Source organism: Numenius arquata, chromosome 11 (genome assembly GCF_964106895.1).
Source record: "Numenius arquata chromosome 11, bNumArq3.hap1.1, whole genome shotgun sequence".
Taxonomy (NCBI): Eukaryota; Metazoa; Chordata; class Aves; order Charadriiformes; family Scolopacidae; genus Numenius; species Numenius arquata.
In genome coordinates, this window is record NC_133586.1 from 25,310,367 (window position 1) to 25,361,374 (window position 51,008).

At 48.4% G+C, this 51,008-nt stretch overlaps 3 protein-coding genes and 1 pseudogene across 3 annotated transcripts; all 4 read left to right on the plus strand.

Annotated features, from left to right (window-relative positions):
- Positions 1–3,767: 3,767 nt before the first annotated feature.
- On the plus strand, positions 3,768–11,705 carry LOC141470130 (protocadherin alpha-5 pseudogene; annotated as a pseudogene).
- A 3,474-nt stretch (positions 11,706–15,179) lies between these two features.
- Positions 15,180–17,948, plus strand: LOC141470132 (protocadherin alpha-3-like). Its single transcript, XM_074156054.1, has 2 exons — positions 15,180–17,630; positions 17,934–17,948. Exons 1-2 carry the CDS (start codon positions 15,180–15,182, stop codon positions 17,946–17,948), a joined length of 2,466 nt encoding a protein of 821 aa, XP_074012155.1.
- A 3,644-nt stretch (positions 17,949–21,592) lies between these two features.
- Positions 21,593–24,427, plus strand: LOC141470133 (protocadherin alpha-3-like). Its single transcript, XM_074156055.1, has 2 exons — positions 21,593–24,058; positions 24,419–24,427. Exons 1-2 carry the CDS (start codon positions 21,593–21,595, stop codon positions 24,425–24,427), a joined length of 2,475 nt encoding a protein of 824 aa, XP_074012156.1.
- Positions 24,428–30,974: 6,547 nt separating this feature from the next.
- LOC141470134 (protocadherin alpha-C1-like) lies at positions 30,975–34,645 on the plus strand. Its single transcript, XM_074156056.1, is given in 4 exon segments — positions 30,975–31,214; positions 31,217–31,282; positions 31,284–33,704; positions 34,628–34,645. Coding segments are annotated over 4 exon segments (2,745 nt in total).
- Positions 34,646–51,008: the final 16,363 nt, after the last annotated feature.

Consider the following 51,008-nt stretch of genomic DNA (forward strand, 5'->3'; position numbering starts at 1 on the left):
TACTGTGGCAGTGATCCTGTGAATGGCTGAAGCAGGGCTGGGCATGTGTCATGGGGAGTGTGACCTTGAGTGAGGAAAAGTCTTGCCTGAGGGAAATGGAGATGCTGGTTAGAACATGTTCTGTGTCGCTGGGGAAGAACAGTAGAATGTCCGCTTAGCTGGAGATGCCATTTCCCCAGGTGTGGGATGGAGGATGCCAGTAGAAGACCTCAAGAAGAGGCTCCGCAGAGAGTGGTACTTGCCTGGGTTACTCTCAGGTCCTGCAGAATTTCTGCATATCCTCCCTCTCTGTTGTTCTCTTCTTGCATTTTGATACAGTGGGATGGCTCCTTTGGTTTTTCTTCCCTTTTACCAAAAACTCATGGTTTTCTGTTTTTTCTTCTCTCACATTGGCAATGTGTGGATGAGATGTAGACTCTGGAATTGTGGCAGCTGTCAAGTAGCAGGTGTTCGGGCTGTTTGTCATCCGTGTGGAGGATGGCTTTTCCACTGCCTTGAGGAGAGGTTATTGTTTAGAGAATGTCCTTAGTTTTGAGGTCTGCCTCCTACTTTCCTTGTGACAGAGGTCTCTAAGGGAGCACTGTGCGCTGCCCTGGTTTGAGGAAAAACAGAACCAACTTGGTAGTTTAGTCATTTTACTTCTTAGCTAGGCCTCTTCTAACTCTCTGAAATTAACAGTGTATTGTGGAGAGAACTGTTCGTTCTCAGAGTGATCAGACCTGTGTTTATAGTCAATGCCAAGGAATGGTGTGCAGAGAGGCTCTTGCTTATACTTATTGCTATAGGAGCCAAGGTCATCTAATTTCTTTATTTGCCACGCTGGAGGGTCGGAAACAGAAGAGCGTAGAGGGGTCCCACCTGGAGGGAGGAGTGGACAGGAGAGGTGACCCAAAACTGATCAAGAGGGGTTTTGCATCCCATCTGCCACGCTCAGTCTAAAAGCTGAGGAATCAAAGGTTCAGCCCTCTTTCTTCAATGACCGCCGTCTGAGGAGGACTCTTTCTGTTTGTCTGCCTTTGATCCCAATCTGTGAGTTCCTTACTCCAGATCCTGAATGCAGTTCCCGTTCATCGCTGGATCCAATACGGGACTTCCCCAGTGCCTGTTGGTGATGTCATCCTGGGAGCTTGATACGGTTTAGTATATATTTTATTTATTTTCATGATTTCCTTTTCATTGTATTATTAATATTTCATTAAAGTAGTTTTGTTCCTTCTAAACTCCTAAATCTCTTTATTGTTTCCTTCTCCTCTCCTTGGAGGGAGAGGTCGGGGGAGAGCATCTGTTGCCTGTCATGAGATGATTTGGCCTAAACAACGACACCAGCATTTTCAAGGTTTTTGCAGAGCATAAGTAATATCCGTTTTTTTCCTGTGCAACTTCCCCAGGAATCTCTGATAATGTTAATTGAAAATGTTCCTTAAAATCAATTCTCCTTTCCTGAAAATTTTTGATTTTGATGAACGAAGCGGTTTGTTCGTTCATTCATCATTTGTATTGTACAGGTAAGTTGCTCAACAGGATGAGTACTTTTGTTCCTGTTTAGTCATGCTGTCTTCATTTTGGATTGACCGAGTGCTGTCTGCATTGTTGTTAATGCCTGTAGGTCTGAAGCAGCAAAGCACCACTGCCTGCTTTCATTTTCCTTCTGCTTCCAGGCACAGCTTGAGCAGACGGCAGCAAGGGCAGAGGGAGGAGGGACCCGAATGCGTTGCACGGAGTGGATGTGTTGGGTGTTGAGGGGATATTGTGAGTGAAAATGTTGTGATGTTACCTTGGTGCCTTTTGTTTGGCTGTGTGGGAGGTGGGTCATGCTGATGAAGGAGAGGTATTCCGTGGGACCACAATGCATTTCTTTGGGTGGATGTGTCAGGCGTCAATGGGGATGTACTCAGTAAAAATGCCATGTGTTATCCTCATGTTCTTTGTTCGGCTGTTAGGGTTGAGCATGCTATTCCGAGGCGACTGATACCCCTGTTTACCGAGGATCTGGGTGTGTTCTGACAGTGCATTCCTGAAAAGGAATTCCGTTTCCTGAAAGGGAAAGGAAGAGCTTTTTTTCCAGCGTGCAGGTGGAAAACTGAAGCTGGAAGAATCAAGGTATACAAAGAGTGGTCGGGAGCTGTGGTTGCCCTATGCTTTTTCAGCCTTTGTGGAGGATTGTTGTGTTGGGTTGTGATGGGTTTAAGTTTCTGAATGAGAGACTCGTCTGTGTTGCTTGTCTTTTTTACCAGATGTCCAAGTACCTGGGTCTTGGGCTTGTGTTTCAGAGTGGTGGATTCTTTTGTGATGTCGCAGAGCTGTTCTTTGCCGTATGATTGCCTCGTTGTGTTATTTGCTGGGTCCTTGAGATGGCTAGTATGCCGAGAAGTGTGTTCTTCTTCCAGAGGATAAGGGGAGGTGCAGATTCATAAACTGGGGAAAAGCGGGAAGGTTGTTCCCTATTCGAAGGATGGAAGGCGATAGCGAAGAGGAATGAGAGCTCTTGCCAAAAGGCATGTCCGTGGTTAATGGCGAGCTTGGTGTAGACATTTAAAAAACTTTTGATAATGGAGAAACGAACAGAAGATACAAGGATGGAAGTAGAAGAGTAAGGGAAGCAAGGATAAGGCAGGTTAGAAAACTAAATTAAAAAAAAACAGAAGATGAGAGAGGAATCTATGGAAGTAAGAAACAGGCAAAGAAGAAATAGAAAGGAAGAAAGAAGGAAGGTACAGGAAAGAAGGAATAGATGACAGAGCAGATTACCAGGATGCATTGACATTACATTGACACGACGAGTGGAGTGGAGCACCTCAGCATCCTTAGTGCTCGGGAACGGCGTGTAAGTCTTGGTGAAAAGCGGTGAGGAGAAGGAATGAGGACTCTTGCCTGAAGAGATGTCCATGGTATAGTGCGAGCGTGGTGCAGACCTTTGTTAAACATTTTGATTAAAGCGAAGAAGAAAGGAAGAGAGAATGGCTCGAGTTTTTTTTGTATAAACAGAAAAGGACGCAGGGTGAGACGGGGCAGGGAAAGAAGGAAAGAGTGAAGGAAAGAGAAGACAGAAGAAAGAAGAAGCAGGAGAAGAAAGGGTAGGAAAAAAAGGGAGAAAGAGACAGAGAGAAGAAGAGAGTGGCAGAAGGGGAGGAATAAGAAAAGGAAGAACTGTAGGGAAGTAAAAAGAAAGAAAGCAAGAAAAAAAAAAAAGATAAAGGAATGAAAGAAGAGACGATAGAGCAGATCACCAGCACGACGTCAATATCCCTGGACCCTGGAAGGAGTTGGTCCCTAACAGCCCCCGCCTTGATTAGAGTACCGCGCTCGGGCGCTGATGTTCCGTAATTAGCGCTGATGGTTCCGTCTTTGATGGTGTCCACCGCGGCGCCGTTGGCGACTGGGGAACTGCCAGCAGAGATAAAGAAGAGAGAATGATGGAAACGGAAGAGAAAGGGGAGGTAAGGATAGGGTAGCAGCAGAGGAAGAACGAAACGGAGATGCAAGAGAAGAAAGAGAAGACACAGAAGGAAAAATTGGGAAAGAGAAGAAAGAAGAATGATAAGAGTAAAGATTAGAAAGTAGCAAATGAGGGGGGAAGAGACGGACTTGGAAAGGAAGAGGGAAACGAAGAATGAGAGATAATTGAAGGAAGAAATTCGTTCCTCCTTCTTTCAGAAAGAAAAAGGACGAAAAAGGAAGACGGAGAGAAAGGTATCTATGTAAGCAAACAGCAAGCAAACAAGGGAAAAAGAAAAAAAAAGAAGGAGAAAAAGAAGAAAAAGAGGAGAATGGAAGGAAGAGGCGAGAGAGGAGGTGAGGAGCCCTGGTCGGAGGCGCGGTGTGTGGTGGAGCGTGTGAGGCGTCGGAGGAGCACACGGTGTCGCTGCAGGCTCAGAAACGACGGCGGAGCGGCGAGGTGCGGCGGAGAGCCCGGCTGTGAGCGCGGGGGGGCGGCGCGGGGCGGGCAGGAGAGCCGGTGCGTCCGTGCGGCGGCGGGGAGCCGTGCGGGGCCCGTGCGGGTTCCGGCGGCGGCGGCAGCTGCGGCGGGGAGGATGGTCGTGAGTTGGGGTCTGGTGTTGCGGGTGGCGTTGGTGCAGGCGGCGTGGTCGGCGGGCGTTGGTCAGGTGCGGTACTCGGTGCCGGAGGAAGCCAAGGCCGGGACGGTGGTGGGCCGTCTGGCGCAGGACCTGGGCCTGGAGGCGGGCGATGCGGAGTGGCGGCGGCTGCGTCTGGTGTCGCAGGGCCGTGGGTCGAGCGTGGAGGTGAGCGGGGCGAGCGGGGCGCTGGTGGTGAGCTCGCAGCTGGACCGGGAGGAGCTGTGCGGGAAGAGCGCGCCGTGCGCCCTGCGGCTGGAGGTGCTGGTGGAGCGGCCGCTGCGCGTCTTCCACGTGGAGCTGGAGGTGACCGACATCAACGACAACGCCCCGATCTTCCCCGCCGCCCGAAAAAACCTTAGCATCGCGGAATCGTCTCTGCCGGGTTCTCGTTTCCCGCTGGAGGGCGCGTCGGATGCAGATGTCGGAGCCAACGCACAGCTCTCCTACACGCTCAGCCCCAGCGAGCATTTCCGTCTGGATTTACAAAAATCGAATGAACGAAACATTGAACCGGATCTTATTCTAACTAATCCGCTGGACCGCGAGACGGTGCCTGTGCACCGGTTGGTGTTGACGGCGAGTGACGGTGGCCGTCCGTCGCTGACGGGCACAATGGAGCTGGTGATCTCGGTGCTGGACGCCAACGACAACGCGCCCCAGTTCAACCAGTCGGTGTATAAAGTGCAGCTGCCGGAGAACGCTGCAGAGGGAATATTGATGGTGCGTGTGAACGCCACGGATGCGGACGAGGGAATTAACAGTGAGGTGACCTACAGGGCTACTAACTTTTTTCCGCAGAGTGGAAAAGATGTGATCACCGTCAATCCGAAGACGGGCGAGATCCGTCTCACCGGGGCCCTGGACTTTGAAGAAGTCAGTATATTTGATTTTCGTATTGAAGCGAGAGACAAGGGGACGCCCCCGCTGTCTGGTCACTGCAAGGTGGTGTTGGAGGTGCTGGACGTGAACGACAACGCGCCGGAGGTGTGGGTGACGTCGCTGTCGGTGCCGGTGTCGGAGGACGCGCCGCCGGGGACGGTGGTGGCGCTGCTGAGCGTGTCGGACCGCGACTCGGGGGCGAACGGTCGCGTGCGGTGCGCGGTGTGGCCGTCGTCGCCGTTCGGTCTGGTGTCGAGGTTCGCGGGGTCGTACTCGCTGGTGCTGCGGGAGGCGCTGGACCGTGAGCGGGTGTGGGAGTACGAGGTGGAGGTGCGTGCGGAGGACGGCGGTTCGCCGCCGCTGCGCGCCACGCGCGGGGTGCGCGTGCCGGTGTCGGACGTGAACGACAACGCGCCGTCGTTCCTGCAGGCCGTGTACACGGTGCTGGCGCGGGAGAACAACGCGGCGGGCGCGGAGCTGGCGCGCGTGTGGGCGCGGGACCCGGACGAGGCGGGCAACGGCCGTGTGAGCTACTCGTTGTGGGAGGGCGGTGTCGGGGGCGCGTCGCCGTCGGTGGGGCGGCGCGCGGCGTCGAGCTACGTGTCGGTGGACGCGGAGAGCGGTCGGGTGTGGGCGGTGCAGCCGCTGGACTACGAGGAGGTGCAGGTGCTGCAGTTCGAGGTGCGTGCGGTGGACGCGGGGGATCCGCCGCTGTGCGGCAACGCCACGGTGCAGGTGTTCGTGGTGGACGAGAACGACAACGCGCCGGCGCTGCTGCCGTCGTCGGTGGGCGGTGGGTGGGGCGGATCGTCGGTGGAGGCGTCGTCGGTGGAGGCGGTGCCGGGGTCGCTGTGGGCGTGGGCGTCGTGGGGTGCGCCGGCGGGTCAGGTGGTGGCGAAGATCCGTGCGGTGGACGCGGACTCGGGCTACAACGCGTGGCTGCGTTACGAGGTGTGGGAGCCGCGGGGGAAGGGCCCGTTCCGCGTGGGTCTGTACAGCGGCGAGGTGACAACGGCGCGGGCGCTGGAGGAGGCGGACGGTCCGCGTCAGAGGCTGGTGATCGTGGTGCGGGACCACGGGGAGCCGTCGCGCTCGGCCACGGCCACGCTGAGCGTGTCGCTGGTGGAGGGCGGCGAGTCGTCGTCGTCGTCGTCGGGCTCGTCGTCGTCGTCGTCGTCGGGTGTGCGGCCGTCGTGGGGCGCGGAGGTCGGCGCGGCGTCGGCGTCAGGAGCGTCGGCGACGAACGTGTGGCTGGTGGTGGCGATCTGCGCGGTGTCGAGCCTGTTCCTGCTGGCGTTGGTGCTGTACGGGGCGTCGCGGTGGGCGCCGCGGGCGGCCGTGCTGTCGGGCGCCGGTCCGGCGACGCTGGTGTGCGCCAGCGAAGTGGGGAGCTGGTCGTACTCGCAGCGTCAGAGCCGGAGCCTGTGCGTGGCGGAGGGCGCGGGCAAGAGCGACCTGATGGTTTTCAGCCCCAACTTCCCGCCGCCGCCCGGCCCCGCGGCCAAGGAGACGCAGCCGGAGCCTCCCGCTCTGCTGGACACGGTCAGTGGCCCTCCCTTTATCGCCTCTCGCCCCCTCCTCGCCCTTGTGTCCCTTGTGTCCCTTGTGTCCCTTGTGTCCCTTGTGTCCCCGGGCAGTCGGGCTGAGTGGGCGGGTCCGGCGGTGGGTGGGTGCTTGTCGGGTGCTTAAGGACGTGAATGGGAGAGAGAGTTAATGGGACCATCTGCCTTCGCGTCCTTGCCACAGCCCTTGGGCTGTTGCTTTGGGGAGAAACTAACGGTATTGCCTCACCTCAGCAGAGGTTTGCGGTTGTGGGTGTGAGTTGTTCTCCCGTAGAATAGAATCACTGCTGATTGCGATAAGAGGTGGCACGCCGTCGGCTTGCTGGTGTGCAGCATTTCCAGCCGAGCTTCGTGATGGAGCGAGGGGTTTTGCGGTGAGAATTCCCTTGGCAATATTAAGTGCCTTATTGCCGTTGCTGACCGCTGACCGTTCTGGTGTCAGCTGTGGTTTCCTGTGGAAAACTGTGTCCTGGCTTTCTTTGATTCTCCTTTAGAAGTTCCTGACTCAGGGTGGCCATTGGTGTTCGGGATCTTCTGTCACCGCGGTGTAATTTCTCCATTTTTATTCATTCACCAGAGTCATTAAGAAAGTAGGAAAGCGTTTTGGACTTTTCCTGTGTTCTTTTTCTACCGATGTTGTTACTCTATGCAATAGTACAACGTGATCAGGGAGGGGATTGTGACCCAAGGAAGGTGTGAGAAATGGGAATTATTTTCTTTTCTTTTCCTGCTCCCCCAAACCATGGTATAGATTACTGTTCCTGGCTGGAGAAGTGACATGATACGATGTACGCTGTCCTATTTTAGGACAGTCCTTCAGTGTTTGTATCAACATTGACAGCCATATGGGAGCCCCGGAAATATTCTTTTCAAGAAAACCCAAGTTGTCTTCTACATTAGAAATTGTTATGCTGTGCTCATCAGCATTCGGATTGTTCTCTTGCTGTAGGAAATCACTGTCCGTTGCCATCAGAGCTATCCTAAGAATGTCTCTACAAAAGATGTGTGCCATTTCAGGTGTGTATCAGAGCTCCCAGGTGTGCAACATTTCATCTGAGGTAGTCATTTAGAGCTGTTCCAATATCACCTTTAGAAAGAGTAGAGAGTCTGCTGGAAGCAGTTTATATGATCTCATCCATGTGTTTTTTTTTTTTATGGTGCTCTTATTGCTGGGAAGGGTCTGCAAAAGCTGGAGTGAGCCCTGAGGTGGGAAAGGGGGAAAGGAAACTGTGTCATGGTGCGGAGATAAATGTGGCAGTTGGGCCTGGCCACCTCGTGGTGTGAAGGGTGACCTTGAGCAGTGGGAAGATTTGTGTGAAGGAACTGGAAATCCTTGGGAAGACCATGGTTGGTGTCATAAGAACAGAACAACCCCCCCATAATCCAGGAGGAAGTATTTAATGATCTGCTTATGCACCCAGACATGCCTAAGTCTATGGGGCCGGATGGGATTCACCCAAGGGTACTCAGGGAGCTGGCAGGAGAGGTCACCAAGCCCCTCTCCATTATGTATCAACAATCCTGGTCAGCAGGAGGGGTACCAGATGACTGGAGTGTGGCCAGTGTGACACCTATCTAGAGGAAGGTCCAGAAGGAGGATCCGGGGAACTACAGGCCTGTCAGCCTGACCTCAGTACTGGGAAAGATCATGGAGAGGATCATCTTGAGTGAGGTCTCACGGCAAGTGCAGGGCAGCCAAGGGATCAGGGCCAGCCAGCATGGGTTTATGAAAGGGAGGTCCTGCTGAACCAACTTGATCTCTTTCTGTGACCATGTGACCCACCTTCTCGATGCAGGGGAGGCTGTGGACGTTGTCTACCTGGACTTTGGTAAGGGCTTTGACACCGTCCCCCACAGCGTTCTCCTGGAGAAGCTGGCGAATCATGGCATAGACAAGTGTACTCTTCACTGGGTAAAAACCTGTCTGGATGGCCGTGCCCAGAGAGTTGTGATTAATGGGGTGAAATCTTGTTGGCGGCCGGTCACCAGTGGTGTCCCTCAGGGCTCAGTTTTGGGGCCAGTCTTGTTTGCTATCTTTATTGATGATCTGGGAGTGCACCCTCAGTAAGTTTGCAGATGACCCCAAACTAGGTGGGAGTGTTGATCTGCTTGAGGTTTGAAAAGCTCTACAGAGGGACGGGGCAGGTTGGATGGATCAATGGGCCAAGGCCAGTGGGCTGAGGTTTAATAAGGCCAAGTGCCAGGTCCTGCATTTGGATCACAACAACCCAGGCAACTCTACAGGCTCGAGGAAGAGTGGCTGGAAAGCTGCCCAGCAGAAAAGGACCTGGGGGTATGGGTGGACAGCCGGCTTAACATGAGCCAGCAGTGTGCCCAGGTGGCCAAGGCGGCCAACAGCATCCTGGCTTCTGTCAGGAATAGCGTGGTCATCAGGAGTAGGGAAGTGATGGTGCCTCTGTACTGGGCACAGGTGAGGCCTCAGCTCGAGTGCTGTGTTCAGTTCTGGGTCTACAAGAAGGACATTTAAGTGCTGGAACGTGCCCAGAGGAGAGCCACCAAGCTGGTGAGGGGTCTAGAGAACAAGTCATATGAGGAGAGGCTGAGGGAACTGGGCATGTTTAGTTTGGAGAAGAGGAGGCTGAGGGGAGACATCATTACCCTCTATAAGTACCTGAAAGGAGGGTGTAGAGAGGTGGGTGTTGGCCTCTTCTCCCAAGGGAATAATGCCCAGAGGAAATGGTCTGCAGTTGCGTCAGGGGAGGTTTAGATTAGATATTCGGAAGAATTACTTTACTGAGAGGGTGGTCAGGCACTGGAATGGGCTGCCCAGGCAGGTGGTGGAGTCACCAACCCTGGAGGTACTTAAGAAATTAAGTAGAAGACGTGGCACTTCAGGGCATGCTCTAGTGCCTGAGAGTGTTGGGTTGGGTGTTTTGTTTTGTGTTGGGTTTTTTTTTGCTTGTTTGTTTGTTTGATTTTGTTTGGTTTTGTTTTGTTTCTTGTTTTTGTTTGGGTTTTTTTTGTGTGTGTGATGATCTCAAAGGTCCCTTCCAACCATGAAGATTCTGATTCTATGGTCTGTTTGTCTTGAGAACACATGTGCCAGAATGGGGAATGGAAGATGCCTAGAGGAGAGCATGAGGCAGGCAGGGCACAGCGTCTTCCTGCCCAGGGTCCTTTTGCAGCTCCCAGGATATCTGAAGTTGGAGCCCTTCCGGATCTTGAGACAGTGTGTGGTATTGAAATGCTCACAATGTCCTATGAACTTGTGTTCTTGGCTGGACTGGTGGCTTGCTGTACACTGACCTGTTTGTATGTTCTTTCATTATTTGCATTAGTTGCAACACCCTTACAAATTCCCTGGGAATTCTCTTTTCAACAACAAAAACCCCCTCTCAACCAAAGTTGTGCTACACAGTAGGTATTATTTGCTGGACTGGTGTTCTCCTCAACATGTGGGTTTGATGTGTCTCCATGTGAAATCAATGCTGCCATTAGAGTTGTCCCCACATGATCTCTACAAAGATTGTTTTTCTGAGGTCTGTAACATTCGCCTCTGAAATTGCAAAACGTGAAGAGTCAGCAGGAGAGAATTTGCGAGACACCATGGATATGATACCACCGGTATGTTTATTATGGTGCTCTCATGGATGGGAAGGGTAAGCAAAACTTGAATTGAGCATTGAGATGGGAAAGGAAACTGTGGCATGTCGTGGAGGTGAATGTGGCAGCGACACTGCGTAGGGCCTGGGGATTGCATGATGTGAAGGGTGACCTTGACCAGTGGAAAGACTTGTGTGAGGGATCTGGAAATCCTTGGGAAGACCACAGGCCATGTCATAAGAAGAGAAGAATGGGATATGATGTGCTTGTGTTGAGAACGCATGTCCCAGAGTGGGGAATGAAGGATGCCTAGAAGGAAGCGTGAGGCAGGGTGGACACATAGTGTTCCTGGCCAGGATCCTTTCCCAGGCTCCCAAGTGTCTGGAATTGGAGGCCTTCTGTATCATGAGACAGTGTGTGGTATTGAAATGCCACAATGTGGGCATTTGTGGTTATGAATATCTCCCAGCAGAGAGAGTCCCTTGTGCTGCTGATGGCCTGACGTAGGCAATGTGTTGGTAAGAGGGGGTGACCTGCAGACTGTGGAATACTGTGTGATGGAACTTTTCCCTTTTGTTTTGGGAAAGGTGTAGGTGGTTTGTAGCACTTCAGTCTGCTTTCCCTGTCTAATGGTGGGCATCCATAGTAGCTTCCACAGCGACTGATGTTGCAGTGATGGTTCCTTGCTCCTCCCCAGGCAGCATTTGTGAAGGCATATGAGGAGGTGGGTGTAATCTTTGTGCCCTTGACTTCCCCTACTTGTGCACTTGCACAGTCGGCCTCAGTTCAGATGCTGTGTCCCCTTGTCATGCTTCACTCATTTGGTTGCATGCATTTGCACACCAAACCCCGCAGAGCAGCCCAGCAGCTCTGTTTTTCTACGGTATGAATTCTCTTATGTAGTGGGTATTTTAAATGCACTTACGCTTTGGCCTTTGGTGTGGTTCCCTGGAAGAGTGAACTTTGTGCAGGGTAGGATTCGAGCTGTCACAGCTCTAATCACAGCTGAAAAGTCAAAAGGAGTTGTCAGACACTCTGTGGCTTTTCAGCCTCCCTTCTCATGCCAGTCGTGAGGGAAAGTGCTGATGTACAAAGGTCTGGGTGGTGCTCCGAGCGGGGTTTAGAGCTGGGGCATGTTGCTGGGGTTGAGCAATGTCTGAGAATTTTGACAGTGAACCTGTGAGTGGTACTAAGTAGCACCTGGGCACGTGTCATGGGTTCGGGGACTTTGAGCGAGGAAGAGTCTTCCCTGAGGGAAATGGAGATGCTGAGTATAACAACGTGTGTGTCATTGGGGAAGGCCTGGAGAATGTATGTTTAGGTGTGGAGATGCCATTTCCCAGTGCTTGGGATAGAGGATGCCAGTAGAAAACCTTAGAAGAAGCCTGGCGCACAGGGCTTCTCTCCCGGGATCCTCTCAGGACCTCCGGGATTTCTGCATATCCTTGTACCCTGTTGTTCCCTGTGGTATTACTGCTTGTGCAGATAACTGCCATATGTGCCTTTAATCACCTGCTTTAGATGTGGAATGTTGTTGGATACAGAGAAGCTTTTTGAAATATGGATCATGCTGCCATCCTTCTCTGAACCTTCCTTGGTTATCTCTCAGGTCTTCGTCTCTTGAGGGAGGGGAGGAAGTGGTCTCTGTATTCAGGATGTTGGTAAACCTGGTGTTTCAGTACAGCAGAATGGGATCCTTTGGTTTTCTTCTCTGCTTTCAACAAAAGCGGCCTCAGTTGGCCTCAGTAGCGATGATGTGTCCTGTTGTTATACTTAATGCATTCAGGTGGGTACGCAGTGGAGTTTCCTTTGGAGACTGCTGAGATGTCAGAAAAAATTCAGTTTGAAGCTGAGGCATCTGGGAAGAGTCTGTCAGACACTGCGTGGCTTTGCAGCCCTCCGCATCTATCATGGCCACCCAGGATAAATATAAAGCTGAGCTACTGAATGACTTCTTTGCCTCAGTCTTCATTGGGAATGGCCCTAACCACACTGCCCAAGTCACGGAGGGCAAAAACAGGGGCTCTGAGAATGAAGAACTGCTCACAGTAGGAGAAGATCAGGTTCGAGACCACCTAAGGAACCTGAAGGTGCATAAGTCCATGGGACCAGACGAAATCCATCCACGGGTCCTGAGGGAGCTGGCAGACGAAGTTGCTAAGCCGCTTTCCATCATATTTGGGAAATTGTGGCAATCTGGTGAAGTTCCCACTGACTGGAAAATGGGGAACATAACCCCGATATTCAAAAAAGGGAAAAAAGAAGACCCAGGGAACTATAGGCCAGTCAGTCTCACGTCTGTGCCTGGCAAGATCATGGAGCAGATCCTCCTGGAATCTCTGCTAAGGCACATGGAAAATAAGGAGGTGATTGGAGACATCCAGCATGGCTTCACCAAGGGCAAATCGTGCCTGACAAATTTGGTGGCCTTTTACGATACTGCCACAGGCTTGGTGGACATGGGCAGAGCAAGAGATGTCATCTACCTGGACTTATGCAAAGCGTTTGACACTGTCCCTCACAACATCCTAGTCTCAAAATTGGAAACTCATGGATTTGATGGATGGACCACTCGGCGGGTAAGGAACTGGCTGAATGGCCGCACTCAAAGGGTTGTGGTCAGTGGTTCAATGTCCAATTGGTGGCCAGTGATGAGTGGAGTTCCTCAGGGGTCAGTACTGGGACCAGTGCTATTTAACATCTTTGTTGGAGACTTGGACAGTGGGATAGAGTGCACCCTCAGCAAGTTTGCTGACGACACCAAGCTCAGTGATGCGGTGAACACGGTGGAGGGAAGGGATGCCATCCAGAGGGACCTGGACAGGATTGAGAGGTGGGCTCGTGCAAATCACATGAAGTTCAACCAAGCCAAGTGCAGGGTCCTGCACCTGGGAGGTGGCAATCCCAGGCACAAATACAGGTTGGGCGGAGAATGGCTGGAGAGCAGCCCTGAGGAGAAGGACTTGGGAGTGCTCATGGATGAAAAGCTCAACATGAGCCGGCAGTGCACACTGGCAGCCCAGAAAGCCAACTGCATCCTGGGCTGCATCAAGAGAAGTGTGGCCAGCAGGTCGTGGGAGGTGATTCTACCCCTCTGTGCTCGTGAGACCCTGCCTGGAGTACAGTGTCCAGCTTTGGAGTCCTTAACACAGGAAGGACATGGACCTGTTGGAACAGGTCCAGCGGAGGGCCACAAAGATGATCAGAGGGATGGAGCACCTCCCCTATGAAGACAGGCTGAGAGAGCTGGGGTTGTTCAGCCTGGAGAAGAGAAGGCTCCGGGGAGACCTTATAGCAGGCTTCCAATATCTGAAGGGAGCCTACAGGGGAGCTGGCAGGGGACTCTTTGTCAGGAAGTGTAGTGACAGGACAAGGGGTAACGGTTTTAAATTGGAAGAGGGGAGATTTAGATTAGATACCAGAAAGAAATTCTTTACTGTGAGGGTGGTGAGGCACTGGAAGAGATTGCCCAGGGAAGTTGTGGATGCCCCATCCCTGGAAGTGTTTAAGGCCAGGCTGGATGGGGCTTTGAGCAACCTGCTCTAGTGGGAGGTGTCCCTGCCTATGGCAGGGGGGTTGGAACTCGATGATCGTTAAGGTCCCTTCCAACAGGAACAATTTTATGATTCTATGATTCTTTGTGCCATTTTTGAGGGAAGGTGAGGATGTGGGTCATGTTGAGACTGGGGTTTAGAGCAGGGGCATGTTACGGGCTGGAGCAGTATCCAGGTACTGGGGCAGTAATGCTGTGAGTGGCTGAAGCAGGGCCAGGCCTGTGTCATGGGGAGTGTCAAGAATTTCTGCATATCCTCGTGTCCTGTTGTTCTCTTCTTGTGTTTCAATACAGTGGGGTGCGATCCTTTGGGTTTTCTTCCCTTTTTCCAAAAACTCATACCCTTTTGCTTTTCCGTTTTTCACACTGGCAATGTGTTGGTAACAGTGGATGAGATGTAGACTCTGGAATTGTGGCAGCTGTCAGGTTGCAGATGTTTGTGCTGATTGTCATCCCTGTGGGAGATGGCTTTTCCAATGTCATGAGCTGAGGTTGGAATTTAGAGAATGCCTTTAGTTTTCAGGTCTCCCTCCTACTTTCCTTGTGTCAGATGTGTGTAAGTGAGAACTGTGCGTTGTCCAGTGTTTTCACATTTGCAGAGCATGGGTAACATTTTTTTCTGTCCAGCTTCCCAAGGAATCTCTCATAATGTTATTTGAAAATGTCCCTTAAAAACATTTCTGCTGACCTGAAAATGCTTTTTATTTTGAAGAACCAACCAGGGATTCTACAGGTAAGTTGCTGTCATAGTTTACCTCCAGCCGGTAACTAGGACCATGCAGCCACTCGCTCCCTATTCCCTCTCACCAGAGAAATGTGAAGAATTGGAAAAATAAGGAAAACTCGTGGGTTGAGATAAGGGGAGTTTTATAAGTAAAGCGAAAGCCAACCATGCAAGCAAAGCAAAACAAGGAATTAATTCACTAGTTCCCATGGGCAGGCAGGTGTTCAGCCACCTCCAGGAAAGCAGGGCTCTATCACGCATAGTGGTTATTTGGGAAGACAAAACAAGAACGAAAATGAGAAGATAGAGAAACACGGAAGGAAAAATACGGAAAGAGAGGAGAAAAGAGTAGAAAGTAGCGAAAGAAGGGGAAGAAGACAGACTTAAAGGAAGAAAAAGAAAACCGAAGAATGAGAGATAGCTGAAAGAAGAAAGAGAAGAAAGAAAGAGAAAGGAAGAACAATGAAGACGGAGAGAAAGGTATCTATGTAAGCAAACAGCAAGAAAAACAACCAAAAAAAAAAAAAAAAGAGGGAAAGAAGAAAAAGAGAGGAGAATGGAAGGAAGAGGCGAGGAAGGAGAGGGCTAGTTCGAGTCCGGAGGCACAGCCGATCATGGGGAACGTGTGAGGCGTCGGAGGAGCACACGGTGTCGCTGCAGGCTCAGAAACGGCGGCGGAGCGGCGAGGCGGCGGAGAGCCCGGCTGTGAGCGCGGGGGGGCGGCGCGGGGCGGGCAGGAGAGCCGGTGCGTCCGTGCGGCGGCGGGGAGCCGTGCGGGGCCCGTGCGGGTTCCGGCGGCGGCGGCAGCTGCGGCGGGGAGGATGGTCGTGAGTTGGGGTCTGGTGTTGCGGGTGGCGTTGGTGCAGGCGGCGTGGTCGGCGGGCGTTGGTCAGGTGCGGTACTCGGTGCCGGAGGAAGCCAAGGCCGGGACGGTGGTGGGCCGTCTGGCGCAGGACCTGGGCCTGGAGGCGGGCGATGCGGAGTGGCGGCGGCTGCGTCTGGTGTCGCAGGGCCGTGGGTCGAGCGTGGAGGTGAGCGGGGCGAGCGGGGCGCTGGTGGTGAGCTCGCGGCTGGACCGGGAGGAGCTGTGCGGGAAGAGCGCGCCGTGCGCCCTGCGGCTGGAGGTGCTGGTGGAGCGGCCGCTGCGCGTCTTCCACGTGGAGCTGGAGGTGACCGATATCAACGACAACGCCCCGATCTTCCCCGCCGCCCGAAAAAACCTCAGCATCGCGGAATCGTCTCTGCCGGGTTCCCGGTTCCCGCTGGAGGGCGCGTCGGATGCAGATGTCGGAGCCAACGCGCAGCTCTCCTACACGCTCAGCCCCAGCGAGCACTTTACGCTCGATGTTAAATCCTCTGATGAAATCAGAAAATCCCTGTTTTTGATTCTCGCGAAACCGCTGGACCGCGAGACGGTGCCTGTGCACCGGTTGGTGTTGACGGCGAGTGACGGTGGCCGTCCGTCGCTGACGGGCACGATGGAGCTGGTGATCTCGGTGCTGGACGCCAACGACAACGCGCCCCAGTTCAACCAGTCAGTGTATAAAGTGCAGCTGCTGGAAAGCGCTGCGGAGGGGACTTTGGTGGTGCGTGTGAACGCCACGGATGCGGACCAGGGTCTCAACAGAGAGTTTTCTTACAGCATCGTCAGTTCGGTTCCTGTTGGTAACAGAGATCTGTTCACCATTGACTCGAAGACGGGCGAGATCAGACTGACGGGTGTCCTGGATTTTGAAGACGTCCGCTTACACGAGTTACAAATCGAAGCGACAGATAAGGGGACACCTCCGCTGTCGGGTCACTGCAGCGTTGAACTGGAGGTGTTGGACGTGAACGACAACGCGCCGGAGGTGTGGGTGACGTCGCTGTCGGTGCCGGTGTCGGAGGACGCGCCGCCGGGGACGGTGGTGGCGCTGCTGAGCGTGTCGGACCGCGACTCGGGGGCGAACGGTCGCGTGCGGTGCGCGGTGTGGCCGTCGTCGCCGTTCGGTCTGGTGTCGAGGTTCGCGGGGTCGTACTCGCTGGTGCTGCGGGAGGCGCTGGACCGTGAGCGGGTGTGGGAGTACGAGGTGGAGGTGCGTGCGGAGGACGGCGGTTCGCCGCCGCTGCGCGCCACGCGCGGGGTGCGCGTGCCGGTGTCGGACGTGAACGACAACGCGCCGTCGTTCCTGCAGGCCGTGTACACGGTGCTGGCGCGGGAGAACAACGCGGCGGGCGCGGAGCTGGCGCGCGTGTGGGCGCGGGACCCGGACGAGGCGGGCAACGGCCGTGTGAGCTACTCGTTGTGGGAGGGCGGTGTCGGGGGCGCGTCGCCGTCGGTGGGGCGGCGCGCGGCGTCGAGCTACGTGTCGGTGGACGCGGAGAGCGGTCGGGTGTGGGCGGTGCAGCCGCTGGACTACGAGGAGGTGCAGGTGCTGCAGTTCGAGGTGCGTGCGGTGGACGCGGGGGATCCGCCGCTGTGCGGCAACGCCACGGTGCAGGTGTTCGTGGTGGACGAGAACGACAACGCGCCGGCGCTGCTGCCGTCGTCGGTGGGCGGTGGGTGGGGCGGATCGTCGGTGGAGGCGGTGCCGGGGTCGCTGTGGGCGTGGGCGTCGTGGGGTGCGCCGGCGGGTCAGGTGGTGGCGAAGATCCGTGCGGTGGACGCGGACTCGGGCTACAACGCGTGGCTGCGTTACGAGGTGTGGGAGCCGCGGGGGAAGGGCCCGTTCCGCGTGGGTCTGTACAGCGGCGAGGTGACGACGGCGCGGGCGCTGGAGGAGGCGGACGGTCCGCGTCAGAGGCTGGTGATCGTGGTGCGGGACCACGGGGAGCCGTCGCGCTCGGCCACGGCCACGCTGAGCGTGTCGCTGGTGGAGGGCGGCGAGTCGTCGTCGTCGTCGTCGGGCTCGTCGTCGTCGTCGTCGTCGGGTGTGCGGCCGTCGTGGGGCGCGGAGGTCGGCGCGGCGTCGGCGTCAGGAGCGTCGGCGACGAACGTGTGGCTGGTGGTGGCGATCTGCGCGGTGTCGAGCCTGTTCCTGCTGGCGTTGGTGCTGTACGGGGCGTCGCGGTGGGCGCCGCGGGCGGCCGTGCTGTCGGGCGCCGGTCCGGCGACGCTGGTGTGCGCCAGCGAAGTGGGGAGCTGGTCGTACTCGCAGCGTCAGAGCCGGAGCCTGTGCGTGGCGGAGGGCGCGGGCAAGAGCGACCTGATGGTTTTCAGCCCCAACTTCCCGCCGCCGCCCGGCCCCGCGGCCAAGGAGACGCAGCCGGAGCCTCCCGCTCTGCTGGACACGGTCAGTGGCCCTCCCTTTATCGCCTCTCGGCCGTTCCTGTTTGTGACCCAGTTCCCTGGGCAGGCGCTGTTGGGAGTCGGGCTGAGCCCTCGGGAGCTGAGGGTGGTGCTTGGCAGATGCTTTCTCAGGCTGCTGACTGCAGCGTTCCTTGTATTTTCTTCCTCTGCAAGCTGTTTCTCCTCTGCGTTTTTTATGGGACTTTTTCCTGGTAATCGGAATTGCTTGGAGCCATTTACCATTTTCCGTAGCGTCAGGACCTCAATGCTAGTAACTTCACGTGATGGTTTACTCCTTTATTTCTAGCTGAATGTGCGGTAGGGTAGTCTCCTGTTTTCTTTAGCACCTCGTATCTTTTGTTGGGGCGATGGGAAAATCGAGAGTATACGTTGGGATTTATAAGGATGTGTGGAAATTTTCCGTCCAAACTCGCCCTAGAAGTTGGACATATTGAAGTTGGATAGGTTTTCTCGCAGTGTTGTGCAATCTAGTTTTTTCATGTCTTTACACGTTCTTTCTTCATGGTACTTCTTTGAGTATCTCTGTCGTATTCCGTTTCAGTCTTTTATTTTTTAATACGAGGAAATGTTTCTCAAAGAGAAGCTGCTCTGAATCTTTGCTCATCCTGCTTTCCTTCTCTGAAAGTCTTCCTGATCTTCTCTCTTCTTCTTTCCATGTTAAGAAGTGCAAGACTTTCTCAAAATATTCAAAGTGTTGGTGAACCTTATATTTCCGTAAAGTTGAATGAAATGCATTGTGTTCTTCTGTGGTCTCATAAGTCTTAGCTTTTGAGTTTGCACTAGAACAGAGCTGATATATCCACGTCACTGTCTTCTCTATGCCAAAGATATAATTTCAGAACCTGAAATTGTTTGTTTCAGAGTCAGTCACAGTCTCTGTTGAAGCCTCACTTTTTTCCTCATCTACTCAGCTTTGTGGTGTCCTGCATGGATAATCTTTTGCCATTTTCCCACCTACATCTTCAGGGTCATTAACTCTTCTGCATTTCTTCTCAGCAGAGAGAACTGCTCTGTAGGGTAACGTCTCCTGTAACCTTTGTTACATCACTGTCCATGACTTTTTGAGATCCCTTGATAAACTATTAAATGGCACAATTGCTGGCAAAGATCTCTGCCCGACTGCAGTGTTGAGTGTATCTTGCTCGACTGACCCAGGTTTAGTTTTCCTGCCATCTGTGTAGTTAAGCACAGCTCCAAGTGCCTCTTTCAACCTTTTTTTCATATTTATGGAGTGTCTTCACTTGTGTGCATTTTCCTGTCTGCAGGTAGGGCAGTTTTAATGAACTTTTTGCTTTTGGCTGGTAGGAAGTGCTGATTTCAGTCCTTTTTTAACCAGAAGTCTGTCCTCCTTTTTGATTCTCCTCTGAAACAGGGGTCATGCAATCTGACTGCAGATGGTACTCCAGGCTCTTCTCTGTTCACCTGCATGGCATATATTATTTTGTGAAGTACCACAGAATTACTATGGGCATGGAAAAGATAGTACAAGCACTTCACGTTGCCCCTTTCTCTTTCTAATAAAAACTACTTAATGGCATAAGAGCATGAACCAAGGTAGGTATGAAAAATGTGCAGCGGTAGTGCTATATTAGACAAGATGTATTGCTAGAGGACTTTTTTCTGGTGGGCAAATGTATTTGTAAGAGCACCTTAGCTGTGGTTCCTGACTCTGCCAGTTCCATGTACCCTACAGTGATAGGCTTTGTATTTCCTTTCCTTTTTTTTTTTTTTTTTTCCTTCCTGAGGATACTGTGTAAAATAAACTTTTGTTTTGCATCTCGTTGTGTGCGTGCCTTATGATGATCATGTGGGTATAAACTGGGATGACACTGGAAACTCCTGATTCCCCCCATAGAAAGCATGGCTTATCTTGCCTTTCTCCGGAGATGTGTCAGTAACTGTGAACAAGAGCCATGCTGGCAAATAGTGTTGACTGCTTGATTTCAGAACTTGTGTCCCATGCCATCACTGTAGTTCATTGTCTTGTAGTCTCTCAAGGTGATGTTTACCTCGGGAGAATGCTGTGAGACTTCAGATTTAATTTCTGTTTCCATCTTCTTAGAAGGGGATGCAGAAACGCTGGCAATGCAGCAAGGATTTAAGAGGCAGGACAAAACCGGTTTGCTTTTCCAGTCCTGCTTCCCTGAAATTGTGAGCAGTGACCGCTGAACTTGGCCCTGACAATGGAGACCTGGAAATAAATCAAGACAACTGTTAGAACAGCAATAAGTGTAATTAAAGATGACCTATTGACAAGACCTACTTGGAATTTTTTAGCATTTGGTATCTTCATTTTTGTTTTGACCTCCTGTTGCGTTGTTGATGCTTCTGTGGTGGAACCAGCAAATCACTACTGTGTGAAAGCATCCATTTTGTGTTGCTGCCTGGCCTGTGTAGTCCTCATCATGCTACCTCATGCAGTGCCTGGGTAGGAGCAAGTGTCTGTAGTTGTGTAGGGAAGGAGCGCTGACATGTTTATGGCAGTGGATGAGGTGGGAGCCTGGGAACATGTTGTAAGATGAACTGTACCTTACCAGAGCAGTCATGCAAATCTTTTGTGCTGTCTTCGGTTATGTGATGGGTGGATGATTGTACTGTATCTTGCAGCAGCTCATCTCCATCAGCAATGGGCATATTGTTTTACTGTACTTTGAGTGCCTACCTGCCTAAAAAGGTAAGAAAGAACTTGTCATTCATTGTGCAGCTCAGATGGGGAATAAAACTTACAGGAAATGCTTTACTGAGACACATCAAGACTGCTAGAGAGCTCAGGTTCCCTGAGCTACTTCACCCTTCCAAGAGGACTTGAAGTTTGTGGTTTATGAGTTAGACAGTCACCGATGGAGTTGAAAGTCTTTGAAATTTGTATGCATTGCTGGTTTCTTAGGTTTGACCTATACTTCAAAAGGCAAAACCATTCTGTTATGGATAAACTCAGATTTTTGTAACATGATGTCCATACTCTATTATTTACTGTATGAATATCAATGGATTTGGTGCATGGGATTGCTCAGCTACATCACCGTCACAAAGCCATGAAAAAAGTAAGCAATTTCTGCTTGTTTTTAGTGTTGCTGCAGTAGACACAAAAAAATTCCACATGAATCTGTGTCTTCTGGAGACCTGAGTACTTCCTATAGGTTGAAGATCAAGGATAGAGTTTTCCTCTATAGAGGAAACAAGTGAAGTCTCTTCGAGAAGGAAGAAATAAATGAGGAAACTGATATGCCCCCTCAGCAACGTGTAAGGAAGACGAAGTCAGGAAAGCAGAAGTGGGGTAGGTTCTTCTCATTGAAGACCTTCTCAGGTGTGATTCCTAGGTTAATGCAGGCGTTTAGGAAACATTTTGGCAAGTATATATATCAAGTGCCTTTAGGGGAGAGAAAGTGAAGAGAGAAAAGAAGGGGAAGAGGAGGGGATGAGGAGGAAACAGGAAAGAGACCAGGACAGAGACGAGGAAAGGAGGACATGAGGAAAAAGACAAGGAAGATAAGAGGAGGAGACGAGAAAGAAACAAGAAAGAGAAGAGAAAGAGAAATTTCTGTTATCACCTATTATCATTCTTGACGAAGGGAAATCGCGGAGCTTGTCGACCGAGCGGGCGGAGCCACGGCCCGTCATTCCCCGACTGGAGCCCCGCTGCGGGCCCGGGAATGCGGAAGGAAAAGGCTGCCCGCAGAAGCAGACGCAGTCGGACACCAGGTGCCGCTGTTGGCCGCGAAGGCGCCGTGAGACTGCAGGAGGACGGCAGCTCCTCCCCGAGCCGCTGTCACGGCTGCCGTCACCGGGAGGAAGAATGCGGAGAGCCGGACCGGGCGGGGCGGCGGAGCACGGAGCGGCTCCCCGCGCCACTCGGGGAGCCTTTGAGGGGAGCGTCCAGCGGCGGCGGGGAGCCGTGCGGGAGCCGTGCGGGTTCCAGCGGCGGCGGCAGCTGCGGCGGGGAGGATGGTCGTGAGTTGGGGTCTGGTGTTGCGGGTGGCGTTGGTGCAGGCGGCGTGGTCGGTGGGCGTTGGTCAGGTGCGGTACTCGGTGCCGGAGGAAGCCAAGGCCGGGACGGTGGTGGGCCGTCTGGCGCAGGACCTGGGCCTGGAGGCGGGCGATGCGGAGTGGCGGCGGCTGCGTCTGGTGTCGCAGGGCCGTGGGTCGAGCGTGGAGGTGAGCGGGGCGAGCGGGGCGCTGGTGGTGAGCTCGCGGCTGGACCGGGAGGAGCTGTGCGGGAAGAGCGCGCCGTGCGCCCTGCGGCTGGAGGTGCTGGTGGAGCGGCCGCTGCGCGTCTTCCACGTGGAGCTGGAGGTGACCGATATCAACGACAATGCCCCGATCTTCCGCGTTAACGAAGAAGCCTTTAGCATCGCGGAATCGTCTCTGCCGGGTTCCCGGTTCCCGCTGGAGGGCGCGTCGGATGCAGATGTCGGAGCCAACGGGCAGATCTCCTACACACTCAGCCCCAGCGACCACGTCACTCTTGATCATCAGGATAATAATGACCAGAGCGCGTCTTTGGCTCTTATTCTCGTGAAACCGCTGGACCGCGAGACGGTGCCTGTGCACCGGTTGGTGTTGACGGCGAGTGACGGTGGCCGTCCGTCGCTGTCGGGCACGATGGAGCTGGTGATCTCGGTGCTGGACTCCAACGACAACGCGCCCCAGTTCAACCAGTCAATTTATAATGTGAAAGTTTTAGAGGGTTCAGAGCCCGGAACTCTGTTAATCACAGTCAGTGCCACGGACTTTGACGAAGGGATCAATAGTGAAATTATATATTTATTTAGTAGGCACATCACTGCAGAAGTTAAAGAAATGTTCTCTATAGACGGAAACAAAGGAGAAATCAGACTTAAAGGAAAATTAGACTACGAAGAAATGGATAATTACGAGATCATGGTAGAAGCAAGAGATAAAGGCTCCCCTCCATTATCAGGTCATTGCAAGGTGGTGTTGGAGGTGCTGGACGTGAACGACAACGCGCCGGAGGTGTGGGTGACGTCGCTGTCGGTGCCGGTGTCGGAGGACGCGCCGCCGGGGACGGTGGTGGCGCTGCTGAGCGTGTCGGACCGCGACTCGGGGGCGAACGGTCGCGTGCGGTGCGCGGTGTGGCCGTCGTCGCCGTTCGGTCTGGTGTCGAGGTTCGCGGGGTCGTACTCGCTGGTGCTGCGGGAGGCGCTGGACCGTGAGCGGGTGTGGGAGTACGAGGTGGAGGTGCGTGCGGAGGACGGCGGTTCGCCGCCGCTGCGCGCCACGCGCGGGGTGCGCGTGCCGGTGTCGGACGTGAACGACAACGCGCCGTCGTTCCTGCAGGCCGTGTACACGGTGCTGGCGCGGGAGAACAACGCGGCGGGCGCGGAGCTGGCGCGCGTGTGGGCGCGGGACCCGGACGAGGCGGGCAACGGCCGTGTGAGCTACTCGTTGTGGGAGGGCGGTGTCGGGGGCGCGTCGCCGTCGGTGGGGCGGCGCGCGGCGTCGAGCTACGTGTCGGTGGACGCGGAGAGCGGTCGGGTGTGGGCGGTGCAGCCGCTGGACTACGAGGAGGTGCAGGTGCTGCAGTTCGAGGTGCGTGCGGTGGACGCGGGGGATCCGCCGCTGTGCGGCAACGCCACGGTGCAGGTGTTCGTGGTGGACGAGAACGACAACGCGCCGGCGCTGCTGCCGTCGTCGGTGGGCGGTGGGTGGGGCGGATCGTCGGTGGAGGCGGTGCCGGGGTCGCTGTGGGCGTGGGCGTCGTGGGGTGCGCCGGCGGGTCAGGTGGTGGCGAAGATCCGTGCGGTGGACGCGGACTCGGGCTACAACGCGTGGCTGCGTTACGAGGTGTGGGAGCCGCGGGGGAAGGGCCCGTTCCGCGTGGGTCTGTACAGCGGCGAGGTGACGACGGCGCGGGCGCTGGAGGAGGCGGACGGTCCGCGTCAGAGGCTGGTGATCGTGGTGCGGGACCACGGGGAGCCGTCGCGCTCGGCCACGGCCACGCTGAGCGTGTCGCTGGTGGAGGGCGGCGAGTCGTCGTCGTCGTCGTCGGGCTCGTCGTCGTCGTCGTCGTCGGGTGTGCGGCCGTCGTGGGGCGCGGAGGTCGGCGCGGCGTCGGCGTCAGGAGCGTCGGCGACGAACGTGTGGCTGGTGGTGGCGATCTGCGCGGTGTCGAGCCTGTTCCTGCTGGCGTTGGTGCTGTACGGGGCGTCGCGGTGGGCGCCGCGGGCGGCCGTGCTGTCGGGTCCCGGTCCGGCGACGCTGGTGTGCGCCAGCGAAGTGGGGAGCTGGTCGTACTCGCAGCGTCAGAGCCGGAGCCTGTGCGTGGCGGAGGGCGCGGGCAAGAGCGACCTGATGGTTTTCAGCCCCAACTTCCCGCCGCCGCCCGCCGCCGCGGTAGAAAACGGTTCTGTTGGGAAGGGTCTGTCTCTCTCCCCTCTTGCTTCAGGCATGGTAAGTATATTCGCAAATATTATATTTTTTTTTCTTTCTCGTCGGTAGTTCCTTGTACCTTCCACTTTTCGTGGATCACCTGTGTACTAAACGCATTTTCTGTGGTAAGAATTTTACAGTGCGAGTCCTAGTCTTGTATTGCTTTTGAATGCAGTCGTCATGATCCGCGTTAGATATGAGTGGTCGCCTTTAGAAATTTCGTTGTTCGACTACTGTAATGCCTTCAGAAAAATTCTGTATTTCCTTTTGCTTGTCGGTCCCCGGGAGTTTGGTGGCCTCCTCCGGATGAACTTAAGTGGGATGTTAATTATCTTTGAAACCAGGTGTTGTTGCGCTTGGTTTGACAAATTTTGTGTTCAGGTACGCTAAGGCTCCGTCGGGTTTTTACTGATTCAGAAGCTCACTGGTCGATGAGTTATGCGAATCTTGGGAAGCTGAAGTTCGTGAAGTGTAGGTTATGGGGTTCAGTGAGAAGAAGATACACTGGTGGAGGTCGTGAGTACTGTTCTGATTCTGGAAGTATGCTGAAAAGGTGGGAGATGTTGGAGTGAGGCTGCTTGAGTAAGGAGGTGCTCCTCGCCTCGCTTCGCCTCTCCTTAAAACCTAATCCCGCTCTCTTCATAGTGTTGTGGCTTCTGTGATATCCCATCCACCTCACAAACGTGCTGCGGTTAGTTGAGCCGAAAATTGATTTGATAGGAGTCAAGAGAAGGAGGAAGAGTTTCTATATGCAATATTGTATAGTTTAGATACAGTAGGTTGAAAACTTTTGGTTCTCCCAGCAGTAGAGCAGAAGAAGCAGGGAAACACAGATTCGGCTGGAAAGAAGTTTTCGATACTCGTTTCGATATTGATTTTCCTGCGTGGAGTGCGATTGCTTAATTACCGCGTTAACACCGTTATCGAAGCAGTTGGTCCTGGCCATGCACTAATGGCACTGAATCGACTATGTTCTCATCGAGACCAGCTCCAAGGCACTCTGAGAAGAGATATTAGGATCATTATTTTGATCATTAGGATCGTGTTTTGTGTTCATTCTCCGATGTAAGAAGCTGAATACAGCTTCTGCAGGAAAAAGCGCAGATCTCTTATATCTGATTTTTATAGCGTAAAACTGAAATCTGTATGACTGTCGGGGTAGTAAGAACAAGCAGTACATTTATATCATTCTTCGTGTTCCGCGGTCAATTCGCCAGAGACACACGTTTGGATAACTGTCATGGTTTTGTGACAAAGTGATATCTCTAACGCCATATAGTTCTTTTCAGAAGTTACATTTTGTTGGGTTTTCTACTAGTGTTTTACACGAAGGATGTGGACTAAAAAAATAAAATCGCAGGTCGTTTGTTCCAAATTGACAAGAACGGTGCTATAGGGTTATCGAAATCCAGTAAAGAAAGCTGAAAAGTTCATGTCGGTCTTGAAAAAAAATCATAAGAGTATATTATCTCCCGCTGATCCATAGAAAAAATGTGAGCGTGTCCTACAAATTTCTCTTTCCTTCCTGTATCTATTTTAGATCCCATAGTAACGGCTTTAAGTTTGAGTTCTTTGTGTATTTGCTGGGGATTGTGTTTCTAGTTTCCTTTGATCATGTCCGATAGCTGATGTGCTTAAGGGGAGTGGGTTATCACCTCTTAAGTATGTGTGAACTGCCTTCACTTGTGAGTAGCAAAGCTTATCCCAGGAGCTGTAGAGCTGTCACTTTCTTTCCTTAATTCACATGGATGTGATAGAAAGCAGGAACAGCAAACTGCGATCTCCTAAAGGAGTATGTTCTGGTTAGGTTTATAAGAAGGTTGAACTAATTCTGTAGAAGAGGGTGGAAAAGCTCGGCAGTTGCGCACAGGTGTAGGAAGCAACTGCTGTCCTTGAGCTATGAAACCGTATGGTTTCTCTTGGTTTCTCTGACTGCAGTAATGAATTAAAGATCTGAACGAGATTTGTTATGGACATACACTGGCAGGAGATGTTTCAGTATTTCTTTCAGAAACTTAGAGCAATCTTAATTTCGTGGATGCTCTTACTTGGCAGCATAGTCTGGGAAGGAATCGTTAACGCAAGGCGCTAGAATATCCAGACACAGTATTGAGAAAAAGATAACAATTTCCCGCGGGGCTGTCAGTCGCTGCAAGCCCAGTCTCTCATTCCTGCCTTGTTTTGGAGAATGGTGCTGACTAACAGCGGTGTTATCAGGCACAGTGCAATCGTGGCAGCCGGGTACACTGTAGAGCGCTTCCGTGGGCTGCTCTGGAAGCGGAAGGGGCGGAGAGCGGCGGAGGAGCCGCGGCTGCAGCGCCAGCACCACCGCGGTGGCCGGCGGCTGCTTTGCAGCCTCAGAAATGGAGATTTACAGGCAGGGAGATGCCCGGCACGGCTGCCGGAGGAGTTGCGAGAGACGCCGGGTGCTTGACTCGGAGCTGCTCTGCCGCACGACTGGGCAGTCGTACCCTCGTACCCGCCGTTGCTGTTGTTCTTCCAGCATCTTCCGCTAAGCCCAGCGATCTGAGGGGGTACCGATTTACTGGGGGTAAATAGACCAATCTTCGCCCTTGCGTTCTAGAAGGGAGTTGTGGCGGGCGATATAGCGAGTAGCCCGTTGTGAGTCCATATTTCTGTCGTTTGCTGTGGGCAACGAGGATTTTCGTGGGATTCGCTGAAATCTAGAAATCCTCTGCGTACGAGATTATTCTCCCGGGCTTCTTGTAGTCATCTCAGCTCCCGCTGTCCGCACGTAGCAGCTGCGAGCTCCCGTGGCTTGTTGAAGGGTAGCCTGTCATCGCTGCCCGCTCTGCCAGCAGGCATAGCCTGCCTCCGCGGAGCGGGGGGGTCGGAGCTGCGGGAACAACAGCGGACCCCTGCTGAGGGTCCGCTGTTCTGCTCTGAACAGAGCAGAGCTGCTCTGCCCGCCCCTTTCGCCGGGGGAGGCGCGGGGCTGAGACCGAGACCGCGGAGAGGGGAGCGACCACGGGGGACAGCGGGGGCTGTCCGCCACCCTGGGTCCCGAACGGGACCCCAGTGTTTCGGGTCGCTGGGGGCAGCACCGTCCTTGCACTTTTCCTTGCCCGGAGGAGCCCACATGGGAAAGGTGACAGGGGTGTCCCTGCACCTCCGTCGGCGGCTCCGCGCCGGCGGTTTGGGCTCGGTCCGAGGAGGAGCTCCGGTCTTCCTCAGCCCGTAGGCAGACCCTATTTACTGTCGGGCTCCCGTCAGCGTACGAGCGTTTCACGTGCTCCTTTCTGGGTGAAGATGAGGGTTGGGGCTGCCGGTCGGTGTGGGGACAGCTGCCGGCGCGGAGCTCATCGGTTCCTCTCGGAGGAGAAACTGCAGGGCTGTCGCTCCGTCTGCTCCCCCGAACGGATTGAATCCCTTCCGCTGTCTCCCGCTGAAGGGCCGTGTCCTAATTTAGCACCAGCGAGACCCCTCGGTTCTGGTGGGCGCCCCTGGGATTTTCCCAAGCCTTAGTAGTGAGCGCGAGATGTCCTGCAAGCCTCCGCCGAAGGCACCGCACCACGGAAACGGCGCCTTAAAATCATCGCTGGCGTAGATAATGATGTTCAAACACGAGTGGCCCTTCTTGTGGGGCAGCCACGTGCTCCATAGCCCCGAGGTAACCCGGTTTTACTATTCACCTTTCTATTTTTGCCTTTGCTCGCTTAGCAATTTCCTCTTACCGCTGCCACTGTTATGAGCACGGCGCGCACGGCTAGACTAATGACGTCTTATTGCCCGAAAAGGGGATGATTGGCTGAAAATAGAAGACAGGGCGGGAGAAAGAGTACAAGGGATGCTCAGGGCTCTGAGGCGGTGTAAATGCAGCGCTGCAACCGCCTGTCGGGCGGAGGGACATGGAGGAAGCGCTCTGTGAGCACCGTTGGGGAGCGGGAGATGATGAGAGGGGTTGTGTAGCGGTGGGTGAGACCAGGGAGGTTCCGGACCATGTCCTCAGGATCGCAAAAAGTTGAATTCCTTGGCGGGTCGGGTCAAACCAGCTTTAAGAATCGGGCAACCCGAACTATGGAATAGGGAACAGTTCGGAGATGGCAGATTAAAGGGAAACATGAGATCAAAGACGAGGGGTTTTAAACGGTGGTTACATTATCTGCTGTGATGCCAAAAGAAGTGTGTTATTTAACACCATTAAATTAAATAATTAAATACCATTAAAGGTGTTTAATGTGCAAATAACGTAATTAGGGTGACTTGAGGTGGAGAGGAGATCTTTGAGAATGGAGACCCTGAAAAGAGGGATTAGGTGTAAGGGTGGCCAAATAAGAGTGAGAGTGGAGAAACTGAGTGTAAAGACACCCTTGAGACACCCGGGGCAGCTGGATGTGGAAGATGGAGCACCAACAGGCAGGGAGGAACGGGCCTGGGACTCTGCTGAGCAGAGCAGTGTCTTCACTCACAGAGCAAGGCTGGATTCTGTCCCCACAGCACAACAGTGTTACCCCCTTCACAGCAAGAGTGGCTGTGGTGTAACTGGCTCTAGATATTTAATATTACTAAGCACTGGATTTTGGCTGTGACCCAGAGCTGTCTGCCTGAGTGGTGCATGGACCAGGCCCTCATCCGGGCTGGACCAGGAAGGTGGTGTGGCAGGAGTAGGGGGTAGCTGGGTATTGAGGCGCTGCTGGCAACATGCATGTCCCAGTAAGTGAAGCCGCCTGACTGCTGGGGATGTCACTGTCCACAGCAGAGAGTGGAAAAGGACAATAGGACAAGGGATCCCAAACTCCCAACCTGAATGATTCTATGATTCTATGACTTGTAAGGTTAAAAAATCTTGCTAAAAAGAGAGAATCAAAGGCAGGTTCCTTTAGAGCCCTGTAATCGAGCATTAGGCAAAGCTACAAAAAGAAAAAGATATAGCAGAAAGCTGAAGAAGTTATTTCAGATGATAAACGAGTGAATTAAAAGCAAAATCAATGTTGGCTGCCAGATACTTCTCAAAAGCTCCATCTTGGAAAGAGGCACATGTACAGTTACTTCGACTGATTTTGGCCATTGCTTGTTTCTTCTGGCACTGCTGGTATTTCAGGCACTGGTCTGCATAACCACAGCTTGGTATTCCAATATTAGGATTTAAAGAAAATCTGCCTTTGAGGGGATTTCTCTGTTCAACAGGAGGCTCTTGGGCCCCAAATTCCTGGGTTTCTTCATTGCAAAACCAGTCACAGATGTGTGAGTAGGGTCTATTTGTTTTACCTGTGTGTGCATCTGGGACAGCAACACCCGTTTGCCCTTGCCTTCCCAGATGAATGAGTTTATCTTTACCGCAGGCCAATGTTAAAGGATTAAATGATATCAGTATTTCCTGTGACTTTAACAGCTGTTACTGCATTGGGTCAGGGTGTTTATAATGACTGTGCCTCAATACAGAGCAGTAAAACCAACAACTTTTTCATATATTGTAGATGACATCATATCTTGACAGAAGAAGAGTCTAGGGCAAGTTTGGGGTGGGAGAGTCTGGGTGACAATTTTATGGTCACTAGGTGGAAATGGGGGATTTCTGCATTTTGCAATCAGGAAAAAAAAAGCCAAGGTAAATACTGTATGAAAAATACATTGTATACTGTGTGCAATAGTCCATTGAACAAATTTACATAGTGTGTGAAAATGCAACGTATTCAGGTACTGCCAGGGGCACCTGAAGCTAAAAAAATCATAATATCTGCAGATACTTTTGCTGGGGTTGACCAAGGCTTGCTCCGGTGCAAGGTTTTGCTGAGTTTTAAGGATGTGACCAGAAGTATTGATTTTTTTTTTTTTAATTTTTTTTATTTAATGTACTGCTTTTGGCTATGCTCCCTATTTTCTCCTATTTTGAAAGGCGCTGGTACTATGTATAATTGAAATGTTCTTTTTCACTTACCCGGAAAAATCTCAGCTATACAAAGAAACACAGCAAATGCAAGAGGGTTAAGATCTGTCCTTGTCGCATATTTATAGCCTCTTGCTTTTGATCGATCAGTATCTGACGATAATAAGCTTTCAGAGAAGGAGGCTGGAAATGGAGGAGACTGGAGGGGTTGTCAGGGCTTGGGGCCCATCTGTGTAAATTGCTACCGAAGGTCATTCCAGGAAGGTTTTCCAGGAAGCTATTTTGAAATCCTTTCTGCCCTGTCCCCCCTGCCTAAGGGGGCAGTCGTAACTGTGCCCTCGGTGCAGAAAGTCGGGGGAGCAGAGAGCTTTGATATTTTTTTCAGTCGTGGTTTGCTATCTCTGTGTGATATGAGCTCGTCTCTCCCCATAGTTCCCGGGCATCTCCTAAATGCAAGGCTTCTCTGGCGCCGATATTTACTTTTCTACAAGTAATTCGACTGCTGCAGCCTGCCACCCGCTCACCCGAGCCACCCCCATCCTGCTTTGGCGGGCTGGATTGGGAGCTCGTCTGTGGCTGCGGGTGATCTGACTGGGGACTGTCAGAGGAGAGACCCTTCTCTCCAATATAATCCCTGTTAATTTACCTTGTCTAGAAGGCGATGCAGGAAAGACGCTTTTTAAAATTTATTTATTTTTTTTCTCCTTTAAGTTTAACGGGGTACAGCCGACTGCCTCCTTTAATTGTGCTCTTAAAACGCCTCTGGGAAATTTTGTGCTCAGCTGGAGCCTGCCTGCACTGTGCTGACCCATGTTTAGCCGATGCCTGTCACTTCTCATACGCGTTTCTCTTCCACCGCTGTACCCTGACAGCGTACGGCAGCGCATCCTCTCCCTGCCTCTCCTGCAAGGAGAAAGGAAATGGTGGGGGGGTGTCTGCTCTGCATCTCTCCTTCACGGAAACATATCCACGCCGCGGACTCGGGAGCATGGAGCGCCCCGGATCTCCGTCGGGGCGTTAAAAAAAGAGAAAAAAAAAAAAGGGGAGGGAGGACAAAAGGCGGGTGGAGCGCAGCCCCCTCCCCCGGCGATGCAGCTGTCGCCGCGGCCTCTGGGTGGCGCCACCGCCGCCGCGCGTGTAAGAGACGCGCGGGGTCCCGCCGCGCCGGTCACAGCGAGCGGCGGCGGGCGCAGAGCAGCGGAGCTGCCGCCTCTGCCCGCACGGCAACCGGCGGCGGGGCGGGGGGGAAGCCGCCGCGGAGCAGGGGCGCCTGCAGCGAACTTCTCGCCTTGCCGCCGGTGCGCGCCGGTGCCCGCTCGCTTCGCGCTGAGAACTTCGGGGAGTTTACTGAAATTCTGGATTATGTTCCTGCTGAGCCGGTCTGCGGGGAGCTGAGCCAGGGGAGGAAGAATGCGGGTCTATTTAATGGTCTTCTGCCTTATTTGCTGCACCGCGAACGGGCAAGTAGTGTATTCCATCGCCGAGGAAACAGAGCGTGGAGCGTCTGTTGGTAACATAGCGAAGGATTTAGGAATAGATGCAGCTACACTTTCAGCTCGGAAATTTCGCATGATCACCGGTTCAAGTAAGCAATATTTTAATATAAATGCAAGTACGGGGGCTTTGAGTATTAACGAGCCCATAGACAGAGAGCAGCTTTGTGAATTAAAGTCTGCCTGTCTTCTGAATTATGAACTCGTGTTAGAAAACCCTCTAGAGCTTTATAGGATGGAATTTAAAGTCTTGGACATAAATGACAATTCCCCCAGCTTTCCTTTAAGTGAATATCATATAAATGTGCCTGAGTTCCTGTCACCCGGGGCACGGTTTACACTCCCCAATGCCCGAGATCTTGATGAAGGTACCAACAGTGTCCAGAACTATACTCTGAGCTCTGATGAACATTTCCATTTGCGGACATGCGGGGATGGGAGTAAATACCCTGAATTGGTGCTGAAGAAAGCCTTAGACAGGGAGCAGCAAGCCACTCACAGACTTGTCCTTACAGCCAAAGATGGTGGGGATCCTCCAAAGTCCAGTGATGTCCCAGTCATTGTGACTGTGTTGGATACCAATGACAATGCACCAGAATTTGAGCACACAGTCTACAGGGCGAGTATCCTGGAAAACTCCCCCAGTGGCACTTTGGTAGTGCAAGTGCATGCCACAGACTTGGATGAAGGTCCAAATGGAGAGGTCAGGTATTCATTTAGCAATACTACTTCTGCTGATCTACAGCAAATGTTCTCAATTCACCCACACACTGGGGAGGTGACAGTCAATGGTGTTTTAGCTGTTCAGAGACCTCTCCTCGAGATTCTTATTGAGGCAAGGGACAATGGGGCATTTGGCATGTCTAGCACAGCTAAGCTGCTGGTGGAAATCACTGATGTGAACAATCATGGCCCAGAGATAACAATTACATCCCTTTCCAGTCCCATTCCTGAGGATGCTGTTCCTGGCACAGTAATAGCTCTGCTGAGTGTCACAGATAAAGACCCTGGGGAGAATGGAAAAGTAACCTGCCAGATTCCTGACAACCTTCCCTTCCAGTTAAAGCCTTCCCTTGAAAGCTACTACAGCCTTGTCACCAGTGGGCTTCTGGACCGAGAGTTGATCAGTGGGTACAACATCACCATTACTGCCACAGACATGGGCTCTCCACCCATCACCACTCAGAAGACCCTTTGGGTGCAGATTTCTGATGTGAATGATAACCCTCCTGTCTTCAGTAATGACACATTTGATGTGTTTGTGGAGGAGAACAATCCACTTGGTGCTTTTCTGTACCAGGTCTCAGCATCTGACCCTGATATGGGGGAGAATGGGCGGGTTTCTTACATGCTCAGGAATTCCACAGTTGCAGGCAGTGCTCTGGCCAGCCTTTTGTCTGTGAGCTTGGCCAATGGGAGCATCTACGCAAAACGTGCCTTTGACTTTGAGCAGCTTAGGAGCTTCCATTTCCAAGTGGAAGCCAAGGACAATGGGTCACCAGCCTTGAGCGCTGCCATAACTGTGAATGTTTACATCTCAGACCAGAATGACAATGCCCCAGCCATCCTGTACCCCACCAGCCAGAATGGCTCAATAGCTGTGGAAGTTGTGCCCCGCTTGGCTGATGAGGATTACCTGGTCACCAAAATAGTGGCGGATGATGAGGACAATGCGGAGAATGCCTGGCTCTCCTATCATCTCGCCCATTCCTCTGACTCCACCCTCTTCCGCTTGGCACCACACTCTGGTGAGCTGCGTACCACACGCTCCATGCGCTCCACTGACTTCCTCAAGCACAAGGTGGTCGTGGTGGTGCAGGACCACGGGGATCCACCGCTCTCCTCTACTGTGACGGTGGGCATCTTGTTGGCTGATACCCTGCCCCAGGCACTGCCAGACTTTGATGACAGCGGGGAGCCACCACCACTGCTCAACACTACAAACATCTACTTGATTGTTTCCCTTGCCTGTGTCTCTTGCATCTTTGCAGTGTTCCTCCTCTTTCTTGCCATTGTGCGGCTCTGCCACTGCCAAACTTGCTGCTGCTGCAGCTGCTGCTGCCCAGCTGATGAGTATGAAAAGTATTGCTATAGCGTCCACATGCTTCCCAGCTCCCACCTCCCACCAGACATGCTGGAGGTCACTGGTGTGGGTAAACTGACTCATACCTACTTGTACAGGGCATCTGTGGGTCTTGGGCCTAGTAACAGCAGCACCCCAAATGGTGATGCTGGGAACATTCCCAGCGGCTCAAGGTTAGAAGTGTCAGGACCGTGCATCCAAGTGCAGCAGGTCCAAAGCGATCGGTTGAGTGCGGTCCTTGTGGTAAGTACTTCTTCCTTTCACTTTTTTTCTCTCTGGCACATGGCCTTGCATCTACACTGGGTTGCTGTCAGTGTGGAATAAGGTACTGAGGGTATTTGCAGGAGAGCAGGTGTCATTTCATGTCACCTGGAGGAAACTTTAGTTCCTTTTATATCTTTCCTAAAGCCAAGACCTCTTTGGGTGCAATATGGTCATGGGATGACAAAAGAGGTTTTTTTTCCCCAAAACATTTAGGAGCTTCAGACATAACTGAAGGTAAAGAAGATATAAGTGAAAACTAAATATCTTGCAAGGCAAGCCATTGTCTTCAGACAGCTAATAGGGGCATGATGAGAGTCCATGCAAGTTTCTAATCCACACTGTAATGATTTTTCCCCAGCCCCTGTCTATCCGTCCTTCTCCCCTCCACTCCACTCCCTCCCCCCACATCCTGAGACTTTTTCATTGAGGGATGAGTAGTTTGCTGAGCCAAGATGCTGGTTTGCAGTGCCCAAGGTAAGCCTGTGGTGGAATAGCAGGAATTCAATATTCAGCATCTCTTTAGGAAATGTAATTTGTAATGCTCATGTCTCTTTCCAAGAAATTCATAGGTTTTGTGAATCTAAAATAATTATCTTCTGAGCCTCTGACCAAGCTGGTTTCTTCTGAGTAGCGTGATGGGTGACTTTGCAGGAGAAAATATCTTAGGTTGATCACAGTGTAGAGCTACAAGGTGGGATATGTCTGCAGGTCTGATCTGCTGGGTGTTGCTACATCACTTGTCCACGATTCAGTTTTCTTATATGTAAAATAACACTTGTATCTTTAAAAGGTGCTTTGAGTCGTCTTTATATTTTTAACAAAGTTTTGAGATGTTTTGCCTGCAGACTGTCAAATTTCCTTAGTGTCCATAACACTGACTAACCACTGTTGGCTCTGTCCAGGCCAGTACTCTGTGGTAAAAGCCATTCCAGATGTTTCTAAGGCAAATGTAAGAACCCATGTTAGACTGGCATGGTATAATCTGCTTTCTGCAGTTGTTTTTATCCTAATTTACAATCATGTGAGGTTGTTCTAAGTCTGTAGCCATTATGTTTATTTTCATTTTTGAAATCTTTATTATACCTCTAAATATATGTAAACAGCCAGCCCCTGATGTAAGGGTAGCTTCAGCAACTTCTTTGGATAATCAGATACGTATTCAGCTATATAGCATTTCTTTTTATAACTGTTGTATTTCCAAATAGTGATTTTTAGTAAGTTTTCCCTTGTTCTAGAAAAGATTCCTAATTTGCTCCTAACTATGCAATTAGTTTATAGTGCCTTCTCTTATTTATCTGTTGGAAAAGTGAAATTGGTGTGGGGGTTGTGGGTTTTTCTTCCCCTCTCACTCTTTTCTGAACATCTTTTCCATGTAAATCTTACTGACAAGGAGAGATCTTTTCTCAAGTATTTGTTATTTTATTTAGTCATGATGGTTTACCCAGTATCCCATCAGAGTCACAATCAGTTTTAAGTTCTGTTCTCTGTAGTGGCAAAGGGTGGCACTTGTCATCAGTCTCTCACTATGCAAAGGAGGGATTGGAGTAAATCCTGCAAAAGCAGAAGTGTCAGTGTCTTTCAGTAAGAAATTGTAGAATTCAGGAAAAGAGCAGTGGCAATATGTAAAGAACTTGTACCTGATGCATTGGTGCACTTTGGGAATATCATTGATTATTTTGAGGATCTGAGAAAAAAGGCTGAGCTAGAACCTTTGTAATAGGGAGTTAAAAACCTTTTTGGCAATCTCTTAACTCAGAAGATGTCTGCAAGAACAAGTGTCTTGGGGGTGTATCCTTGGCTGGAGAGTAGTTCATAATTGCAAAACTTCTATATAACAAAGGTGACGTAAAAAAAAACATGGCACAACTGATTTTCATATTGCTATTGAGCAAGATCTTGAAACTCAGTTTATCAACACTTTAATAGACTGAATAATAGTAAAAGTTCAAAACTATCCCTGATCTCTGTGATGAGAGCAACCAAAACGTACCTCATTGCATCTTGCTGCATTTCCGTCATTCAGATGAATTTTTAAACTTGAAATATGAGATGTCTTTTTAGGAGCTTTTGATAGTGGGTAAAATAAATGCCAGGTGTCATCTTTGGCAATTTTATTTCCTTAGTTCCTAACATGCAGAGATGGGTAACCATAGATGTGACCTACGTGGAAAGTCCAAAGACTTTGTATTAATTGAGTACAGGAGCAGAGGCAGAGACTGTGAAAACTCATCTACCCTTAGAAACAAAAAGATGCCAGTTGTTATTAATTTGGTGCTGATGATTACAGTGGCTAGTATACTGAAGAATCAGCTACGTGTTTATACACACCTATATGTGTATGTATACAATTCACATATTCGTTGCAAAATTTGCAAGTTATTAAAATGGCATTCATATTAAAATAATCAGGGGTGGGCAGAAGCTGCAGTTTCTGTATTTTCATTTCTGTACGTGCTTTAGATTCACCAAGATTTAAAATAAAGTATAATTATTTTAGAGTTGCTTGGAAAATAGTTTCCAGTCATCTGAGGTAGGAAAGAGAACTGTCACTCATCCTTGAAAACTGTTCCTTAGTCCAAGTCCCTGTGGACTTAAATATGATTTCTATGCAGAAAGATCACAGTCACTTTATTAGTGAGGAATATTTTTACTCATTTATATTAAAATGAGTGGATTATATTTTTTCAGTGTTTACCAATAGAAATTTCAGTAAAAAAATAAAATTTTAAGTAAAAATAAAATTTTGAGTGTAGACTAAATTTTGTCATTAAGTGCTTTCAGACTGACTCGTTTAGAGTTAAATGTATAAACATAAGTGACCCTTTGAACTTCTGAGGAGGGATCATTGTATTGCTCCCTAAGAATACAAATGTAACAAAAAAAAAAAGCATCAGATATTTAGAAGGCACTGGGAGCTAACCCAAACTTATAATTCAAGGCACTGGAAATGACTCCAAAATCGCAATTTTAGCAGAACTTAAATATCCCTGATTATTTTATTTTTTTTAATTGAGGGGGGAGATGACAGTATTTTGTATGTGGAAGATGGAAAAAAAGTTAACCTGAATTTTGAAAACACATTTAACTTCTGGAATTTCAGTTAACTACTTTATTCCTGGTCATCTTTTGCTACTGAATTAAATGATAGGCTTGGACGATTTTTACATAAGCGGACACACGAGACCTTTTTGTGCTTTTACATCTTCTATTTAGGTTAGAGTTAAAAATAGAACTATGTATGGTCATAACATCAGAATAGTAAACTGCAATTGTATCTCTCAGTATTTTGCTGTGTCTTTCTGCAATGTAGCATAAGTGACAGCTAAGTGAAAAGCTTGTGACACTGCTTTGCTACTGTGCCGTGTTAGAGACACAGGTACTAGTGGGTTTACTAAAGTAAGCAGTAGTTCACTGAGTATTTCTGGGATCATGATGTGGCCATGGATTGTTACAGTTCTTTTGTTTGCTGGTGGTGTTCATTGTGCTTGGCAAAAGCCCTGTAAGATATTTCTACATTCAGAGTGTGGTGACCTCTCTGTGATCTGACATTCAATATTTAGGTTACATCCAAAAATAGACACAAACCCAGCAATGGAGACTCTTTCTTGCTAAACTGTAATAGGAGTGGAATCATTTTGCGCACTGTGGCATGCATTTCCAGTGACAAAAATGGATGCACTTACATTGAGAAGGCGGCATGCAATCTAGGCTGAACTGCTGCGGGCTAAGCATCAGCGACTTCCTCACACAAGTAAAGACCAGCCATGTGAGCAAGCCCTCACTGCATCATGTTCTTATGGGAGCATCCCCCATAACATAGCTCAATGTAAGTGTGAAGCACCTTCCTTTTTTTTTTTTTCCCTGTCTGTGCTGATAACAACCTGCCCAGAACCACCAGTCTTATGCCCGAATTGTGAAAATTCAGTTATGTAGGCATATTTCTTGATGATCAGAGGGATGGAGCACCTCTCCTATGAAGACAGGTTGAGAGAGCTGGGGTTGTTCAGCCTGGAGAAGAGAAGGCTCTGGGGAGACCTCAAAGCAGCCTTCCAATATCTGAAGGGAGCCTACAGGACAGCCAAAGGGGGACTCTTTGTCAGGAAGTGTAGTGACAGGACAAGGGGTAACGGTTTTAAATTGGAAGAGGGGAGATTTAGATTAGATACCAGAAAGAAATTCTTTGCTGTGAGGGTGGTGAGGCACTGGAAGAGGTTGCCCAGGGAAGTTGTGGATGCCCCATCCCTGGAAGTGTTTAAAGCCAGGCTGGATGGGGCTTTGAGCAACCTGCTCTAGTGGAGGTCTCCCTGCCTATGGCAGGGGGGTTGGAAGTCGATGATCTTTAAGGTCCCTTCCAACTCTAACCATTCTGTGATTCTGTGATTCTATGATTCTTGGCTACAGAAGTCTTGGGGTCAGGCCAAGAAAATCCTAGAAAGAGTGATCGTCAAAGAAAATTCAGCAAGGGAAATGGCTGTAGATTTCTCTTTCTGAGCACCCCAATTACCTTTTGCAAAGAAGGATGCAGCTCCAATGTTCAACAAAATAATACTGGGGCTGGGAAAGGCTACAAATGCCCGGGCTAAAACTTTACTTGTCTGGTGTCTGCCTTGGAGTATTATTTTTAGAGGTAGTGAAAAGGAAGTTGACAGAAGGAGTAGCTTAAGACAAAGGGCTTGAGGGGATGTGGAGAGTAATGTGACTGTACTCTGAGATGCACAAGGCAAAGACAAAGATGGGCAGGGAAGGATGAGATTGGATGGTGACCTGACCTGAGGGAGGGTAGATGAGAGTAGTAATTCTTGTATGAAAGCTTGAACAAGAAAACACAATTTGTGTCAAGTCCAGTCCTTTCCTATACCAGCCACCATTTAATTGTAAAACTTCAAATTCAAAGATGTAAATTTTAATTGTAAAAATACTGATTCTAGTTGCAAAATTCACCATGTTGTGCCCATTGTTTATATTGGAAAGTTATTCCTCTAAGGCTTTGAAACTCTTTTTTGACATCCTGTCAACAGTTATTTGCTGTGAATTTGTAGACATTTGTTCTTGTGCCAGCAATGTCCTTTTAGTATAAGTAGTTCTTTACCTTCTTAGCGGCTTGCTTTCTTCATAGCTTACAGAGCAACCACGTCTTTTCCTGGCTTTTGTTTGACTAAGCTAAACAAGTCAACCTCTTTCAGCCTTTTTTCTAAGGTCTTCTAAGGTCTGCACTTGTCTGATCATGCTAATATCCATTCTCTGTGTCTCTTTTTCCTTTGTGGATATATATTTATTGCAAATGTGTGACCAAAATTATGTACAATATTTCAGACAAAGGCTGATAGGAATATTTATAGAATCATAGAATCATAGAATGGTTAGAGTTGGAAGGACCTTAAAGATCATCGAGTTCCAACCCCCCTGCTATGGGCAGGGACACCTCCACTAGACCAGGTTGCTCAATTTCAGACACGGTGATAGGAATACTGTCCAGGGGATAGAGAATGTGTCACCTGATACATCTTGGGATGGCAGTTACCTTCTCCATAGTTGTAATACGTTGATTGATCAGTCATGTAAGTAATACTGAGAACTTTTTTTGGGTAGAGTTGGATGGGGGAAAGTTGGTTCCCAACATGGTTGTTTCTTCTGTCTAACTTCATCCATCTAAATGCCTGATGTTTGAACCTTACCCACCTGCTGAGAGCAACTTATCCTGTTCATCTTAAACAGAAGAGTTTAGATCTAATCTAGACATAGCACCAAGACTAGATGCACAACTTTTAAATGAGTGGAACTAGTTGATATAAGTAGCACCTTATGGGAGTCTGCACTTTGAGTTATTAGACGTCATCCTTTTCTGTGACAGGTGTCAAGTTGTTCCTGCAGTGAATGATGCCATATCGTTGCTGTCTTAAATTATTGTTAGAACAGGCGAACTTCTTCTGCCATTGTTAAACTTTTCAGTGTATTGCTGTATTGAGAGTTTTACTGAAATCAGAATAGATGAGATTCATTTCAGTTTGTGTTTTCATTCAAGAGAATTGAAAACCAGTCTAGCAAACAGTTGTGTTTGATAAATCTATGAGAATTTTCCTTCCTTTTCAGTGTACTTTCATTTGTCATTTATTCCTTCCTCCAAATTTTTATCCAAACAGGCAGGCTAGTGGGCTTGTGGTCACATAGGCTGGATTTTGTCATCCTAAATTGCTAGCACTGCAGTTGCTTTTCTCCAATCTGATCATTCTAATCCAGACTTAACAGGTTTATCTTAAAAAAAAACATCAAAAAACAACAAAAAAAAAAAAAACAAACAAAAAATTCGAAAACCAAAACAACCCCTCCTCAATCCTGTGCTCTTATTTACCATTTCTTTTAGAAATCTGTGATGGAAATTAGGTAGTGGACATTTGAGGATGCTGAAGGATGCTGCATTTTACTTCTGCCATGGTGATAGCAATTTCCATTCCCTCAGAGTAATTTGTCACATAGTCAACATCATGCACAAGATATTGAAAATAGAGGAAAATATAGAGGGGGATGATTGGTCCACGTGTTTTGTACTATTGGCTTGTGCATCCTCTGTATCCTGTTGTAGAGAGGCTGCTGGGCTTTTAGTGTGGTCCAATATAACAGTACTCATGCTATGTAGTTTTGGGTTTGCTGTTAGCTTGTTTCAGTGTAGCAAAAGGAATTCTGCTAATCTTGCTGATGACTACTTGAAGTCACAATTAATCAAAAGAACAGCAACGGAATCCAAGAGCAGAACTGAAAAGGGAGGCAAGCAGCTGCATGGGAATTAGGATATTTAGTTGAGATTTGTAAGGCAAAGAAAAGGGACAACAACTCAAAGATTTGATACTATCAGAGGCATTTGTAGAACAAAAGCAAATTTGACAAATGTGGCAAGTGAAAAATAAATATCAGAGAAAGAATGTAGGTTAAAAAATGAAGAAAAGTTGGTACTCTCTAGCCTTTGAGCAGTCTCTCCAAGGAAAATGAACACATTTTAGTTCCTTGTGTTCTTTCTTCTCCAAAGAAATAATTTTATATTTTGATCTGTTATTTCTTCTGTCTCCTCCTGGGCTTGTCCCAGCCTGATGGGTCTTGACACCTCATTCAGTGGCTTTTAATTTCTTTCTTATTCTGCAAAAGCTGTCTTCTCAAAGTCAAACGTCTTTGCGTGGTCGGTCTGCAAAATCAAAGTTTATGATGTTCATTCATGAAACCTGAGGCTGTTGGTTCCAAAAAGTTCTGTGCTATTCCTCATCCTTTTTCAATTCCTTTGTAGGGGGCAGAAGCCAGGCAAGGAAGTTTTACAGCTGAAAGGGGTCTTCATCTTTTGAACTACATAGCTGTTTCTTATCTGTCTTGGGAATATATTTTAGATAGCTGTTAGGCTCTACTTTCTAGTCAATAGTTATTTTGGAGATTGGCGTAGTGTCCTTATGGTTAAAGTAATTTTCATTGCATGGTATTAAATTCACATGGTTGTGATAAGACCTATAGCATTAAGACATGAAGATATTTCAGTATAAGCCTCACTTCAGTCTTCTAACTTTGTGTGACTCCATGAATCTCAGTGGAAGAGAAATATGGAGCTACTGGAGAAGAGTTCATTGAAGAGCCTCTAAGATAGCTAAGGAACTGGAGCATCTCTCATATGAGGAAGGGCTGAAAGAGCTTGGACTGTTTGGCCTAGAGAAGAGAAGGCTCAGGGCAGATCTTGTCAATGTATGGAAATATCTGAAGGGAGGGTGTAAAGAAGACTAAGACAGGCTCTTTTCAGTGGTGCCCAGTGAGAGGAAAATAGTAGGTTCTGTCTAAACATAAGAATTTTAATAATTTTTTTCTTATTATTATTATTATTATTGTGAGGATGCTCAGCTCTGGCACAGATTTCCCAGGGAGGTTGTGGCATCTCCATCCTTGTAGATATCCAAAAGCCATCTGGACATGGTCCTGGACAGCCTGCTTTACTTGGTTCTGCTTGAGCAGTGAGGTTAGACAAGATGACCTCCAAAGGTCCCTTCCAACCTCAACCAGCCTGTGATTCTGTGTTGTCCTTAACGGAGGAATGTGCTGGGTGTGCCCTACCTTACAGAGTTGTGTGATGATGACTGAGAAAAGGCGCGCCTTCTGGGATGTGGAGTATATCCTCTACTAGGTTTCCTGGTGGATAAGATACTCTTGGGCAGTTTCTGGTGGTGAGGGTGTTGCTGGGCTGCAAACATGAGATGTATGTTGCTTAAGTGTGGGCAAATGCTTGAGGAGTGCAGCGAGAAACTGAAGAGGGTTTTTTTGCTGTTTTTTTTTTTTTTTTTTTGACTTTAAGCCTTTGGTTTATCATAACTGAGATAATAATAACTAAATTAGGCAGGTTATTTCAAAGTTACAAGATTTAGAAAAACTGTTGGGTTTTGTGTTTGTGCCTAGAACACCGACCAACTGTGCTGGTCTATAACAAGCAATGTTCCTAGACGTTTTTTGCTCAGTCAAAATTAGCAGAGTGGAAACTGGGGGGGATGGTAACAAAAATGTAACAAATTTTTTTGGCAACTTGGTACTCTGTGAGATGATCTGTTCGTATGATCTGTGGTGCCAAGGAATTTCTATCTGAAACATCACACTCCATAGACTTTGATGAGAGTCAATTTTTGTTTGTATGTACTTTGGGGAATCTTTTTTTTGGACGGAACATATTTCTTTCGGTTGACTCAGTTTTATTCTTTGTGGAATCCCAGTCTCATGGAGCACGGCCTATATCAATTCTATTGTATATATATATATTTATTCCTTCAAGTGAATGCTTCACTTGTTTGGCTTTTGCTGTTGTTGTATTTTTTTTATTTGTTTTTGTGTGTGAGTTTTTTGTTTGTTTAGGCAGTCATGAATACCCCAGAGATAATCAAACTCTAAAGCTATTTGTTTTCAATATAGTATTGGTAGGAAGGAAGTCTGGTGGAAAAAGGAAGTGATTTCTTCCTTCCAGTCAGAAGAAATACAGCTGCTCCCTTATCTCACCTCTTTTGGGCTGGTGAAGGAAAATCACCCTAGTAAATGACTTGTCTAATCTCAATTGCCAGCTGGAATACCTTCAAAGGATTTTGAGTTGTTGGTTTAGGCACTTTCATCTTTCTTTTAATTTTATTATATATTTGCCTAGGGAATAGAATTAGTGAGTTCCTGTCTTCTCTTTTACAACATCACCCTTCTCTACAAATTCAATCTCTTTAATGTATCTCACCTTATTTGAAAAACTACAAGAAAAATTAACCTGAGCTAATGCAGAACATGGAAAGATGCCAGTTTGACCATGATCAGAACATATCTGTAGAATACAAATCCATGCTGAAAAATATTACCGTTTTGGAGCTTTTCATACGGTGAGGTCCTTTACTACTGCAATGTTATGTCTCATGAAAAAGCGCTTCTTCATTCAAGCTGCTCAAAGAGGAGCCAGATGTTTTTGGATAAATCTGAATTGAACCACTGAGCCCTAGAGCTGTAAGTGCCTGTTGTATGAATTAATAGCTCATCACCAAGTGGTTCTCTCTGTACTTTTTGTATTATTATCTAAGATATGGGGCCAATGTTCTTTAATGTAGGTAATTTAGGTTCTTGGAAAACTTAGAAAACAGCCAATATTGGAGTGAAACTTGATTGGGGAAAAAAAACCCCAACAAACAAAAAACAGCAAACACCCTCTCCCCCCTCCCCAAACACACACACACACCAAAAACCATCCAAAAAACCAAAAACCACCAAAAAAACCCCACGTAAAACATCAGACCGGAATTAATAGTAGCTTTCCACTACCTAATGGACATTGCATGATGGGAAGTGTCACAAGCGTAGTGATTAACTTCACTCGTAAGAGAGAAGTAGTGAAAAATTTCTTAATATAAAACAGTGATCTAACAAATTTAATAGTGAATGGGACAGTGTTTTACATGATATGATGGCAAGGGACACTTAGTTATTTACTGCACAGAGGCCAGGGTCAGACAAGCTGTCAGTGAGACCCTCCTATTGAGTCATGAGGTTCAGAAAGGACCCCCTGGCTTTCTAAACTCCTTCTCAGAGAGGAGTCTGGGTGCAGGTGGATCCAGTCCTAGTCCCAGACTTGGTCAATGGTTTATGTCTAAAGGATTATATATGTGCAATCAGTCCTTTACATCACTTAGCTCAGATTTCAAAGTTTAGCATGTTATTAGTCACTCACTGAGGATCTGTTGTGGCAAGGAATCTCTCAACCTCGAGGAGTAAGTCTTAAGTGAGCATCCCCACTCAAGGGGAGAACCTGGTGTGCAGCCACTGCCATACAGGAGAGCTCAAAGGGCACTTGGGCTGTCCACTATCTATAGGGTAAGATAATTGACCTGTAGTCATATTTGCATGGGAACGAAATATCTAGATCCTCACTCTGGACAGTGTTTTGGCTGTCTGCCAGCCATCACCTAGAGTCCAGGTGCAACTCATCACAGCTCCCACTGATGGTTATGGCTTGAGCAGGAGCTGGGTGTGTGAAATGGGGAGAGCACACTGGCACAGTAAGAGATGAAATGGTTACAAAGCAAGGCAAATTCTTGCTGGACACGAGGAAGAAATTCTTCCTTGTGAGAGTGATGCAACCCAGGACCCAGAGAGGTGTTGGAATCTCCATCCTTGGAAACACTCAAAGCTTGACTGGGAAAAGGTTCTGAGCAACCTAATCTACCTGTCAGGTTAGCCCTCCCCACTTTGAGTAGGAGGTTGAAGTTAGAGACCTCCCGAGGTCCTTTCAACCCTATTTTTTCTTTCTGTGATTCTTTGAAACGTGGCAAAATGTAAACATTTAAAAGTTGATATAGCCTTTCCAAAAATGATGCTTTATTCCATTTTCAAAACCTGTGCTGAGTTGTTATTTTTTGACTGCAGTCTTGAGGTCTCTTCTGAAAGAATTTTTTTGCAATAGAATAGAATAGCTATTTTCTAAATAAATAAAATAGAATTTGCAATAGAATAGCTATTTTCTAGAAAGCTTTTATGCTAATAATTCAGCTCCCACAGGAAGCACAGATCTTACCTTTATCCTCAGCTACATATAACAGATATAATTGAAAAGATTTTAAGTTTCTTCTCTCTCTTTCCCCTTATAAAATAAGAGTTTCTTAGATAAAACAGCACTATAGAAATAATGAGCCTGGTGACAGAGTTGAAATGGCTGTTGGTCATGTGCACACATGGTTCTAGGATAACTGGGAATAGGAGAGATGCTCCATGGTGTAGTATCCTCATTCAATGGGAAGATGTGGAAATGGCTTTACTGCAGCTATTATTTTGTGTTGTACTATATAAGAAGCTGTAGCTCAAATCCCACTCTACCTTTCAAATTTTTGCACTTTCTACTGTGAAATTCACAGGTTCTGTTAGTCTGTCTTAAACCTTTGGTAAATCTGGCACTCAAGTGAAGTTGGTGGAAAGGGATTATACACCATCTTTGTAGTTTGGTTCACTGTTTGATAAAAGCAATGAGGAATGTAATCAGGAAGGTGATTAAAGGAAATGTCACTATGTCATGATACATACCGAATAATTTAATCTTCTACATATGGCCTGATTTGAAAAAATACATTATGCTTATGTTTTTGCTTCTCCTGGATACATTTTGTGAACTGTTGAAAGTAGTGCTAAAGAGGCAGACAAATTAATGGGGTAGAGATACCTGCCAGATTAGAAATACCAGTAACACAAAAGAACAAAAGAAAGTATTTGGGGTTTCTTTTCTAGTGCTGTTAGTTTGAGTATCATTCTGATTTAATATAAAATTCAGTATACTGGAAATAATTATTAGTACTTCAAAATGAGCCTGTACCTACCTAGACCTATGCTTGCACTGTATCATTGATACCAGCTGAGGGCTAACTATCTGTGGTGGTGGCAACTGAACCAACCCTTCCAAACTGAAATCCGGTAAGGAATTTTTAATTCCTTTTTCCTTCTACCAGATAGCAAGGAGGTTTTTGGAATAATTAATAAATTTCTCCTTTAAAATGTGAAATTATAAGGCCATCCATAAAAATCCTTTGTAGTGCCCTTTTGAATGCTTACTTATCTATTTGCAATCAAGATTCTGTTTAATTTCATCAGAATTTATTCAGTCGTACTACTGACCACAAGATTGTTAAAAGCACAAAGTATACATGGGGGAAAGAAAGAAACATTTGAGTACCTGCAAACATATTTCACCTTACTTCACAGCCTTATTATCCATGCCCTATGGGAGATTCTTATCTGAACTATTGTAAGACTCATGGAGAAGTTTAACTTTTACACTGGGTTTAATATTCAAGATTAGACAGCTTGCAGATTTTCAGGACTGCCATTGATGTTGTTCTCCCATTAGGGAAGGGAGATAATTATTTAATGAGACAGCACTTGCTTCTGGACTTGGAGGACTTTTGGGATTCTTGGATTCCATCTCATGGCAGTCAAAAACATTGGAAAAGCCAAAGATACCTTTAAATGTCCCTGTTCCCTCCTAACTGATTCTGTAGAACAGAAGAAGCAGAAGAGTGGAGTTACAATAGCTGTGGTTTGTTGTGTTGTTGTTGTTGTTTTTTTTTTTTCCTTTTTTTTTTCCCCCTGAAAACATTGCTATATTTTTTCTCATTTGTTAAAAATAATAATAATTACATTGGCTCTAAATAAATCATAGTCTTGGCATAAGCTTTTTTCATGTGCTCTCTGGAAAATCTCCATAACTTGTGGCCATTTAAAATGCATTAAAAATCCCAAACAAGTGTATATTACATTATCTCATAATATATTTCACCTCTCTATACCAAGGGCTTCCAGCCACCTCTACAGAGGTAGCAGAATTATCCTTTTTATCAGCCATGAGGCTGTACAATTAGACTGTTCCAAGTATATGTTTGGCTGCTACAAATCCTCAAGCCTGGTTTGCTTCCAATAAAGCTGGGAGAATTTTATATATAGAAGTGTTTTGCCTGAAAAACACTTTTTAGTTACTATTATAAGTACTATTGAGTCACTTAATATCACGCATTTTTAATGTAATATTAGTTCTTCCAAAAGGACTGTTTTTCAAAATACAAGAAGCTGGACAGTAGTAATTACTGTATATAGTAGCATCTTGTGTTCAAACTGAATTTGCTTCTAGTAGCAAACCTACATTGTTTTTATTGGGGATATTTTGCTTAAACTAAAGGGTAGGCTCATGTGCCATCTGAAGAGAACTGTCACCTCAGTAACAGATGGGAGGAAATTCAGCAATGTGAGTAACTTTCAAATTACTCATTTTGCGTTTAATAAAAGCAATTGTAATTGCTTGTCTTGGAGCTATGGACTCCTATATTTCCAGCTCTGTCCATTTTTGAATGAATTAAAACCTTTTAGTGTTTCAGGCTGTGTTCATACTACTATTTACTATAGACCTGGTCTGATGCTATTCATTATAAACCCCTCTAGTCTTTCAGAGGGGTGGTATGTGTGAACTGGGGATTGCCTGTTAGACAAGTTCAACTTAACAATTTGGTCATTCCTCAGACTGAAGGTAGTGAAAAATATTATTTTTGCCTATGATAAAAACATGTCTGATATTTTCTTTAAAAGTCCTGCTGAAATATATTTTGGAAAAAGGACTGGGCATTTGTTATGAAGTAGTCTTTGTGTCATGTTTAATAGCCATTAAGATTTGCTAAGGTTGTCTGAGTTACAAGCTTTTGAGAAATTCTTGTTGACTGTACTTGGTAGGTACTTGCAAGAGCTGGAAAGCTCAATTCCCTCTGAGTTCTGCCAACACAGAACCCTGCTTCAGCCAAGAGCTGGCAGAACCTTCCTATAATTGCAGTTCTATTGTGGCTGAGACAAAAGTTGGGGCTGGGGTTGGAGTTGAGAACAAGAAGACGAGAGCAAAAAAAACCCCACTGCCTAGTCCAGGACCAGGGTGCAGGGAAGAGGAGGGTCCCTAATTTCAGTGCAAAATGTGTAGAAATGCACTGCACTGGAGGAGACCAAGTGATCCCATGAGCAGAGCACTGAACTAGGTTGTGGGAGATGGACAGGATGTGGTTTTGGTTCTCCTGCATGGTCTTGACATATGCTTCTGCCATTGTGAGTCACTTTCACATTGTAAATTTATGTCAGTTGTGCTGACTGCTTCTTTGTGAAGTACTATGAGATGTTCCAAGGTGAAGTACCAAATACAAGCTAAGTGTGGTGAATATTATGCATTTCAGGGAAGTCAGATGAAAACTGGGAGGAGGAAGAGAGAAAGCTGGGAGGTGACTCGGAGATGCTAATGAAGAAACTGCTGAAGAGAGGAGAGAAAGACGTGGAACAGGTGGCAAAAAAAATTTGAGACATGAGAATCCAAGTCCAATAGCAAGTGATGTTAAGAATTTCATCAAATCAAGAGTAGTACGTGTGTTTGGAGAGCTGTTATATTGTGTTCTTATGGAGTAGAAGGAAGGAGGCTCTATGAAGATTAAGATTTCATTGACTGCAGTGGTGTGAGGGTGTGTAGAACTTGAGAAAGGTCATTTATTTGGACATCAGTGAAGAACATTATCAAGTGGCACATGGGAAACTATTACAGAAACTAGAGAAGATGATGACAAACAGAGAAATAAAGAATTGACTTAAAATTCCAGAGAGTTGTACTATATGAAAAACTATTCAGAGTGATTTTTCTAAAGTAAAGTTCACTACAGAAAGAGTAAAAGTATGATTTGTTCAATACAGAAATATAAAAGATGCAGTTTCTATAGAGGAAGGCTGGCATGTCATACAGGGAGTACACAGTCCAGAGGACTCATGTGAAATGTGGAAAGGTATGTGGAAGAGGAGTGCCTGCTCCTTTAAAGGTATCTGGTCAAAGGAACCATAAACAAGAACATACAGAGACAAACCTGATGGAAAAATTATAAGGGAGGTAGTGATAAGAACAAATCTGGTCAGTCACTCTAGCTGGTAAGGACATGTGGGGTGTGAGAATGTTAGGTTTTTCCAGTAAGGCTATGTGACTAAGGACCTTGCCAGTTTGGGATGATAAGGAAAGGGTAGGAAGCAAACACCTAGAGGCATAAAATCTGAGTGAGAAGCATAACAAATACAACAATAGACACAAGCATAGTCAGGTGTATGGTCTATCAAGAAACTGCAGGCAAACTGGGACTTTGCAGCTGATAAGGATGTTAGCCTGAGGGTCCTAGCACCAGTGGTTTGAGGGACCATAGCTCCCTGGATCTAGGTGAGTCTTACAACTTTGTACCTGGAGTGTCAGCTACTGGGAGAATCAGAATGAGTGGACTGGGCGCCAGTTACTTGAGTCAGAGCAGGGCTGTAAGTGCCCCTGGCCTGCGGTGTCAGCAGCTGGAGTAAGTGGGGTCTTAGTGCCAGCTAGCGGGGGTCAGAATGGGGTGTGTCCCAGAAACCACCTCAGTAATCCTGAGGGACTGGTGTGAGTGAGGCAAGTGAGGGACTCAGCCCCAATGGCTGGAGTGGGATGGCAGGTCACAACGCACGTGCCTCGTGCCAGCTGCTGGGGGCCAAGTGTCTTGTATACCACAAATGGGTATGTGGAGTGTGCACCAGAAAACTTCGAGCTGGACAGTACAGGGGACCTTGGATCCAGGCAGGTGGAGGCCTGTGTGGGTATCTCACATGAGTGTGGGGTACCTATTGGATGAACATGTGAGAGCTGCATGTTTGCAGCGAGTATCAAGCTGGACCAGCCAGAGAGTGGGGGACCTCTGGGGTGGATCAGAGGGCTAGGAACTGGGCAGGGGTGCCAGGCAACAGAGGGGCCATGCTGGTACTTGAGGAATCCATCAATGCACAGATCCCAGAAGGCTGTGACTTGGGTGTCTGTTTGTCTTATGCGAGTTCTGTATGTGGCAGTAGCAGTCTGTGTGACTAGCCATGTCAGTGTCATGGATGTGTGTGTGTCTCAGGGATACCTGCTCAGATTTGCTACTGTTTGAACCTGCAAATGGGAAAGCATCAGCTGTGTTACTAACCAAAAATCCAATCCTTAGGAATATGCAAATGGAGGACAGTAGGGTAATGATAACTTAATTAGATTAAATGAATATTTACTACACCATTGTCTTCTATTTGTGTCTTCCAATGATTGGATATGTGTTTTGGCTAGATGAGGACAATTATTTTTTTTTAATCTATTTTAGGAGTAAATTTGTCTCAAAACTTTAGAGGCTTGTAAGTCTTAAGGGTCAGTTACCTGATAGTGGAGATTCATCAGTAGAAAATGTGACATTGCTTCTTGAACCAACAGGCCGTATGAAGCTTCATGTGGGGGACTAGTTTCACAGTAGCACTAGAAATACATTAAAGGAGTGTAAGAAACTAAGAATGGAGAAGTGTACAGATCAGAACTACCAAAGATTAAGATAAATTATCAGAGCTTAACTAGGCCATTAGGTAATGCAACATATAGTAATTAAACAGAAGTATCACAATGGAAGATAATAGATAAAATATTTGATAGCTCAGAATTCTAATAGCTTCTTTCTTTCTTTCAGTACTTCTACCTGGAATGGAGAAGCTTTGTTTCAGAGAGATTCTAGCAAGACTGAAAAGCATAAAGGCTTTTGTATTGCACCAGTATAAAACCCAGAAAACAACTCAGCAGTATTAACATTTGGCAGAGTTCACATTGTGGGTAGTTTTATGTGCCAGAATTCTTGAACGAAGGACTAAAAAAGAACTGAAAGTCTTCGGTGAAAATACAATGCCAAGATTGCTCCCAGTGTTATGTACGTCAGGAAAATAACTATGGTGTTTATGGTTGCAAGACTAAGTACCCAAAGGATAGGAATACTGATTGGGTTGTGCCTCCCTGTCTTTCCAAATGTCTTTTTGGCTCTTTCTGCTTCCATTTTGTGCTCCCCAACCCTTGTCCCTCTTTCTGCACCTTCTCTGGCGATCTAATTCCTACTCGCAGAAATGTTTTCAGATTTACTCTGATTTAATATATATAAAACCCTGAGAGAGGGACCAGACCCAGTCTCCTGTTCCAACTGTGTCCTTTCCAGGACACAGAACCAGGCTGCCTTTTTTGATCTCATGAACCTTGACTTTGGTCTCCAGTTGGCTGGAGACTGACTCTTTTTCCACAGAAATACCCCCCCTGACCACTGTGGTAATGGTCTGGGGGACTATGGCCACCTTCTTTGTGGACTACTGGACTTGGAAGACTCTGAACTTTGTGGCTTCAACCATTGCTCAATGTGATAAAAAAAAACAGGAGAAACACCGGTGCTGCTGCTGGATATT

Coding starts and splice junctions, on each gene's coding strand:
- LOC141470132 (XM_074156054.1), top strand. CDS start 15,180: ATGGTCGTGAGTTGGGGTCTGGTGTTGCGGGTGGCGTTGGTGCAGGCG.
- LOC141470133 (XM_074156055.1), top strand. CDS start 21,593: ATGGTCGTGAGTTGGGGTCTGGTGTTGCGGGTGGCGTTGGTGCAGGCG.